At 41.3% G+C, this 72089-nt stretch overlaps 1 long non-coding RNA gene across 1 annotated transcript; it reads right to left on the reverse strand.

Moving 5' to 3' along the window:
• Positions 1–10484: 10484 nt before the first annotated feature.
• On the reverse strand, positions 10485–29282 carry LOC129700323 (uncharacterized). The gene is made up of 3 exons (XR_008724040.1): positions 24831–29282; positions 23583–23765; positions 10485–13096 (listed from the first exon to the last, which is right to left on the reverse strand). It is a non-coding gene; the product is annotated as an uncharacterized LOC129700323 (long non-coding RNA).
• Positions 29283–72089: the final 42807 nt, after the last annotated feature.

Below are 72089 nucleotides of genomic sequence, written 5' to 3' on the forward strand. Positions count from 1 at the left end.
GCTTCTGGCACTTGGTCCCAGCAACTGTGCAGATGTTAAGCTGAAAATTTTAGTACAGTTTTTGTTTTAGAGATACAGTATGGAAATAGGCCCTTCAGCCAACAAAGTCCTCTCCAATCATCGATCATCCATTCACACTAGTTCTATGTCATCATAGGACCCAAGTATTGGATCATGTACGGTTTGTCTTACATGGAATCATTGCCATAAAACATGCACTTGCACTGTTGCTGAAGGATCATGTTCTACACCAGTGATCCTGGATGAATTGTCATGAGTACATCAAGCAACATGCTTTAGTGCATCTAAAACAAAACTAATGCATTTCTAAGCAATTTTCAGATTCTAAAATGATATTACATGCACCAAACATACACTATATTTGCAAAGTCTGTTACATATTGTTTTCGTATTGTATATGAATCATACTTTGTACTTTGATTTACATTAATTCTCACCAGACCTAATGGTATTTTCTTGTTGTTTGTATTAACAACTTAAAATGGTTCAATATGGCTTCCCTGCTACAAATGTAAAGAAACTCAATCATTGTTTCTAACATCAGTCAGGCAATTCCAAAAGTAATTTTGACGAAGAAGCCCTTAGGTGAAAATTGAGAGTAATTTTCAAATTTGATGTGATAATGATGATGAGACATTACATATTTACACATAGTATAACACAGTCAAACCTGAACACTTTTAACAAACACAAAATTAGAGATACGTCAAATTAGAATGTTAATTTGCTTGTGGGATGTTTTTGTAGAAATCCTTGTTTGTAATACTATGATTAAAGCAGTATCATTTAAGTGGACCTGGGATCTGAGAATATTCCACCTCTGGGTTTTCCTTTATCTAATATCTGGGGGGTTTGTCCACTAATTGATGGAGATACATTGCTATGGTTAGCAGCAAATCCATTAATCTTGTAGCAAGCTTTCCACAAGATAGTATAAAGTTAACCAGTTGAACCTTGCTCTTTTTTTTCCAATCTACCAATTCATATATAAGTGAAAATGTCTTAGAGCATGATAATGTATTACAAATTACAACTTATAATTAATGAAATTTAATTCAGATTTAATGGAACTTTGTTTGAGCCACGATTCTTCCCCAGAGGAGGGAATAATTGAAATGTTACTTCAGGAAAGAGTAATTGAAAAAGCAGAGGGAGTAATTAAGGAAAAGCTCTTCTCTTGAGGGGAGAATAATTTAGGAAACGACTTCCCAAAGAAGAAAGTATTCGAGGTGAAACTTTTCCCCAGGCAGGCAAACAATATGACTAGACATTTTGCCGAAAGGGAAGGATAATGGCAAAGGTTCCATTCCTAGGTAAGGAGTAATCTAGATGAGGCTCTTCACCAGTGAGGAGACTATTCAGGGCATGGTTCTGTCCCACAAGAGGGAGTGATAAAACAAAATTATTCCCACAGTGGTGTGTAATTGGATTAAGCTCTCCCCCAGAAGAGGGAGGGGTCAAGACTGGGCTCTTTCCCTGAGGGGAAAGTAAATGACACAGGCTCTTCCAATGGAGTGAGTAATGGAAACAAGACTCTGCCTAACAGGTATTGTTATATAAGTCAAGACTCTCCCAAGACTGAAGGAAGTGATTACTTCAAGAGTCTTTTCCAAGATCGTAATCCAGCTCACGGAAAGATAGATTTTATTTATCAGGGGAGAAGGTGCAACAGACAAAATACTTCCACAAAGAGGAAGGTAATTGAGAAGGACTCTCTACCAAAGTCGGGAGTTATCAAGATACGGTAATTGTGGCTCTTCCCCAGAGGGGCAAGGAACGGGAGGCAGCTTCTTCCCCATTGGGAAAGGTAATACCCAAATACTCTTCCCCAGAGTAGGAAGTAACAGAGAAAAGCTTTTCCCCAGAAGCAAGAATAATTAAGATGAGGCTTTTCCTTAGAGGAAAGTTTAATGTGGACAAGGCTCTTCCCACGTGGTAGGACTAATTGAGATGAGGCTCTTCCTCAAAGGATGGAACAATCACAGTTTCCCTCTCCAGTGAGTGGGTAATCAAGATAATGCTTTGAGCTTTATGGGAGCATAATCAAATCAAGACTTCCTCCACCCGTGGAAGCTGAAATTCAGTTTTAGAATATGAAGGCACCAACCATACACTGAAACGTGCTTGCCATGCTTCCAGCTGTGGAGTTGGAACAGTGATTAGTCACTTTATGCTCCGTGGCTGTGAAAAGTCTATTGTTCGTGCATCATACACACTGAATAAAAGTGTAAAGAAATGTTATTCAGACAGAGAAGGAGGTGTTTCCAATTACCTTTAGATTTACAGGATTTCACTAATTCTTGCTGGGAAGATTATTCACACTGATTATTGACTATAAACTACCGTTAGCCATGTTTGCACATCCCACAATGGTAGCTTCAACAATGCAGAGGGAGCCCATCCTTTTGTTTGAATACATCTCTGTATATACAACATTTTAATGAAACTCTACGATAAATTGTTGTCATTACCATGGGAAGAAGCCACGAATAGTATACGCAAATAAATTTGTAATGTAGTCAGTGGAAGATGATAACATAGAAAGATTGTGTATACACATTAACGAGGTGGACAGACTGAAGATAGTTGGGGGTGGGACATTGCTCCAAGAAGTCCTGTAGTGGTATACCAAATTAGATGGTTGATCCCCAAACATGACCGACTTAGTTCTACCAAGCTATGTCTCTAATCATTGGTGTGCTTGCTTCTTCATGCTCATGACTGCCGTTTTATTCTGACCCCTTGATCAAATGCTGACACAAATTCAAGTATAATCACTCTCATCTCACACACTGGACTTCAGCTCTGTGGCACTTACTTGGACAAGAGTGAGAGCCGAGAGGTCCTGACAAAATGTAATCCCCTGGGCCATGGGGAGCAGATAATTAATGGGTAAATGATAGAAGATATAAATGGCCAGGTGATAGTCTTTCATTTCTAACATGACTATTTCCCATCAAGCAATAGGTGATGGAAGAATTTGTGGGTAATTGTGCATCTATAATGAGTTCATCTGTAATTCCCAATTCTCCCTTTTGCAACCTTAATAGCACATTGATTGAACGTGCTCATGATTTCTTCCCACATAGACTTGGCTGAAGCTATTTCAATACTTTTTTGAAGATACTCCTCTGTTCTCTCAATTTGTGATTTGTAGCTTCTGTTCACTTGGTGAATTGCCGTAAACTGGTAGTGGGGCTGTGCCCTTTATATGTTTCTTTTCCATAGAGATGGAATAGTGTTTTTTTTTGTGTTTATATTTTATGGCCTATGATTGTATTGCCAAACGTGCCTGTTATAAAAATGTCAAATTTCAGTGACAGCCTTAAATAAAACAAACAAACTGCAGATCTGAACCCTGCAGGCAACCATATCACATTATTTTTGGTAAGTCTGACTCAGTCTGGATGAAGGCTCACTCCTTCCTGCTATCAATAAATAATTTAATCATGCATCGACTTTTGCTTTAAAAACAAATGTATGTAGATTTACCCAGTGCGGACCAGGCTGGAAAACATTTTGATTAACTCTGTCAGATTAGTTCTAGATCAAACTTGAAACCAGTGCCTGGGGTGGTGAAGTGAAGTAGGGTGGCACAATAGTCTGTCAGATACTCCGCCACTCCTGTCATTGGCGCTAACCTATATTTAGAATTAAATATGTCGAACTCCAGATACCATTCTCATAGACCCCGGTCTGCACTTTTTAACATTTCTGAATTTGATTAAGAAAATGGCATTTTGGCTGGCATTGCATATGAATCCAATATCACTGAGATGAAGAGTTCTGGCTAAGTTTTGGAATAATTGCCAGTAATTAATTTTTTAAATCTTCAAACTTTGCTCTATGAATAAAAGCACATTTCAGCTTCAGTTTGAATTGTCTGCATATTTGAAATGCAAAGCAAAACTAAATTATGTGAAATGTGAATAATTTCATGGTATGAACCTTCCTTTGTTGAATGAAGTGTCGTCCTGTAACATTATCGAATGTTGTAAATACTGTCACCATTCCCGATGGGTTCATAGTTGCTTGTCCGGTTTTAGTTTCATTTGCAGCAGGAGTGCGAAGAGCCATTAGGGATTGTTTGGATTAAATGTATTTCAGAAAGAGCTTCATGTCATTCCAAATTGTATCTATCACATGATGCAGCCAGCTGGCATGTCTGCAGTGTTTGCAATGTGTTTGGACTTACAGTAACTGATTTAATTATAACCGAAGGTATACTGAGTGGAACCATTTAATGGGGAAATGTTTGTCCTGATCTGATTTCTCTAAATCAGGAGTTTCACTGCAGCTGGACCAGATTCATTGAGAAATGATAACAACTCAATGAACAGGAAAACCAAAGATTAATGCTTTGTTCCACATATTACAATAATCTTGGTGCAGCCCCATCCTGAACAGTCTGTTCAGTACATGGTGGGTATTATTGAGGGATGGAAAAAAGTTCAGAGCAGGACACAAGATTAAAAGCTACTTTAAAAATCACTGGTGAGAACAATAGGTCTGGAAATGAATTGTTTTCACATGCATTCAAATTGCAGATCCATTAATCTAGATTAGATGTGAAGAGGGTCAAAGGGTCAATTAATTCCACACTAGGTTGTTGCTTGGGTAGTGATTTTAGGGCCAACATTCAGAAGTTGGACAAGTTACTGGTGAAGAAATAATGTTAAAAATATGACTGCTAAATACCAGATGTTAAAGGCAGAAAGAAGAGATTCTGAAGATCAATAGATCATATCAAATCATGACAGACCATCTGAAACAATGCACTCTGCTAGAATTGTACTTGGTTTTCCACTGCGATGATGCATTCTCGCATGGACTGATATAATGTCAATGCAGTGTGTACCTATGGACAGCATACGTTGAAGCATCTCTGAAAGGTTTCTTAAACTGTGCCTCCCAAATCTGTGAGCTTAAGCACTTTGGATAAGGACTGGAGAAGTCTACCATCTCCAAGTTGCACACAATCCTGACCTGTAAATACATCATCATTGCCGGGTGAAAGATGAAAGACACATGAATCCCTAATGAATAGTATTGACTACCTTAAGCAGATTGTTAGCAATGGTTCAAGAAGGCAATTCACCACCATCTTTTTATGTTCAACTTGGAAATGCACAGTAAATAATGGCCTCACCTGAAACAGATACGTCCTTGAATGAATAAAAGTGTTGACTGATAGAGATTCTAATAATTGGTCTCAGCTGGAACATTTTTAATCACCTGAAGTGTGGAGGTGATGGTACAGTGGGATGGTGAGGAGTAATATTCCTGAATTTTTCAACCCCCAGAAGGTTGATCATTTGGTGGAAAATATGAGGAGTGTGCTTGTTTGTTTGCAGGACAGCACAGGATAGAACCAATCGGGAGTATTCTGTTTAGCTTTGAGCTTTGCAGCCTTGGTAAGGCCTGCGACCTGAGCAAGGATGCTACACAGATTCACCAGAATGATAATGCATCACAAAGTGTTGTATTATAAGGACAGATTACATAAATATGACTTTATCGAGTTTAAACATTTGATCGGTGAGGTAATAGCAATGATACATTACAAAAGATATAGCGGTGGTAAAGAAGCTTCAGAGTAGATTTTCTGGAATGGTTCCATGGTTGAGGGACTTCTCAGCAGCCATGTTAGACTGGTGAAGCTGCCACAATTTACTTGAAACAAGGAAAGTTGAAGACATTTGATAGAGATCATAGTCATATCATGCGGAGACAGGCCCTTTGTCCCAATGTGCCCACACTGACCAACATGTCCCTACACTAGTCCTGCCTATCTGCATTTGGCCCATATTCCTCTAATCCTGTTCTATCCATGTACCTGTCTAATTGTTTCACAATCAATCACAATCACAATCACAATAATACTTTATTAGCCAAGTATGTTTTGCAACATTCTAGGAATTTAATTTGCCAAGACAGTATAAAAAGCAACGGAACACATAAAATATATTTTAACATAAACATCCACCACAGTGACTCCTCCACATTCCTCACTGTAATGGAAGGTGAAAAAAAAGTTTAAATCTCTTCCCCTCTTTACTCTCCCGTGGTCGGGGCGATCAGCCCTCGATTGACGGGACGATCTTGACTCCCGTAGCCGGCGGCATTAGGGCCTTCCGCATCGGGGTAAAAAGTTCCTGCATTGGGGGTTGTCAGCTCCCCTGCGCCGAGTGATCGAACCCCGTGTCAGGGCTGGTCGAGCATCTGCATCGTTGGAGCTCTGGACTAGCCTCTTAAACGTTGTGATAGTCCCTGCCCCAGCTACCTCCTCTGACAGCTTGTTCTATACACCCACCAATCTTTGTGTGAAAAAGTTACCCCTCAGATTCCAATTAAATCTTTCCCCCTTCACCTTCAACTTATGTTCTCTGGTTCTCGATTCCCCCACTTTAGGCAAAGAGGTGCAAAGATCTCAATGCATAAAAAGGTATGAACACTTTATGATCTCCAGAGATGCCACTGAGTTAATCCAGCATTTTGTGTCTTTCTCTGAACATTTATGTTCATCAAATAAAAACATTTTCTATTCTTTTAAAATTAAATTGAAACATTCCATGAAACCTCTCTCCAGTAGAAATTAATCAAAAACAACATTCTGACTAAAATCAAATGAAGAAAATTGTTTCATCTTCAACTGTAAACAAATGGTGATTGAAACACATGTTTTGGCTGAAACATTAATTATAACATAATTTGCAGCAGAGATTTGATTTCTTAGTTGTGACTCCGCCAACAGTGAGGTGCACTGCACAGTCCACCTGTATAAAACAGCTGACTCACAGAGCTGCATTTGCATTGGAGTCTGTACTAGTCGGTGTTGTGCAGTTCAGGTGCATTTTATGTCAACCTTGACTTTGTGAGTAGACCTCCTACTTCTGAGTCAGAAGGTTCCAAATCTATGTTCCGCCCCAGGGAGATGAGTGCATAATCTTGCCAGATGTTCCAGTTTAGTATGGATGGAGAATTGTGCTGTTTTTTGGCACAGATGTTAAACAGAAGCCCCATCTACTCTATTAGCTGTGCAAAAATGACCATACAGGAAGGCTTGAGATTAATAAAAGATTCCATATAAATGTTGATCTTCTTTCAAGCCTTGTTCTGCAGAGCAGTATTGGGTGCAATCCCAATGTAATCATCATGATTGTATCATGAAGATTTTTTGAGATGTTTTATGTCTCTAAAATGCTATTAAGATTTTCAAGCGATTATTTTGATTCACCAAATTTAGAGTTGCAATTTTCACCCACAGTGCTCTTTGTTACCCCTGATATTTTTATTACTATTCCTGCTGTTGCAGCAAGGTGTTTTTAATGAAGTTTGGCTGTCGTGGGATTTTAATTATGCACACAAGGATCTGCAGATGCTGGTTTACAAAATAAGACACAAAGTGCTGGAGTAACTCAGCGATTAGGTGAGTGCTGGAGTAACTCAGCAGGTACATGAATAGGTGATATTTTCTTTTCCCCACCCCCCCTACAATCAGTCTGAAGAAGGGTCCTTCCCAAAACATCAGCTATGCATGTTCTCCAGAGATGCTGTCTGACCCGCTGAGTTATTCCAGCACTTTATGTGATTTTAATTATCTTATGTCAGGCCTTATAAAGCCCAGTCAGGCTTCTTTAACCAGCTGCATCACCTTTCCCGAAACATGCGCAGCCTGGACCTCAATCCTGGAAGTTAAGGGCCTGTCCCACTTACATGATTTTATCTCACTTACATGTTGCGGGGTGACGCCTGTAAGGTCGTGAGTAGTCGCCCAAAGAGTCGTACCGGTTTCTAGTCACTGCTGGAATTTCAACATTTGAAAATTTTCGGCGACCTGCTGCGACTATGATGGGTGCGGGCAGTTACCGAAAAAATCACGTAAGTGGGACAGGCCCTTTAGACATCAGGAATCTGACAGGAATAGTTACATCATGTTTCATGAGAAATCAAAATGATATTATGGAGGAGATCACTTTATGAAAGTCTCTGGATCTGAATGCCCAAAGACAGTAAGGAAAACAGTTGTTTTGTTTAGTTTATTATCACGGGTACTGCGGTACAGTGAAAAGCTATTTCTTGTGTGCTAACCAGTCAGCAAAAAGTCTATACATGATTAAACTCAAGCACAGCCACACGATAAAGGATATATTTAGTGCAAGATAAATTCCAGTAAAGTCCGATTAAAGATAGCACAAGAGTCTTCAATGAGGTAGATAGTAGCTCAGGACTGCTCTCTAGTTGTTAGGACGGTTCGGTTGCCTGATAGCAGCTGGGAAGAAACTGGGAAGAACTAGTGTCGATGACATCGGCTAGATTTTGTGAACCTTTCTCAATGCTTCATTCTCTTCAAGCAACTCCCTATCCCCCCACACCACAAACTCAACCCCAGCCTTCACCTACTCCCCCCAATGCTGCAAGGGATGGTTGGTGGTGAGATTATACATGTTGGAAATGCTCAGCACACCAGGTAGCATCTCTGTCAGCAAAGCAAAATATTTGTTCCAGGGCAATGACCACATAAAGCATGAAGTATTAAATGTTACACAAAAAAGCTGGAGAAACTCAGCGGGTGCAGCAGCATCTATGGAGCGAAGGAAATAGGCTACGTTTCAGGCCGAAACCCTTCTTCAGACCTTGAAGAAGTATTAAATGTTTCTCTCTTCATGGATACTGGATGACCCACTGCGCATTTTTCATCTTGCCTTTTTTCTTCACAGATTCCCAGCATTGCGAGTAGTTTGCTGTTTTTCTCAGAATAATCACGTTGGATGTGCCACTTGGAGCCCTTCTATTCATGGGTGTGGAGGTTTGAGGTCTTCAAATGTGTCAAATTTCCTTCTTCCTTGGCTGTTGATCTTTCCCCATGAAGCATCAGCAGGACTGGAACCTTCCTGCTGTCCCTTTCAACTCAGCTTCTGAACCCCAGCTGCACCCTCCCCCATTTATCCAAATTGCATGTTAGGTCTCTGCAGAAATATTCCCACCTGAAGGATCAGAATTGTTGCAGGCTGGATATAAGTGATTTGTCACCTTCTCCAGATATGAGTTGCTGGCAACTGAGGTGTTGGGTGACAGCATCTGTGAGAGCGGATGGTGGGGAAAGCATTGATGGGAAGGTGTGGGAAGAACAAAATAGGATTAGTGCAGATAGTTTCTTGATGGTCAGCATAAATGCAGTGGCCAAAGGGACTAATTTTATGCTGCATGGTTCAATGATATTGAGGTGGAATATATCCAGCCCTGGATTACTTTACTTCATCACCTCCACCTGTCTGTTGCTTAGGTTCTGTGTTAAATATGTTGAGGAACACATGGGCTGTGTATTGTTATCATGACTAAATATTTGGCAAAATCAAGGAAAGCATCAAAAGAATGCCATTAAAAAATTAATTTATACATTCACTGCAAATTAATGACCCTAAAATTATTCCTCACATGGAATAAAAGACCTCCAACTCATTGCTTGAAACACCATTAGGGATCTATAAGTGATCTATACATTACCATTCGTCATTGGTAAAGACTTGGGACTAATGTGTTACAATCCTTGGTTTAAGTTTCAATTAACCCAATTTGGAACATTCATACGTCATTCATGACACGCACATCCTGACATCTCCATCAAAAAGGAGTGATGATAATTAGTTTGGGTCTCTAAGTGGATAGAACTCACAACCAGTCATTCGTTGGACCAATGAACATCCCATTTTCCTGAATTTGTACAGTAGCACAGCCTATGAGTTTATGAGTGCAACCCAGCTGATGTTCCCAGTCAAATATTCAATGTCCGGAAAAATAGATTATATTTTAATCTTGGGTCCATGTATTTGCTGAGGCATTTACTTTCATAATCTAGTTAAGTGACTTTAAGGAGACAGGAGAACAAAATGTTGCCCATGAAATAATTACTAAAATATTACTGGCGACACAAGCATATCTTTCACTGGCTACTAAGAGCACAGCTGTAACAGTTTCAACCTTTATTTCAAAATTGCCTTGCGTTCGGTAGAAAGTTTGGTACTTGCCTGTAAACTCCGAATTGTCTCCTGTACTTCAGATTTGAAAGAGTTGCCAGAACCATTGCTGTTTCATTCATGGAATCAGCTTTCTCTGATTCCATGGTCTCAAATTTCTGGTCCTTTGGTGTAACACTTGTTAATAGTCAGCTCTGTCATTGCCCCATGGTGGTTATCTCTGTCAAAAACATTCATAACTTGGCCTTAATTAGAGTGACATAAACTGATACATCTTAATTATGCAGCATGTTGTGGTGAAGCAGGGAAAATGATGCTATTCAGGCATTTGGGAAAATTTGGTCAGGCTGCATAACTAAGTGGAAAAAGATCAGTGACAAAAATGTTTGTGCTGCTTTAACTGCTGCTCAGTCAAAGTACCAATGGGAAAATGTAACCCATGATGTTGAACAGATTAATTATTTTATAGTCATAAATTAGTAGTCAAAGACTAAAACCTTGGTGGTTTACAGGATTAACATTTATTCGTAGCTAAATTTAAGTGGGCTTTGGTCTTTTGAAAATCTTTACTGTGTTATTATTAAGATTATTTTCCCCTCCTGCCTTCTTCACAACCTTTGCATGACTTGTTCAAGGTTTACAGATCCACTTTTCTGCATTTTGTTTGAAACCACACTGGAAAAGCCTTCTTGCACTGACGGCTGTCTATGGATTTTGAAATGCACGGGTGAGGTTTGCAGCACCGACTTACTGCCTCTGACAGTGTCCTGCCTTCCTAGTTAGTGCAGGAAGCTGTGTGATGTCAACTCTCCCCAAGGAATACACTGATTTCAATAACCTTTTTTTTTAAAGACAGGCCTCTCAAATGTCTTCCAGGGCTTATTTTTAAGAATGAACTCTTCTTATTAAAAGTGCAATAAATTAATTTAATATAAAGCAATAGGTAAATGAACTGTAACTCCTGTTTCGATGTTATGGCAGATTTATCATTTAGACAATCATTTCAGATCACTGAGGACAAGTTAAGGTGGAGCGGCTGAGTAACTTTCTCTTTCTGTCATATTACCCAGTCTTCTTTTGAATGATTTTCTAATTCCTCAATCTCCCTTTGGTCACACCACTTGCTCCTCTATAGTCACCTCTGAGAAGATTAACCCTTTCATTAGGAAGCCTGACCAGGGTCAAACTGCTGCTTGGCTTCAGAACTCTTGCTCCCTTTGATCTATCAAGGACGGAGAAATTATTAGCAAATTCTAAGCCTTACCATGTGATCTGTTTTTTGTAAATTTGTAAAAATTATTCCTAATCCTATTATGTGGCCCAGGGCAAACCTGCACTAAATATATGAGACCTTTGTTATGCAGCAGCAAGATGATAAAGGAATTCTGAATCTGGTCGCATTCCGAGTTATGGGAAGCTGGACACTTCACTAATCCTTTGCCATAGCCAACACCTTTGATGAATGCTTTCATTTATGACCATTGATGCCACTCACTTAATTTTGCAAAGCTAAAAAAAAAAAACAACACTTGGCCTTTTTGGTTAGCATTGGATTTTAATGCACTTCTAGACAGAGTTAGGTAATTGTGAACGCTTCTGTGTGATATCTGCATGCTCATTATTCAGCCATATATCTTATTAATCAGAGGTAGGAAAATTAGAATTTTACATCTCTCATCTCCTCTTTTCAGTGCAGACACCTTGCAGACAAAAGTCACTATCTTAACCCAAATTCTAGCTGACAATGCGTATCAGCCCTTGCTATTTTCAGTCATTGTTGTGCCAATCTTGTATCTACCCACGGACATTTTTTGAAAGAAAGAGTGTATTTCCTAGAGACTCTACCCCACGCAACTTCCACAGCTTTTATTGTAGAAAAAGGAAAACCTGTATTTTTTTCTCTCCTGTTTTAGAACTGTCGCTCAGTGGGTCACTCTTGCTGATTAAACTGGTCTTACACAATTAAGACAGTGTGTTCACGTCTACTGCTCGTTTGCAAAAAAAATTGCAAAAGCTGAGGTGAGTTTATTTCTAAATTGTTCATACCTTTTTTTTATTAGTTTATCAACATTGTCATAGCATTGAAAAGTACAGGTTTAAATCAACTAAAATCCCAAAATATAAGTCATTGATTATATTGTTCTTTAAGCTGCTAGATGGCAGAATTCAATTGAATTGAATGGTAATGTTTGAGATATTTTCTTAATTATTGCAATCTTACAAAAATAGAAGTATATACTAAAATGTGCATAACTGAACTATGAATTCTTGCAAGAATTTTTGAAAACCTTGTTTTTACATTTATCTGTCCAGCAATTATTATTTAATAAAAGTCAAAAAGAGAAGTACTGCATATAAATGCCACCATCATTTTTATTTCTGATCTGCTGGGTTGTGAAAAGTGTTACTTATCATCGTTTTTGTCAAATAATTAGTGACTTTTATTTGCAAAAAAAGTGATTTCTTACAAAATTCGACCACAATTATACAAGAAGTGTGTCAATGTGTGATTCCCATCTCTGTGTTTGTCATCACCTGGCTGTGAAAAAAAATCATTTTAACGTTGGCAATAAACACGTTTAAAATTACTGCTCAGAAAATCCTCAGTTTGGTAAACCCTGTTGGAAACTACAATTTGCCTGCTATACAGATACTTTCATTTATTTATCAAGTACTTTCTGCTGATCTTTAGCATTATAATTTCATGAGAGATTAAATTTTTCAGGCAGCATTACATTAGCTTTTTCCACACGAGTGACTCTCTGCCTGCTTGAAGTAAGTAATGTAAAAAAAAAAAATCTGAGCCTGAGGTAAGTGTATAACATTTAAAAAATATTATTCCCTAAAGCAAGTACATTTTTAAACAACAACAGATCTGCAGAGGCATGGATCACAGAAAATGATTGAGGGGCTGAGGTTCCTGTGTCATAGGTAATGTTTCAAAACAAGGTGCAGTTGATTTCTCTTAAATGTATTCAGCAAAATAGTGAATAATAAACTTGTCTTGACAGTTCCTGTAGCAACTCGTGATCCTGGCTGAGGCATACTGCTGAAATCCTTGCAACGCCAGCATCCTTCCTTTTCCACCGATTCTGCTCCTTTTTAAACAATAAAAATTTAGCTGCCAAATATCAGACAATCCTACATTAAATTAAAAAAAAAACCTTCTGCCCTCTGAAAATTACAACTTTCAACTCTCTTATTTGATAGATGATCATTTAGTGAAGCATTTCATTTCCCATTGAACTATATGGAGAATGAGGCTTTGCAAGTATTTACATCATATGAGTGTGCAGGCATGTCTTTATGCCATGTAGTCATGTGATGTCAACGATGCCAAAACTTGGGAGTATTCTTGGGAATAATCAATTGAGTTCATTCTGTTGTCCTCACCATTTTCAATTTTGATTCAAAATGTTTGATCTTTTGATAAACCCAATTTAAATTTAAGGAGAAGTTAGTTTAGTGGGAGTGTCAGGGTTTACTAGTTACAACTTGTTAATGTTTTACTGACGGGGGAAAGCTTAGATAATAACTGAGATAATAACTCCAAGACATGTACTTATCCTGGGCTTTTGAACTCCTGGGGCTCTTTGCCCTGAGCTATGGGCAAGGGACAGCAGAGCTTTCGTGAACTAAATGCTAAGTGTAGACTTTACTTTTTGCCACCATGTTATGTGTGTTGGGTACAATTGTCCAGACGCCCAATTAAATGTTTGAATTTATCCACTGCTGTTGCCTGAGAATTTTTTTCTTGACTCCATTACAGCAGCTGTGGTGCAGAACAATGAAAGGTTGTGAGACTGCATTAAATGCAACAGCATTACAGTGCACCAACCTAATAAGAGCTCTTTATCCTTGCTCATAATCTAATTAATTACACACAACCAGGGATGAACACTTGGATTCATTTTGGATTTCAGATTAAACTTTCCCTCTTCATCATAGACCCACATTAGCTGCAGCCCAAGTCTAAATTCCTCATCTTAAAACATGGAAAATAATATAGAAGGTTTTTGAAGAAAAAAAAAGCACATTGTGAATACAGAGCATTGGAAGTCTCAGACACTGAACTTGAGAGTACCAAGGAAATAAATGTACTAAGTGAGTGACGCCCCCACCCCCAGGCCATTAGGCAAATGGATAGCCACAGGAGCTGTAGTGAAAGTGAAAGTGAACCAGAGTCATACATATGCAGCTTCAAAGTAAATGAAGCTGGTTTTATCAAGAAAATGTAAAACCCCCAAACTGTCACTCCTTATAGATACTGATTTTGTAAACCAACATAGAACAATACTGCTACTTATTCTACATCATAACAGGGAGGACGGGTTTAAAGACTAATTGCATCATATGGGTGAGCATTCACTGCTTTCAAAGGGACAGACCCTTCCAGACTTTGCAATGGAAATGAAATCGAATTTTATTAACAATTTGTTACTAAATTTGTCACTCCTGCTCTACATATAAACAAAAGAAAATAATTCTGAGAAACTAGTATTTCCTGTTGAGACTGTTCTCTTACAAGAAGATTGCAAAGCAAAGTTTGAAACACAACTAAAATTGTTGCGGAAAAGATAATTATAAAAATATTTCCATGAAAAGCTGGCTGATTTAAAGCATGTTTGAAATATACTAACAGAAAGAAAGAGGGTTATCAGCCCATTGATAAAATCAGTAGTGTCAGTCTATCACACAGCAGAATGCAGTAAGCTTATTAACCCTTACCCTGTTGCACAAATGGGAAATCCTTGAGGTTAGCACAACAAATGCTGTGAGGGGCACTTAATGGCATTGTGACATTTGCTATCGCTCACACTTTGAGTTGCATTAAATTAAAAGAAAAAATGTTCTTCCCTGCCTGGCATCTAAATGACAGTAACAAATGGTTAACAGTGTGCTACAGAAATACGGGTGTTCATCTGCTGCATTTCATTTGGTTGTAGAGCCTACCGTACAGCTAAACCACGGAAATTAATGTGGCATCATAGCCATCGATATGAAGAATTGCCATCAGGAGCATTTTGCAAATATTTCTGAGAAATGCAAGTTGATCCCATTCATTTTCAAGAGTAAAATATACCCAGGGTTCTGAGACATTCAAGAGAGGATTTTAACAGGCTAAAGATAGCAATGATTGCACAACGCAGGGAAATGTAACAAGACAGACGGGAATAATCTGCAGAAATAAATCTTACATGGACAGAAATAATCTAGGCTTGCTGGAGTGCATAACTTCCTCAATTATTCCTCAACAAAGCTTTCACTTATTCTGTTCCATTAAGTCAGCATATTTTTTTTACCCATCAAATAATGCGGCAATAATTGATAAATTTTACATTTCGAAACTGTAATGATTACCTAATAATAAAATCATAGGGATGCCATCACGATTTATAACACAGTGTATAAAGCTGTGAACATTTTAGTTGTGATGCACAAGTATAAGAGCTTCAGCAGTGGTTTGCTATGGGTCCTTTAAAGAACAACGTGCTCCATTTCTGCAACTACAAGCCCTCTTTTTCACTGAGATTGTGTGGAATCTCTTGGGATGAATCTATCTCACTAGCCAGGGAACATTGAAATTCTGCAGTGTATACAGAAATATTGAGGTTTGATCTTAATACCTCACAATAGCTCTTCACATTTATATTACACCTGCACATGGATGCCACGTAAATGTTTTACAACTATTTAGTCACATAAGTGAAAATAGTTTTTATAACTAGACACTTACATGTTCTTATTAAGTAACCTCTAATTACAACATTGTTTTCACTTGAATATTTTTAAAATATTGTGACATTTGCTATCGCTCATTGCTACTGCAATATTTCAACTTTTTTTTTTACCCATCAAATAATGCAGGTTGTCCTTGATCATAACCAATTCATTCCACCAGAACCATGAGATTGATTGTCATTGAATGCCCACTTCCATGAATCGAACATTTCAGCACCCCATCTTGCTGCATTCACGAATTGGATTTAAAATTTTTTGTAAGGGTAACCTCCATATGCATGATCCCAGCTCCTGTTATTTTTTTCAACTACCTGTGTAATAACTTAGTTGTAATATAAATGTGAAGAGCCATTGTGAGATATTAGGAGGCACTTTCCCTTGGTCCCTGGAGAATCTGAACCCTACTGTCATTTATGTGCTTTTGGCTTAAGGTGACATATATATGGGAGGCAAAACTCTTTATTACAGATAAAGTCTACACACTGCTCCCTGTAGTGAGACCAACACCTGCATAAACATTCAAAGAAGACATTTAAATCAGGGATTTAAACCACATTTCTCAAATAAACATATTCCAATATGGAAAATAGAATCTCTTGGAAAAAATTGGCTTAACTGTAGAAGTAGAAGATATTTGAAAAGCTGAAGACGTATTTGTTATGTGAATGTAAAGCAGCATCATTTTTGATCCATGTTTTCACTTAAATTGAGATGAATTGGGATGAAATTCAACATAGCTAGGGATACAGAATTGGCTGCGGTATATCTGTTGTACATCTGATGGCCAGCAAACGACTATCATTATACCCAATAGCCACTGACCACTAGTTATACACTCAAGGATCAATGACGATGGCTGAATGGCCTTGGGCTATTTTGAGTTGCTCTTGATTCTGAATTGTCTTGGTTTAACTGATATTGTAATTCTTTAATCCATATTCAGAAAATATAGATATCTGACACGATTATTGCAATATGTAAGAATTTTTAAAAATGATGAGGTACAACAAGCTCTTTCTAGTTATTATTATGCTGTCCTCTCATTCCAATTCTAGAAATGCAACATCTGCGAGGGGTCTTTCAGACACTGCATTTCCAATATCAAAGTTAATTAAAGAATAATATAAAAATAGCTTTTAACCTCAACTGTCTGCCTTTTTGTTGTATACCTCATGTTTTCTCTCCAGAAGTATATCTAATTACTACTTGAATGAATTTATGCTGACTGTTTCAGGAACATTTGCTATTGTCAGTATGCCAAGCTCGACACATTAGGGTGTAGTTTCCAATCGGTTATTCCCAATTAACAGGCACAATGTGAGCATAATTGATTGGATAAATGGGTAGAGATCAGTTATGCCAGATTTCAGCCCAATTAGCGCGGATCCACTTTTACATTTGGGTTTCGCACTGATACCAGAGGTGCTTGGCAAATCTGAAGTATAATTACAGTAAAATTAAGCTTTGATCATATGATTTAAATATCCACATACTGTTTTTACAGTTTTCAAATGCCCTCCTCCTGAAGTCATGCATGCAGCAATTCTATTATTTATCACGTACAAAAACAGACCAATAGTAGGACTTGAGACTTAATTGTCAACCTTTTAACATTGCTCCTTTTCTCTTTGAACTAAGTTTATCAGGAGGTATTGAGTGTTTTACCATGCACCAGCATTCCCAAAGGCCATTAGTGCTTTGTAGTTTTGGAGGAGTAAAGCCGTAGGTCAGGCTACACATGAGGCAAACCTACAGGGGGACTTCCACTTGTACCTCTAGGTAGAGGTACATCTGTCTGTTCATAATCAGACTCACTGTCTTTGACAGTAAACAACAAATGCACTACAATAAATGTCAAGTACACCTGCAGCTGAAATATACCGTAGAACTAATAGGCTCATTGGCAGTACTGCCCTCTCAACTGCCCTCTCTGAGATGCTCCTCCATTTCGCAAGCCGTCACATGAGCTGAGGTTTGTGACTTTCCACGTCACGCCTCATTCAACGACATCTAGTTGCTTTGCTAGCAATCAAACTCCACAGCAGAGAATTAATGGCCCACCATTCACTGGGATTTCACATTGTCTCCCACTATGATTTGGAGCAGTGCAACCTCTTGTAGAACCAAAAATCCAGACAGGCAGTTCGAGTCCCAATAATGCTGTGGAGAAACAAATGGATCTTACAAGTTTCATCAAGCAGATGCTGAAAGTCCTCAGCTTTGATCTTCTGTGTTGGTTACAGGCACTTCCATTCCCCATCCGCACAAGCCATGGCAGGTATGCATAGTCCATGTCTCAATAGAAAATAAACTCTCCTGTGCTTGTAGCCTTCAGGAGCAGGTGATAAAACTCATAACAACACATTTCCTGACCAACAAAGATGAATGAGATACCATCTGTCAGCCCAATGTGATCATCTGGCTGAAAGAGCCTAATGGAAAATGAAAGTCGTTCTATACAACTGCATCATGCACTTGAAAGACAAACAAGTGCCTTTAATGTTGCAGAAATGTCACAAAATCCTTACAGCAATGCAGCTGATGAAGAGGATGTTGGCCCAAAGAAAGATTTATTAAGGTACTCGATGAAAACCTTGGATAAAGAGGCATATTTAAGGAGGAATTAAAAGAAGTGAGGAGGACGAGTTTGGTCAGAGAATGTCTCAATGCTGTGATGCACCCAACTATATGTCTTTATTTATGCCAATGTTCTTGTTTTTTTGTCCCCATGTATTTATGATTACTCAAACTCAAAAATGTAACAACCTCAACAATTATTGTAAAGGTTGTCTTAAAATATGACCTCATATTCGATCACTTACATCAAGTTGTAGTTACCCACTACTCTTTCCATCGCCTTTTTCTCCCCCACCAGACTCCAAAGACTGTGCGCAATAAAGGCTGGAAGTCATCCTCACAATATACCTAAAGCTGACCCATGAAATCAGACAGATTACACCAGCTGCCCTTATCCAATTTGAAGCCCAGTCAACCTTATCATATTCCTTATACATTGATCTATTAATCATTCAGCGTATAAACTACAGTATCATCAGTCTTTTCATCACGAATTCAAGTGTTGGTGTAGAGTGACAGAGCTGTATGTAGTGTGCGGAGTAATGGAATAGTATGTTGTGCTGTGAAGTGATGGAGATGGAGTGCCATCATGTGTTGCCACAGCAGATTTGATCTCCTCCTCTGTAGATTTATAAATCTTAGGTAATCAGCAATGGGTGAGATGCGATATTCGCCCTGTAAGTGCAGAGAAATTTGCAAAGAGAATAAGCTTTGACCATTGTATGCCTCCATGAAGTTCATTCGCAACGGCAATGCACTCAACCGTAGCATGTAAGAATCCAGGGGGACAGGAGAGATACATTTCAATGTCGGTTTCAACAGATGAAATTTACTAAAATTATTACATCAATGTTTAAGTTTAAATATTCCTTGAGGCAAATTAACTGGTTACTATTGGTGCTAAATCTATCTGATGCATCACGCCACTGGAGGAAGCCACCAGATCATGTCAGGCCAAGTTTTGCCTCATGCTGTTTAAACCAGAAATACTTATTCTGGCAGAAGAAAAGAGAGCAGCAGACCCCATTGAGTGCAGCAGTGCAGCCCAGGCTATAAGTAGAATAGAACAGAGAATGCCGGAAGATGCAGCAGATTATTTAGTATCTGTGGAGTGGCCAGACAAGGCAGTGTTTTTGAATGGATCTTTATTCTTTTTACTTTCAATGAGGAAATGTTCTTTCTTGAAGTCTCCTCTTAAACTTCTACACACCAGCTAAATCTAGATTTGTGGCATTGTTATGGTTCTCCCTCTCTTCGAACAGCAGCACAGAAAAGGAAGCAGGGCTTTACTCAGTTACTTTTGACTCAAATTAGCTGAAGAGATCACAAGGCTATCGAGGATTTATTTCCAAGAGTCCATCCTTTCAGCTGTAGTCACACCATCACCGTTTCTCCATGCTGATGCCAAAATTTCTCCCGATTCATAGAAACATAGAAACATAGAAAATAGGTGCAGGAGGAGACCATTCGGCCCTTCGAGCCAGCACTGCCATTCATTGTGATCATGGCCGATCATCCACAATCAGTAACCCGTGCCTGCCTTCTCCCCATACCCCTTGATTCCGCTAGCCCCAAGACCTCTATCTAACTCTCTTATAAATTCATCCAGTGAATTGGCCTCCACTGCCTTATGTCACAGAGAATTCCACAAATTCACAACTCTTCGGGTGAATTTCTTTTCTCTCATCACAGTTTTAAATGGCCTCCTCTTTATTCTTAGACTGTGGCCCCTGGTCCTGGACTCCACCAACATTGGGAAAATTTTTCCTGCATCTAACTTGTCCAGTCCTTTTATAATTTTATGTTTCTATAAGATATCCTCTCATCCTAAATTCCAGTGAATACAAGCCCAATCTTTCCAATCTTTCCTCCATGACAGTCCAGCCATCCCGGGGATTAACCTTGTGAGCCTACTCTGCACTCCCTCAATAGCAAGGATGTCCTTCCTCAAATTAGGAGACCAAAACTGCACACAATACTCCAGATGTGGTCTAACCAGGGCCCTGAACAACTGCAGAAGGACCTCTTTACTCCTATACTCAAATCCTCTCGTTATGAAGGCCAACATGCCATTAGCTTTCTTCACTGCCTGCTGTACCTGCAAGTTTACTTTCAGTGACAGGTGTATAAGAACACCCAGGTCCCATTGCACTTCCCTTTTTCCTAACCTAACCCCATTGAGATAAGAATCTGCCTCCTTGTTCTTGCCGCCAAAGTGGATAACCTCACATTTATCTATATTTTACTGCATCTGCCATGTATCTGCTCACTCATTCAACCTGTCCAAGTCACCCTGCAACCTCCTAGCATCCTCTTCGCAGTTCACACTGCCACCCAGCTTTGTGTCATCTGTAAATTTGCTAGGGTTACTTTTAATTCCATCATCTAAATCAATAATATATTTTGTAAATAGTTGCAGTCCCAGCAATAAGCCTTGCAGCACTCCACTCGCCACTGTCTGCCATTCTGACAGGGACTCGTTTATTCCTACTCTTTGTTTCCTGTCTGCCAACTAATTATCTATCCATGTTAACACCCTATCCCCCTATACCATGTGCTCTAATTTTGCCCACTAATCTCCTGTGCGGGACCTTATTATAGGGTTTCTGAAAGTACAGATACATTACATCCACTGGCTATCCTTCATCCATTTTACTTGTCACATCCCAAAAAAATTCCAGAAAATTAGTCAAGCAAGATTTCCCCTTCATAAATCCTAACTGACTTCGACCAATCCTTTTACTGCTATCAAAATGCACCGTTATTACTTCTTTAATAATTGACTCCAGCATCTTCCCCTCCACCGATGTCAGGCTGACTGGTCTATAATTCCACATTTTCTCTCTCGCTCCTTTCTAGAAAAGTGGGATAACATTAGCTACCCTCCAATCCACAGGAACTTATCCTGAATCTAAAGAACATTGGAAAATGATCACCAATGCGACCACCATTTCTAGAGCCACCTCCTTGAGCACCCTCTCAAATACAGATGACTAAGTACTGGTAAGATTGCAGCCATTACCAACTCCATTCATTAGCCATGGGCTCCATCTTTCTCCAGCACACCAGTCTGAAATATGAACCTAAGTGTTTGCAACATTGGTGTTGTGCTTGATGCCAAGATGTCCATTTCCATCTCCATAATACCCCTTTACTCTACCACTGGCTCACGTTATAGTGCTTGAATGCTCATCCACATGTTTGTTCCTACCCCAACTCAGTCTTAACCAACTGCCATTGTTCTGCTTTTTCAGGTCTTTTAAAATTGATGCCCATCTCTAAACTCGCCCCATTTATCTTGTTCCCCTGCATTCCTTTATATATTGACCACCATTGCTCCCTAACTGATTAACACCTCCCTTTTAAAATTCTCATCCAAACATCCAAATTCCTCACAGATTGTCATATCCTCATCCTTCCCACTCAACATCCCTTTATGTCCAGCTCAACAATCTCCTGTCCATATCTCTCCATTCCCTGCATATGCACGTGCCTATCAAAAAGTATCTTAAATATCACTGTCTTATCAGCCTCCACCACCATCTCTTGAAGCATCTTCCACCCACCCACTCCTCTCTGGGTAAAAAAAACTTGCCTCACACATCTCCTATAATCTTTGCTCCTCTCACCTTAAAATATGCCCTCTAGATATTACCACCCTGGGGAAAAGTTTCTGACCGTCTTCTCTATCTACGCCTCCTAGAATTGTGTATACTTCTCTCAACCCACCCCGCCCCGCCCCCGCCTCAGCTTCTAACACTCCAGGCAGCATTCTGGTAAACCTCTTCCTCTCCAAAGCCTCCATATCCACAGGATTATCACAGGTTTTAAGAAACATCGCCTACTTGAATTGCCAATGCAGAGTAAACTATGTTCCAAGTGCTGGTAAATGGGGTTAGTATAGATAGGTACTTGATGATCATTGAACTGAAAGGCCTGGTTCAGTTCTGTATGATTGCATTACTCTACAAGAACAGGTGGTCCATCTCACAGCCGCCACAACCACCTACTCTGGAATTCCCTCCTTCAAACTGCTTGCTTCTCCACTTCTCTTTTCTCCTTTGAGAATAGACCTTGATACCAACTATCTCATTGTATGCCTTACTGTCTCCTCAATGGCTTGGCATAGTTTGTTTTTTTAGGTCCGACTAACGTGATGCACCTCTGAATATTATGATTATGCTGAATGCAACAAAAAATTTACACAGTGCCAGCAGCAAAATCAATGTGCCTGGCTGTTCAACAGACAAGCATCAGTCCCAAATAGACCAGAAATTTCCCCCACCCCACCCCCAGATCTGGAAATTAAATGCAGAATCCTTTAGGACTATATCTGATTGAATGTTCACAGGCAGTTAATGAAGTTCTATAATCTCTCTTGTAAAGATTTGTAGATTTTAGAATCCTCCATCATTTCTCTGCCACATCTCCATTCTCCCATGAGTCTGCATTGCCCTCGCATTGTGGAGTACAAGGACATCCTGATTGGAATAGGGCTGTATTCAATCTCTTTTACTGTCCACCTTGAACAAAATTTGTATTTACTCATACAGGAAGCAAGCAAGCAAATGTCCACAAAATGTCCACAAGATTGATACGGTTCAAAGGTTTAAAATATTTTTATATTTCTTAATAAAAAAACTCCTTTGCAGGTTTACCATAGCATGCCATGCCGTATTTGTTTCTCATGTTCTTTTAGATTCAACAGCTTTACAGGAAAGAATGCAGTGGCATATTGAGGTCAATGCTTTAGGGGAGTGAGATTGTGCCAGACACAACCTGATAGAACTGAAGTACTTGCTTCCTTGTATATGCTGAGTTCCCAGATAAATTTGGCCATGATACAGATTTCAGCACAATTTCACTGATAAAGCAACACCCACCCTGTGGAATCCCACATTGCACTTACACATGAGAAATGCCTTGGAGCATTTACAGCTGCACAATGCATGATGTAAGATCTCTTTCAGGGCTGATTGGTACCAATTCATTTCCTAATGCCTCTGCAAAATGCCTGGGGATGTTTTCATTCTGTCTAAAAGGCCAGATCTAAATGCAAGTTGTTGTTGTTGATGTTGGATCCATATTGATTTTGAAAGAACAACATTTAAAAAATATAATCATCCAATTTCCATGCCTATTGTTACTATAAGAGGGCCAAAGCTGGGCTGTGGAAAGTCAGCTGTCAAATACAGAACAAAAATGTAACCACTAAATTTATGAACTGTAGTAAATGGCAGTTATATTGTGTTGTGTACTGCTTACCTCAGTCAATGGCACACCAGGCTTTGAGCTGTACAGTGGCACCAATTAAATCTGGAATACAGTCTGACATCGAAGACCTTGTTTTACTTTCAGGCTGTCGGCTAGATGTTTGTTGGACCAGGTGGGCCATTCAAATGAATAGAGGGTCTTTAGCCAGAGCATATCCTGCACAGCACACCTGGCCTGTGTTTGGAAAAGAAAGTCTTGTTTTGTTAGGGTGGAAGCCATGAAAGGCTAAGGCAGCTTAATTTATCCCAAAAGAATGCTGAGTTCAATAGGAAGCATCATCACAGGTGACTCACAAGAAATCCAGTCTGAAGATTTTAAAGGTGATGTACCAAGGTAAAAAAATTAATCTTTACAACTCCTGGATTTAAAAAAAAACATTACTTCACAAATATCATCCTGTGGAAAAAAGCGATTTTAATGTAAGCAACAGGAGATGAAATCAGAAGGTTGGATCTTATTCCCAGCAGATATATATTGTACAAGCATTAAAATTCCTTGAATTGAGAAAATTGTTTTGTGGCTATGTTTAACAATATAATGTATGTGCAGTTTATAACATCTAAAAACAGTCCACTTGGGGGAAAAAAATACTCAATGAACAACATTTATCCCAATCTTTGTAGGAATTTAGAGAAACGAGATCTTGTCTGTCATTTGATGCTATCTTGCAACAAGGTATTCTCTGTGGAACAGTTTGATCACAGGATTCTCATTCACAAACAGACAGGTTAAACACTTAAATGCTAGCAAATCCTGCACAGCCCTGTGGGAAATTTCAGTTTAATCCCAAACTTATAGGAGGACAATCAAAGCCCAAAGCCGGGGTAACAAATCTGATCCTCTGTTACAATCTGTGCTCTCCTGGGATGCCAGAGTCACTCCCCATACAAGATCGAGATGGATAAATACCTAAATGATGAGATACGCTGGGACTGCTGGAGAAGCATCTAGCTTTGGCTATTCACTTTCAATTTCACATTACAGCGTGAGAGGCAATACTTTCCCAGAATATAGCAGACAGTCCTGATTATTATAAGTTGAAGTGTGGCTTAAGGAATGATTAATGATGGTGTCAGAAGAAAACAAAGCTGAATGAGAGTTATCTCCAATCCACCTGCTCGCAGATGGGAATGAAAATGGCCCCAGCATGCCCTGATATTAAAACACCAAAAGGGAAGGTGTTAATGCTGTAGATATGTATGAAAAAGATAACATGTCATGCATCTAAAGTCCTCTTACCTCAAATAAATCATTATCCCATAAATAGGGCTCAGTATGTGATTAGTATTATAAGCACAGAAGACTTCACATACTCGTTTTTTTTTTAAAATAATCAGACCAAAGCAAGTCCCTCTTGTATTGATGCTAACATAAATAGACAGGAATTTGGAAAGAAAGTCTCTGACAAAAGGGATCGTTGCAGAGGCTTGGTGGAAGAGACTGTTCAGCAGCAGGGCAATGATGCCACCGTGTGTAGCCTCGTGGTATTACATAGAAGTGTGTGTGTGCAGAAATCAACCAAGCTCCCTGTTTCACTGCCCCAAACCTTAATTTATTATCTAAAAAATCAAACGGTACTAAGCACCGAACCTTGTGGCATTATACGATTGGAATTGAACAGTGTAACCAGCAACGTCTTTGATTATTTGTATTCATTTCTATTTCCTAACATTCATCATGGCAATTACTACAGTAATATGGATTTGGGTAATAGATAAACAAAGACATTTTAAGTAGATATCAGTCATTTCACTGCAGCCTTTTGTGAAGCAGAAAGGAATGGATAAATAGTAGGAAAAAAGGGTCAAATCTAATGGGAACAAAGAGGGATGAGAAGACTAATTATTAACATCCGTCTGAACGATGCCTGAAGGATGGGATTATAAGGATTAATCTGTGTCTGTCTGTCAAAAAAAGTATCAGTCATGACTAATTGTATTGTCACAAAACTTCTTCTAATAATCAAATGCCATTAGTTAAACCCTGGAAAATGTGTTACCTCTGGCAATTTTAATGAAAACCATGCAGAAGAGCCACTTCCACTCAAAGATCTTAAAATGTGTCATACCACCATATCCATTGATTTGAGGCACCAAAAGGGAACGTAATCTTCAAATGTTTATTTTCAGATTGAAAAATAAGAATTAATTTCCTTTTTGTAAATGCATATGTCCATGGAGATGGTGATTATAGAGTGAAATTCATTGATTGCTCCAGAACGTTCACTTTATTCATGTATTTTGAGTATATCATTTGGAGGAAAAGAGACATAATGCCCTTAAGATCGACAGATATCATGCGCAAACTAGTGAAATGGAACACACCCTGCACCATGACCCTTCAGGGAAACACCTGACTCATCAAATGTTGGATTAAATCAGGTTTCAGTTCTTTTGAGCATTTATGTTGAGACAACATAAGACAACATACAACAATAGAATTCACATTTATCCCCCAGACATAGACTATCAAAACCTTCAGCAGCTATTACATTTTGAAGCTTAATGATTTAACATGTAGGCTTTAATATTATATCATACTTAAATGGCAACAAAACCATTTTGCGGGTCACACCAACTACTCCATGCAATCGTGGCGTTAGCAGCAAGATCTTCAGTTGTGTGGTTTGCAGAAAAGCACTGTTAGGTTTCCCTGTGCAATGCTGCAGTTTCAGGGCAGTGCCCCTCATGAACTATAACAAATTCTTAATCACGTGCAATTGCTGGAATTCATTTTGATACGAGCATACCACAAAATCAGCAGTGAATGATTGTATCCTCCAATGTTTGGAGGATGAGTACTCCCGGGGCTCAGTAGGACGTGGACATTTTGGAACAATACAGAAAGCATGTTTTTTTTTTCTGCTTAGGAGTCACAATAAATCGTCCAGGAAGGAAGTCATCAGGTCTTTGAAAATATGAGTGCAATGTCTGAATGAAAAGCCTGCCATGCTAAAAAATGCCCATTCACTCTCCTGCGGACTAAAGGAAAAATAGATGGTAATCGCTTCTAAAATAAGGAGTTGGATACCTTCCCTACTGCAACAAGGTGATGTTGCAGAGATCATTAGTGGGGGAAGTTGAAGATTACCCACGAGCAAAGCTATCCAGTCACATATGTCAAACTGTATTTGTAGGAGCGAACAGAGCTTAATAAGGACAATGTGTTGGCCCTTTAAATTGGATGGGATTAGCAAAACCTAGTTGTTCTGAGAGAAAGTAGGCATTGTCGTTGTTCAGAGCTAGTGATGTTGAAAATCTCACTGCAGTCGAATATTGTGTGTTGCCCTGCTGTTCATGTTATTCGGAAGAGTCGTACATTGGAAAAATGTCACTAGAACAAATTAAAATTCAGTCTAAAAGTCTGGAGTCAAATTGCTCAGTTGCTAAGACTCCATGAAAATGTATTCAAAGTAGATTGAATCAGGCGAAACACTCTTCATTGACCAAGCACCCTCTTTGGAGTTGTATGAAAGAATCCAAAATTTGGAAACAACGACTTCTTGGAAAAAGACGTCTGATGTCAATGTATCCTTTCACTAGAAGCATCTGATCCCAGTTGTTGGTCGTTCTTTTTTTTAACGTTTGATAGCATTTGACAAGGAAATACGCAAGAGAAAATGGAAGGAAAATGGATCTTGTTGGGACCACTTTCTGTTGGAAAACAATTTATAGTCAGAGGAGTTGAGAATTATCCGTCACCTGAATAATGTCAGAAGCTCATCCAACATCATACTGATTTCAGTGTCAAATAAATAAGGATACCTTTTGAGGTAAAGATGCATCAAGGATCATACAGATACAAACGGAAGGCATGCACTTTGATAGCACCATACACATTCCTCTTGGTGCCTCCCAAAATACTCACTAACTAAATAAGACTTTTTGGAACACACAGTAATATCCTGTGGCATAAAGATGAATGTCTATCTTTGGCAGACCATGTATTCCAGACCTTAATAAATTCAGAAGCTAAATTCATATGAAGACAACTTCCTGTGGATGACAAATGTTCCTTCTGTAATGTAGGTGGCCCAGGTAGAGCAGAAGGTTTTTTCACAATGCCTCGAGTTTCCATTTGCACCATCCTCACTACATGGACATCTGCATCACCTAGGATTGGAGATAAGACCTTCCAGTATCATACCTCCTGAGTTTGAACTACCTTACCTTGGAGCTCCTTTTCTACTCCAACATCTTCCACTTCCATTTTACCTTCATCTCGCCAGCTTGCCTCCATCCATTTTCCATCTAACGCATCCAATAACAACCATGGAAAGGTACTGTGCAAAATTTTCCTCTGAAAGTCTAGTTGGATAAAATAAATTGATGTATTTGACACAGTACTTCAAGGCTTTTGGTTTTGTGCAGTTTTTCAGATTTCATGGTAAGCAATTCTGCATTCAGTAAACTTCTGCAGACAGCAGTGTGACACCCACATTCTTGCAGGCCCCGGCAGATCCACTCCCTGATGCGCGCCTGCATAATTGACACAGCGGCTCCGACGAACAACTTCCCCCGAGGCAGCACAACACCCTGATAATTGCCTTAGTAAAGGTGAGTGAGGGGCAATTACAGCTCAGGACAGCAGTGATAACTTTCCTGCTCTTCTGTGAAATAATGCAGCTGCATCCACCTGAGAGAGTACAGGGGAGACCAGATCTCATTCAGAGGAAGCACTTCCAACCATATATTGCCCCCTCAGAACATCATTATACATTTGGTACTCAGGTTTCTGGAATGGGAATTGAAACTAGACATACAGAGGCAAAAATCATAACAGCTCAGCCAAAGTTTATGCAATGCTGCACGCTTGCACCTACAGAGACACAACCACTTAGAAAGGAATGGCCAAAAAGAATTATCTGCAGACTTGTGGTGATGTGAAATGGATCATGAACAAAAATGTGATCAGGTAGCAGATGAAAAATATTCTGTGAACGAATGAGATGTGTCCAACATATTGTTGCAGGAATGCACCAAGAATTGCAAAATTGGGAGGAATTTGCATTTTTGCCAACAGCATTGTTCCTCTTTATCAGGTTAGCACAGCATAATGAAATGTCATCATGCACTACAATGTACTTTCAATTGTACAATGCAATACAATACAATACAATACAATAATACTTTATTAGCCAAGTAGGTTTTGCAACATACGAGGAATTTCATTTGCCAAGTCAGTGATAAAAATAAAAAGCAACAGAACACAGAAAATACATTTTAACATAAACATCCACCACAGTGACTCCTCCACATTCCCCACTGTGATGGAAGGTAAAAAAAGTTCAATATCTTCCCTTCATTGTTCTCCCGTGGTCGAGGGCCTTGTGCCTTCCGTTGATGGGACAATCTTACTCCCATAGCCGGCATCGGGGCGATCAAGCTCCAAGTGGGGGGAGTCTCAGCTCCCCGCTGCCGAGCGATCTGACACCGGGTCAGGCTTGTCAAACCTTCTGCGTCGTTGGAGCTCCCAACATCCACGGTCTCTACCCGAGACTGCGAGCTCTCAATGGTATAGTCCATAGGCCGCGGTTGGAGCGATCCCAGGCAAGGGGTTGGCTCCGATTGTAAGTCCACGCCGCGCGGTGGAGCTCAAAGTCAGTCCCGAGCAAGGCCTCCAGCTCCACGATGTTAGGCCGCAGAGCAACCGGAGATACGACCTGGAAAACAATTGCATCTCTGGCAGGGTAAGAGAAAAAAAAGTTTCCTCTGATCCCACTCCCCTCTCCCCACATAAAACAAACCAAAGATTTACTTTTAAAAAATCACTAAAAATAACAAATAAAGATGAAAAAACAGACAGACCGTTGGCGAGGCTGCCAATCGTGCTGCACCCCTGGTTGTACAGGCTGGATTACTGAGTTAAGTTTTAATGTTATATGTATGGAGCTGCATGGATTTAATTTAGGAATTGCCATGCCATTCCCATATATTATTTTTTAAACAATTTTAGGTATCAATGTAAATAAAACATTAATGCCACATGGAAAGTACTTGTATGAAACCCAACATAATAAAATCTTTGCCACTATATGGAATGAAAAATCATACATATTTTTAATGGAGAACAAGCATTAGAGAATAGCTAAAGTGAGCTTAGCCTATTAGACATTGTCAAGGAACAATATTTCACCCATCGAATCGAAACTTTGCACCTTCCAACCTCAACAATAAAGCCAGGATCACTTTTAGTCAGATATCAGCTGATAAGAATTTTTTGTCCATTAGAGTAATCTTTTGTTAACATTTCTATCATTTGACACTCTTGCCTTGCATCTTCAACCTTCTTGTCATTTAATTAATCCATGTCCTCCATAGTTACCAATACTTTTGTCCTTCCCTCCTCCTCTCTCGCAGGCACTAAACTTGTGTGAAGACTTGATACATCTCTGAGTTCCTCCAACTCTGACGAAAGTCCACAAACCTGAAACATAAAGCTGGTAGTCAGAGATTGGGTCAGATATCAGGGTTTTAAAAACCTGAAACCTAACTATGACCCTACTCCAACATACCAAAGTCCAGGTTTAACACACCTGGATGACACAATGAGCAATTTTTAGCCCTGTGAGGCAAGTTGCCAATTTAAGCATTTGTATGTCTATCTTTGGCAGACCATGTATTCCAGTCCTTAATAAATCCAGCGGTTAAATAGATATGAAGACAATTTCCTGTGGATGATTAGTGTTTATTCTGCAATGTAGGTGGCCCAGGTGGAGCAGAAGGTTTTCTCACAGTGCCTCAGGTTTCTATTTGCACCACCACCATTAGACAGAGATCTGCATCACTTAGGATTGGAGATAAGATATTCCAGTATCATATCTCCTGAGTTTGGACTACCTGATCTTGGAGGCCCTTGTCTTCTCCAACACCTTCCACCTCACTTTATTTGACATCCTTTCCATTTTACCTTCATCCTACCAACTTGCTTCCATCCATTTTCACAAAACCCTTGTCATAACGTCCAGTTCTCTCTGGAACATGTGAAAGGAAGGTCTTATGCAGAACCTTCCTCTGAAAGTCTAGTTGCACCAACAAAATTGGTGGATTTGACGCAGTATTTCTAGATAGTCATTTGTCTTTGTGCAATGTTTCAGATATCATCGTAGTTGACAACAAGTTCCATCACTGAAATGCCTAACAGAAATAGATGGAAATACTCACCAGAGGCCCCAGCAGCCACTCCAGGTGAAACAAGCTCACATGCATCTCTTCTAACCTCATATACTACTACATTCAGTACTCCTGATGTGTCCTCCTTTACATTGCTGAGACCAAACTTAGAACTAGGCAATCATTTTAACTCTTTCAATCCCATACTAAGCTTTTTGTCCTGGGCCTCCAATGCCAGAGTGAGGCCACACACAAATTGGAGTAACAGCACCTCATAGAAACATAGAGAATAGGTGCAGGAGTAGGCCATTCAGCCCTTCGAGCCAACACCACCATTCAATATGATCATGGCTGATCATCCAAAATCTGTACCCCGTTCCTGCTTTTTCTCCATTTCCCATGATTCCGTTAACCCTAAGAGCTAAATCTCCCTTGAAAACGTCCAATGAATTGGCCTCCTGCACCTATTTTCTATGTTTCTGTGAAGTGCTGTTACTCCAATTTGTGTGTGGCCTCACTCTGGCATTGGAGGCCCAGGACAGGAGGCCCCCATCCATTCTCCTGCCCACACCCCCCCTCTATCTCCTTACATTAATATTTCCTCCTTCGGGCTACACATTGTACTCCTCTTCACTCCTTATCAACACATTTTGTCTTTTAGTTCCCTTTCATCGCCTGTTTGTGTTTCTAAATAGTAATAACCTATATACTTTTGTTTAAGGTGATTTAATCCAGGGGAGTTGAGTACAAAAAAGTGAGTGAGTTGTGCATTTTGAGGGTTTAACTGTCTTAGATTGCTATAGTGTTGTTTTATCAGCAGGGGGAGACAGCAGGAGGGAAATAATAGATTACTACATGTAGATGAATGAATACATGACCCCTGCCTTCCTCTCCATTATTATAATAAAGTGTAGCACAGGGAACAAGGGTCCAAAGTAACCTGTTTTCACAAGCATGCCATACCTACTGTGCACTGTACACTAACTAAAATTACTCAAATACTGTATTCAAACATGATCATTCTTTTGGATAGAAATCCATCAGGTTTACACCTTTTAATTTTTTTTCATGCCAATATGAAGTGCCTGTTGAAATGAAGACCATTATTTTGAACTGATGGGATGAAGACTTGAATGTTTGAGGATTTGGTTACAATTTGGCAAGGAAGGATTCTTGTTTACAAAAGCAATTCACATGACCTCAGGATGCCTATCACCATGGCCCTCCACACCCTCAAGTCCACTGGTGAAGTGATTGTGTCAAGATCCCACCCCCCAAAATACTCCTAATTAGTTTTTCCAGCAGCCAAAAAAAGGATGGGTCCTGTCAGCTGAGAAAAGCAACTCCATTGTCCTCTCACCAGCTCGAGTGTAGTCCTGACCTCCCATTTACCTCATTGGAGATCGATGAACTATCTTTAATCGAACTTTATCGGACTTTATCATGTTGTACCCTTTATCCTTTAATGGCTTGATTGTAATTATGTACAGTCTTTGACTGGATATCAGGCAACAAAAGTTATTTGTTGACCCTCGGTGTACCTGATAGTAATATAATAAACTAAACTAAGACAAGCAGCATTTCAACTGTTTAATGCTATCTTTGACAGTCAGATTTTTTTTTTAAATCATAGGAATTAAAGTAATTTAAAGAGATAAAAACTGGTATTTTGAGTAAACAAAGAAGCTAATTCAAACACATCAAAAATAATTGAAACATTAAACAATAGCATTTTTATAAAAAAGAACACCTTCTATTTCCCCAAATCTGCAGACCTATTGCGGTCTATTGGTTCTCAGTTTCCTCAGCAGGTTTGTCTCGGTACAGCATCTGAATTGCAATTTCCCCAGGGAATCTTGGAAAGACTTGATTCTGCGTGGAGTCCAGTGACACAGCATTGTGGTCAATGCCGCACAATCCATCATTCTACCGCAGTCTTCTGCACTTGAAGGTTGGTGCATGTAAACCCATGACTTACAGCCATTCAGCTGGCTGGTAGCCAGTAGTTTCAGTCAGCATCTGCCCCAATTTTGTTTTAACCTGTAACAATGCATTACCTAGTTTAGAGGTATAGCATGAAAACTGTCCCTTCGGCCAACCGAGTCTGCGCCGACCAGCGATCCCCCTGTACCACACACAAGGGACAATTTACAATTTTTACCGAGTCAATTAAGCAACAAACCTGTACATCTTTGGAATGTGGGAGGAAACTGGAGATCCCGGAGAAAACCCACACAGTCACGGGGAGAACGTACAAATTCCGTACATTAGTACCCATAGTCAGGATCAATCCCAGGTCTCTGGCACTGTAAGGCAGCAACTATACGACTGCGCCACCATACCGCCCTAAACTTCTGATGGTAATGAAAGTCGGGCCCGTGTATTACTAATTTTCTTCTGGCTAATGAAGTGATTTGACAACAAGTGATTTGACAGTTAACAGTTCACTTACAATTAAATTTACTTGCTTTGAAATGTTCTTGTGTGATGGTGGGTAGTTTGTAATTTATTGGTGAATAGTAAGTCATTTACCATTCCAATATGCTTGGTAATATATCAATGATTCTCAGTACTGCTGCAGTGGAAGGATACCGCACATTCAATGACATCTTGCAGGATCCCACATTTAACAATGCATTTGCTCAGAAATATTTATGTGATTTACTCCATAATAACTGTAAATGCAAATAACATCATGATTATTTTTATTGCCACAGGATTAAGGCCAGTGTAGGAAACCTGCTATTGTGCGATGTTTGGAACATTGTTCAAATATGCAGTAGTGAAAAGCAAAACAATAAATTCACTTTGACATTTTATAATCTGGATTACCTGGATTAGAGAACTATTTGATTTTAGTTTTTAAATCAATGCATGCTTCATCTTAGGTTGTTTGGAATGTAAATCTACTTTTTTTGAAAACAGGTGACATCTAGTGGCACAGTACCTGAGACCAGTTTGATACTGACTATGGGTGCTGTCTGTGCAGAATCTGTACGCTCTCTGTGTGACTGAGTGGGTTTACTCTGGGAGTTCCGGTTTCCTCACACATTCCAAAGACATGTGGTTATGTACAGTAGGTTAATTGGCTTCTGTAAATTGCCACTAGTATGTAGGATGCGAATTGGGATTACAAGGAACTAGTGTACAGGTGATTGAAGGTCGGTGTAGACCCCAAAGGGCCTGTTTCAGAGACTATCAATCCTACAGCTGCCTCCCTTCTTCCATTTGCAGGAGGTTCAGTGCACCCTATCGGTTAAGTCGAGTTATGATGCTGTCTTGACTCACGTGTCCACAACCTGAGTTTCTATGTTGTTCGTCGGAAATGTGCCATCCCATCTGACTACAACCTGTGACTTTACTAAACAAATCCTGACACAAAACAAAATTTTGTTTGACGACAAGCTGGACAGGCTGCCTGTCAAGTACACAATTACGATTAACCCTGAGGTACTTCCAGTTGTCTGTCCAGTACCCAGGATTCCCCATGCTATGCGGGCCCGTGTTCAAAGTGAACTCGACAGAATGGTGAACCCCTCGGATTGGGCCTCGACCATGGTCATGGCAACAAAGAAGAACAAGGATGAAATACGGATTTGCATCAATCTCAAGGACTTAAACTCAGCCATTAAACGACCACACTATCCCATGGGCACCGTGGACAAGATTGCAGCACAGCTGGCTGAAGCAACTGTATTCACAGTACCTGATGCCAAGAGTTAATTCTGGCACATTCCGCTGGATCGCAACTCCTCCAAGTTAGCTACCTTCAGCACACCATTTGGGCAATACAGATTCCTTCGCATGCCTTTTGGCATAAGCTCTGCTAGTAAAGTATTTCAACGGGTTATAGAACAATTGTTTGCAAGTTACTCATGCTCCATTGTGGTAGATGATATCCTCGTTGCTGGACCAACTATCCAAGAACACGGTGCTAAAAGGCCAGAAGGCTGTAGTCCCTGCTTTGCTACACAGCAAGTATTTTAACATTTAACACTACCAGGGCACCCAGGCGCTGAAGCAATTGTCCAATGAGCAAAAGGTACATCTGAGTGCCAAATAATTAATGGAATGATCCCACAGAGTTAATTCCGATGTGTACCTGGACCTGCTCAGCCTACGCAACATTTTCGGTTCACCAGCTCAACGTTTATTGTCAAGGCAGACCCGAGCCACAGTGCCTATAGCATATCAGGCATTGATCCCGCAGGTGGTCCCACCATCAGAAGTCCAGTCCAGGCTGCAACAAAAGCATGACATTCAAAAACAGTGATATGACAAAACAAGCAGACCGCTGCCACCATTAACCGTGGGGCAGGTGGTTCGTTTGCAAATTGACAAAGGTCATGACCGTATCGACGTGATTTCTGGAATTGCCTCTGAGCCACACTCATATTTGGTCAGTGCTGATGGCGACACCTACAGACGTAACAGGCAACATATCCTGCCTGTAATTGAGCCAGCTCCATCTCTGTATTATCCAGACCGTATAGGTGTACTTCTGTCCACATCCAGCGGCATCTGTCCACCTGTACCAGCACAACAACCTGCTTCTGAAATGGCTACTCTGTCAATGGCGACGCCTCCTCCACCTGTACCAAGGTACCCTGTTTCATCACCGGGAATGCCTTTTCAATCTCCGCCACCAGTTATACCAGTGACGCTGTTCCCGGTGGCGAAAAACGGAAATGGTTTATATCGCACACATGCTGGTCGTGTTTGCAAGCCCCCGTAAAGTACCCGGGCTACGTTTGACTTTCCTCCAGCTTATTATCAATTTCTATGCATGCCTCATTTAGTCAATGGTTTTGTATTGACATTTAATTCCTTAAGAGGGAGGATGTAGATCAGTGTCACTCATGCTGTGGCTATGAGTGGTTTAATAGAAAGCCCTTTCCCAGTCTTGAGTTGTGTGTTAAGAAGAAGTTACCTATGCTGTATTGCTAATAAAAGTCTTTGGATCTTAATAACTGTGTGTGTGCTAAGTCAATCCAACAGTTTCCACATTATATCTAAACTAAACAACAAACCTAAAAGTAAGGAGCATTTGAAAGAACAATACTCGAGAATCAAGGTAATTAATGACATAGATATGTAGCAGAGACGCACCCATATTAAAATACGATCACTTTCTTCAGAAGGACAGCAAATGAATGACTATGGAAGAAATGTAAAATATCTGTCATACTCTATCATCTTTCTGAACATTATTCAGTACAAAATCGTGCAAAAAGTGTATGGTTGTAATAAAGCTGATTTCAATGTATGGGTCCTACAAAACAGGCCAAAATGTTACACTTCTTTAGATTTAGAAGAACATTTACAACCAACATCAAAAACTGAACAACATGCAATGTTTTGGAATAATGTAACATATTTGGCTACCCAAATTCATTACATTAGATCCTGATAGAGACCATGAATGCTTCATGCTTCATCCTCCAATACTTGCACATATTGGTGGATGAAAATTAAAAAAAAGGTACATCTAGGCTTTAATCGAATTGGTTGTATCTCCCAAGAATCATTTTATTTCAAAGTTGAATTACTGCCTTGCACAAATGTAGTATTTATAATGCACAGTACACTTAAAAAGAGGTGGCAGAGGATTACATTTTCTGACCTTTATAAGCCCACTGAAAAATATTAAAATTGAAAAATCAATAATTTATCAGGGCTTAATCTTACTTTAACCCTCTTGCTACTCATACTAATGCACAACAAAAAGATCTTATTTGGTGAACTTCTCTTTCATTAACAATTTCCTAGCAAACATTTTTGTTCCAATATGAATGAACAGCGGACCTGTCGCTATTAAAAACAGGATACATTTACAAATTGGAATGCTTTTTTTCCCATTATAGTTGAGACTTCACAACTGCATGTTAAATCTTTGGAATGTGATAAGGGCCATGACAATCTAGCGTATCCAGTGTAAAGGATAATGAACAAGCCACATTATAAATCAGCTCATGGGTAGATATTAGATTCACATCCATAGTCTGATTTGCAACACCTCAAAGCTACGGTATCATACACTGCCAAGGGTGAAATAAACCATTATAGATAGATTATCATGATTTGATTTATCATAAGATTAAAACTATAATCATTTTATGAAGCAGCAGTATCACTGAACTTCAACCAGTTGTTTACAAGTTACAATGTTCATGAAATTTTCAAGTTTATTGGAATGATATGGCACATCAAATTGTCAGCCATATATATATATGATGATGGTGTGGAGGTTTGGTTAATCAGAACACAGTCCATTGTTGTTACTATTTATTCAGTATGCAAAGGGGGGGGGGGGTAACAGTAGCATAGGAGACAGCATAAGAGAGAAGGGTTGCAAGGATAGGTAACATTTTGGTGGATAGCTTGCTATGGAACTCTGTTTCCTAAACCACAAATCTAATGGATAACAATTAGGGCTCTGGTGAAAACTATCAAAATTCTTCTAGTTCTGAATTCTGGGAACATTTAGTATTACAGCCATCTTCATTGAATGGTCGACTCTGCTGAGTAATTATTTTAAGCTTCATCTTAATTATTGTTTAAAACTGACTGTTGTTTCTTGCCATAGCTGTATTGAAAGAAATGGTTCTAAAATAGATGAGATTCGCAATGCATAATACATTCAACTGAAGTTTCATTAATCTGAAGCATAATTGATCAGATGTTGGCAAATTTGTCGTATGGCACGAAGTTGCCAGAAGATTATTTATTTTCGTAAAATCTTCATCATTGCAAAAATCAACAGGGCATGGTCTAGTAGCCATCAGTAACACAGTGGTGAGTCTTTACTCAGAGGTTCCTGTGGGATAAATTCTAAAGTTTTAACTCATTGTGCCGTGTTTCTTCGTCGGAGCATCTTTGCTTTCCAGAATCTATTTAGTTTAGATTAGTTTAGAGATACAGTGCAGAAACAAGCCCTTCGGCCCATCGAGTCTGTGCTAACTGATCTTTTCCAAAGTGCCAAGGAGGAAACAAGGAGGAAAGCCTTATCTCAGGTCACGATTAATTGATGTGGATCTTATTACTCTGCAAGAATGTTTTGTCACAAAATTCACTGACAAATGAAAATCATGCTAGTGTTGAAAAGAGCCAGCTGTAAATACCCCTGAAACAAAATGTAATCAGTAATGCTTGGTCCTCCAAGACGAGGATGAGCAAGTTAAGCCACTAAAACGATATTGGAGGCTTTTGCATACTACTGAGCATGATACTGATGCTGCAATCACAGCAGCATCCTGGTGAGAGCATTAACAAAGGTTTAGTGGATGTCCACTGCAAGTTCCCAGAGCAGGCAAATCATAACATCATTCAAGGTGCAGCATCGGATATCAGTGCAGCCACTTTGGTCCTCTGATCACAATGCCTCAGCTAACACCATCTCTCTGACCTCAGTATTGAACTTGAATTAAATAATAAGAAAGACATCCCAACAAGACGTGGGTGCATTGGTAAGAATGACCGAGAGAATGAGCTGAGATCATGGAAATGAAGTGAATCCTCAGAAAAGGGAAGGAAGACATGGAGAAGACATGTGGTCAGGGAACAATTGTGCTATTAGAGCCTCAATAAGAACATTTTCAATAAGATGTTATGAGCCACTAGATTGGCATCTACAAATGGAACTATAAGTTCAGAGCAGAGCCAGGAACACAGGAACAATGGCTGGCAGGTTCACTGCAGCCAAGAAATTTTTAGTCCTGCAGCTTCTTCCCGGCTGGAGATGGAAATATTTCCAATATGTCAATATTTGCTGTCCATAGATAAATGAATTGAATCACTGAAAAAGTTCATAACCCAACGTGACTTAAGTAACTAGAGAAAACCAATTGGTTGGGTCTGGGCCCCAAGATCCATCCACTGGTAACGGCTAATGATTCTGATGTGCTGTACGTACACACGTATGAGCATTCATTCATTGCCAGGTAACATGGTAGAGTTAATCACTGGCCAGTTGAAGCAATACCTTTTACTGGTTAGGTTTAGGTTTATTATTGTCACGTGTACCAAGCTACAGTGAAAAGCTTTGCTTTGCATGCTGTCCAATCAGATCAGATAATACTGTACATAAATACAGGATGAGGTGTTCCATATCAGGGCATCGGAGATGTCCTCATTCTTTAGGAAACGGGGGTTCCCCTCTGTAATGAGTTGAGTCAAACACATATCAAGATATAATACATGTTTATTAAATCTACTTACAGCAAGGATCTGCAGGACACTACATTTCCTAGCAGCTACTCATACTAACTAGCGTAGGCAATCTCTTGATAATATAAAGCACATAATAGGCGGTCACTACTAACAAGCACTATAATTGGCTGGTATGAAATAGCCAATCTATATCGTTCCTTGTAGAAACAAAAGAAGCATCAGTGGCTAAGCAATATAGGTGGAATGTTAATAACACATTTGGGAAAGTTTGCAAAATTACACAAAATCACTGTATCTAGTGGATGGCCTGCAAACCCATCCGGCCCGTGTATGATACGAATCCACCTCACCTCCTTTCACCTGAGAAAATACCGGGGAGGGAATTGTGGAAATGACCGGCGACCCGACAGGCAGGGGGGTGATGAGATAGGCGATCTGGTCGCCAAACGCCGTGGGGAGGCCACAGTGCAAACATTAGTTGGCAGCGGGTTCATGGGACCGACTGTGGGAGGGTATACGAAATGTGAGACATCTAGATGCGGAGTCGCAGGACACGGTTCCTTCACCGGAAGGATATGTTGACGGTTGCGTCTGTAGGTGACTCCGTCCGCTTCAACCAGATAAGAGTGCGGTTCTGTGGCAGGGCCATAGATGTGACCCAGACGTGCATGGCCCTTGTTGGTCTGGAGATGGACCACTTGTCCACGTGCGAGAGGTTTAAGTGGCTTGCTGGATTTGTCAAAGAAGCGTTTCTGTGTGGCATGTTTGAATTTTAGTTGTTTCTGGACTGCAGGCGGGGAACAAACTTGTGGCTGCAAAGGCTGCTGGGACATAGGCAGGAGAGCACGGATTTGGCAAGACAACATTCGTTGGGCTGGGGAACTCAGTATGGGATCCCATGCAATGTTCCTCAGGTTGAGCAAGTCCAGGTATACGTTCGATTTTGCAAGGTAGGACCGCTCCATTAGTTGTTTTGTGCTTCGGACAGTGCGTTCGGCGAGTCCGTTGGACTGCGGGAACTCAGGGCTGCTGGTAATATGTCGAAATTCCCATTGTTTCGCAAAGTTTTTGAAAGCTTGGCTGGTGAATTGTCTGCCGTTGTCTGACAGAATATGTGCAGGGGAGCCCTGCGAGAGGTGATGCTGCAACTTCTCAATGACCACTTCAGAAGTAATGGTTTGAAGTAAGTCAATTTCACACCAGCCCAAGTAAGAGTCAACAAAAACCAGATGGTGTTTCCCATGCCATTCGAATATGTCGGTGGCTAACGTGGGCCACGGGAGAGGAGGGACTGGGTGCAGCAGTAAGGGCTGCTTCTGCTGATGTGGTGTCAGGCTTTTGCAGACGGCACAAACTTTGTTTTTTTCGCGTATGTATTTGGTCATACCAGGCCAGTAAAACATGCGTTGTGCCTTTTGGAGGGTTGCCTCCACGCCAGGGTGGCCCCTGTGGACGGCGTTGAATTATTTATCCCAGAGGACGGCTGGGACCACTGTCTTGTGGCCCTTAACTATAATCCCGTCCTGTAATACCAATTCGTCTGAACCAGGAAGTATGGGCGGATCGCGAGTGGAGTGTTGTGTTGTTTATCTGGCCAGCCACGCCGGATGACTGCAGACAGCAATTGTAAAGTCTCATCAGCAGCCGTGTGTTCTGCTGGGCTGCTCAAGCAATCAGTCGGAACATACGATATCTTCATTACTGAGAATTGGTTCTGTTCAGAGAGTTGTTGTTCGTTGGTTTTGCGTGGGTCTCTTGATAACGTATCTGCTAAGTGCATGCCTTTGCCTTCCTTATAGACAATGTTGAAATCAAATTACTGCAGTTGCATCATCATTCGTTGTAGTCGTGCTGGGGCAGCGTGGATGGGTTTGTTCAAAATAATGACAAGCGGCCGATGGTCAGTTTCTATAGTCACAGACTTCCCAAAGATAAAGCCTTTGAATTTCGTGCAGGCGAGAACCACTGTGAGCAATTCTTTTTTAGTCTTGGCGTAACATTGTTCAGTGACAGTTAGTGTACGAGAGGCATATGAAACAAGCTTGAAATCGCCGTCGCTAGTGGTCTGCAGGCATACAGTGCCTAGTCCGTAATGGAACGCATTGCAGGTGAGTGTTACTGGTAACTCCAAATCAAAATAGGCGAGAGTAGGTGCGCTAGCCAGCTGCAATTTGAGAGTGTCATAAGCTCTTTGGTGCTGCGGATACCAGGACCATGCAGCGTCCTTGTGTGTCAGTTCTCGCAGTGGGGCAGATATGTCGCTGAGGTTGGGAATAAATTTCCCCAGGTAGTTGACCATTCCAAGGAACCTTTGTAGGCTCACAACATCAGCAGGAACCGGTAGTTCGTTGATAGCTGCAGCTTTTGATGGGTCTGGTCTGAGACCGTCACTTGTGAAAACATGTCTGATGTAAGTAACTTCTGGAACTCAAAACTTGCACTTCAGGGGATTGAGTTTGAGCTGAATGTTTTTGGCACGGTCAAGTACTTTCTTCAGATTAGCGTCATGTTCAACCAAATCGCTTCCGTAAATGAGAATGTCATCAACAATGATGGCGCATGGGTACTGAGCAAACAATTGTTCCATCGTGCGCTGGAGAACTTTGCTGACAGAGTTGATGCCAAAGGGCATTCTCAGAAATTTGTATCGGCCAAACGGGGTGCCGAACGTAGTGAGATTGAACGAGTCTGGGTCCAGAGGAATCTGCCAAAACGTGCTTTTGGCATCAAGAATGGAGAATACTGATGCATTGCGTATCTGAGCAGCAACTTCCTCTATTGTTCGCATTGGGTAATGTGGGCGCTTGATGGCAGTGTTGAGATCTCTGGGGTTTAAGCAGATACGGATCTCCTCATTTTTCTTTGTTGCAGCCACCATTGTGGAAACCCAGTCAGCTGGACCAGTAACTTCAGCAATAACACCCATGGAGATCATCCGCTTGAGTTCATTGTGTACTCTGTCACACCTGGCATGCGGAACACGATGTGGTGCTCGGACCACAGGAGAGACTTTGGGGTCGACAACAATGTGGTATTTGATAGGCAACTTGCCAAGCTCATCGTTAAACAGTTCTTTGTATTGAGAGAGTACCTGTTGAGTGGGTCTGTCAGCGAGAAAGAGTTGATGGACAGCGCAGCCAAAGTTATACCAGGCCTAGATCATGGCATGCATTGATATTGAGCAAAGTCTCAGAATCCCCCTTAACAATATAAAATTTTAAGGTACGGGTCTGCGTGTCTATGGTGCACTTTAAATCAGCTAGTTCAAGTGGGTGTAGAACATCTCCCCCATAAGCCGGACGCGTGGCAGATGCCTTTTCGATATATTCAGCATTATGAATTTTTTAAAACTCTGTTAATGAGATGACGTTGCATTTTGCGCCAGTATCAACCTTCGCAATCAAAGGCCTGTTATTCACCAACATGGTTACCTCAGGGTCAAGTTGCTCATTAGATGAATGGAGTAGAGAGTGGATGGCGGAACTGGTATCTGCACTTTCTGGGAGCAGAGTGGGAGATGGCAAGTCAGGCTCTTGGAAGTCATTATCAGCAAGCACGTGTTGTAGCAGGTGCAGGCTCGTCCTTGAAGCTGCTTGATTCACATGTCAGCATCGTGCAAAGTGGTTTAACTTCTTGCAGAAATTACAGGCTTTCCCATAAGCAACACAGAACGGACGACCCGTAGCATGGAAATAGTTGCAATTTTGACACCGAACAGTTAACCCCGTACGGGTGTTACGAGGGGAGTAGTCTGTAAGATTAACACTATGCTACGAACGATGACCGAAGGGCACAGACTCAGTGTGGTAAGAGGTTTTCTCAGCAATCTGCTTGATTAGTTAGGTCAGTATTATGAAGAAGTTCACCACATAACTTGCTATCAAGCATCACTCCGTCAAGTTTGTCGCGGTGAGCTCATCGCGTGAATCACGAAATTGGCAGCGTGCAGCCATGTGTTTTAAGTCACTAATAAAATGTTCAATCGGTTCATCGACCTGCTGTAAACGAGCATAAAACGTTGTCCTTTCAATAATGTAGTTTGAGAGCAGGTCACACAGCTCTCTGAACTTTCTAAGCAAAACGGCAGGGTCGTCAATCATTTCAGCAGGCACTAGGACCTGACCATCATCATCCAGAACAACAAGCGCAAATGTGAAGTTGTCCGCATGATTCATTGCCTCAGGTCCCGCAATACAGAGACACACATATCAGGGGGTCATTGCGATGGACGATGCGAGCATAATGAGTGTAGTCACGCTCAAAAAGACACCGGCATTCAGTAATGACAGTCAAAGATCAGAGGACTAGGACGGCGACACGAATTTCCCATGATAGAGATAGTAGGCACACAAACTAATCAAAAAAAACAAAACCCAATAAACATGATCGAAGTGGGCAAGACTCACTCTCTGACACCATGTAATGAGTTGAGTCGAACAAGTAAATCTACTTACAGCAAGGATCTGCAGGACACTACATTTCCTAGCAGTTTCTCATACTAACTAGCGTAGGCAAGCTCGTGATAATATAAAGCATTTGCTAGGCGGTGTCACTACTAACAAGCACTATAATTGGCTGGTATGAAATAGCCAATCTACACCCTCTTCCATTATAGATGAGGCTCTCACTAGGGTCTCCTCGATTTCCTGCAGCTCCGCTCTTGCTCCCCCTCCCCCCATTCATAACAAGTACAGAGTTCCCCTTGTCCTCACCTTCCACCCCATCAGCCGTCGCAGACAGCAAATAATCCTCCAACATTTTCACCACCTCCAACGGGATACCACTACTGACCACATCTTCCCATCTCCACCCCTTTCTGCTTTCCGTAGAGACCATTCCCTCCGAAATTCTCTGGCCAACTCATCCCTTTCCACTCAAACCACCCCCTCCCCAGGTACTTTCCCCTGCAACTGCAGGAGATGCAACACCTGTCTCTTTACCTCCCCCCTCAACTCCATTCAAGGACCCAAACAGTCTTTCCAGGTGAGGCAGAGATTCACTTGCACCTCCAACCTCATCTACAGTATCTGCTGTTCCAGGTGTCAACGTTTCTAAATCGGCGAGACCAAGAGCAAGCTCGGCCATCATTTCGCTGAACACCTCCGTTCATTCCGTCTTAACCTACCTGATCTCCCGGTGGCCCAGCATTTCAATTCCCCCTCCCAGTCCCAATCTGACCTTTCTGTCCAGGGCCTTCTCCATTGTCAGAGTGAGGCCCAGCGCAAATTGGAGGAACAGCACATCATATTTCGCTTGGGTAGTTTACACCCCAGCGGTATGAACATTGACTTCTCTAACTTCAGATAACCTTTGCTTTCTCTCTCCATCTCCTCCCCCTTCCCAGTTCTCCCACTAGTCTTACTGTCTCCAACTACATTCTATCTTTGTCCCGCCACCTCCCCTGACATCAGTCTGAAGAAGGGTCTCGACCCGAAACGTCACCCATTTCTTCTCTCCAGAGATGCTGCCTCACCTGCTGAGTTACTCTATCATTTTGTGTCTTAACAGTTCAGGTATTTTTTTTTGCTATATTATTAGAGGAGCAAATAGAATTCAAAAATGTTGTGGACTGGAGAAAGGTCTAAAAAATAAATGAACTTGCAAATTTAAAAAAAACACCCCCCTATAAGAAGCAAAACAGATCAAGGGTGTAGGTTCCGAGGATCTTTTGATAAAGGGGTAATTGAAGGAAGCAATTCATCTTCGATGATTTTGATCTCATCACTGTTGTGAAATCAATTGTCCAACTCCCACACCATTGACATTGAACAGCTGCTCGAACAGTAACTTCAGGACAATAAGGCCTGATTTTTATCAAATACAGCTCAGCGTTCAATATTTACTGATTATTAATTGATTGTGATATTGATTAATATTGACATATATTAACAGTTAGTGGGCTGACAAAGCTGCAACAATAAGAATGTAATTGTTCCATTCCCTGTGCATATGACAATTGAACACTCTTGATAGACTTTAGAGATAAAGTACGGAAACCAGCCTATCGGCCCATCGAGTCCGTACACTCACACTATCCTACTCACCAGGGACAATATTTTATAAACTTACCAAAGCCAATTAACCTACAAACCTGTACGTCTTTAGAGTGTGGGAAGTAATTGGAACATCCAGGGAAAATACATGCGGGAGAGCATACAAACTCAGTATAGACAGCACCTGTAGTCAGGATCGAACCCGGGTCTCTGGTGCAGTGAGGCAGCAATTCTACTGCTTTGCCACTGTGCTGCTCTTGATCTGACTTGTCTATTGATTCCTAGGAAGTTGGAACAGGTGGGTAATAGCCAAAGTCACAAATCCACTTACAGAGGGCTGGAAGAGAAGCCTAGTGGGTAGCTAAGGGTAGGCTAGATCCATGTCAGGTGATGATGAGAGATCACTGCATTCCAAATTCCAAAATCATTTTACCATAGGCAGTGAAACAGAATTAGTTTTCAGGCAAGAGCAGATGAGATTTGCAGAAGATGCAATAATACAGTGGAAGACATTAGATCTGTGATCATGACTGTCAGTGGGAATTGGAAAGGCTGGGCTCACACTAACGCTGGCAAATGTATCACTAGGAAGAGCATCTTTCCATAGTTCTTTCAAGTTTCCCATTGTTCTGACGCTGAGAGTGAAATCATTCTTTTGTTGGATTTAGCCTTGGAAGATCAGCTGTTTTCCCCAAGGAGTTGGAGCATTGGGACAAGCCTGTCAAACTGCAACAGGGAAAATCTGTTGCCTTACAGGCAGATGTCTTAAAAGCCCCAATGAGCAGCCCCAGCACAAGATGGTAAATTAATAGCATTTGATTCTTAAGCACCTACATCAGCAGAAATAAGACCCATTGGCATAGAAATTAAGGCACTGTCCGTCGATGTGATAAACTCCACATGCATCTCTATGGAAGAAAATTCATAGGGGAACATGATTTCTGACCCATGAAGTAAAAAAAAAACTGTAAACCCTTAGTGGAATGTCAGCAAGACTGTAACAATTGCTCTTGGGCCTCAGAGTTATGATCTTAACCTGTGATACAGATTGGGAAAAAAGATGTTGCACAGGCTGTCTTGTGGGCAAAGGAGAATCATTAGGGGGAGATCTGGGTGAGAAGACAGTTTACCTGATTATTATGGCACCACCAAAGATCTGAAACAAGATTAACAGAAAGACGTCTCAGAGAGTGAATTGCAACTGGTCCAAACAGAGAAGATAACCCTGAACAAATACAGTGAGACAAAGGACGACCAAACCTCATTCATCTGGTTTGCAACTCATAAGATTGTCAAGATATGGTCGACAAGGTACTGTATGGCAGGAAGTATAAGACAACTTTATCAACAAAATATACCCTCCTCAAGATACAGAAGTAAGACAACAATGGACTGCTGTATAAGTAAAAGGAAGCCAACACTAATAATAATAATAATAATAATAATAATAATAATAATAATAATAATAATAATAATAATAATAATAATAATAAGAAGAAGAAGAAGAATAAGAATAATAAGAATAATAATATATTTTATTGTCATTGCACATAAGTGCAATGAGATTTGGGTATGTTGTTTCCATCCGACATCATAACTTAAGTAACTACTAAAATTGAGATTTAGATACACCCCAAGAACATGGTTTGTAAAAAGAACATTATAACAGTAAAATAGTCAAAACAGACTAAAGTGCAGATGTTGCTGTGCAACGTGACCATCCGAAGGAGACAGTTCGTGTGGGTGGGGGGCACTCAGCAGGGCCGGTTCAGAGCAGCTCTAGCTCTGGGAAAGAAGCTGTTCCTGAGTATGGAGGTGCGGGCGTAGAAGGCCTTGTAACGTCTGCAGGAAGGATAGCAGTGCAGGCAATTCTGCATTTTGAATGCCTTGTTGTACTTAACAAATGGGCTTAGAAATTTAGTCATGCCCATTTTTGACAACAGCTTTCAATTGATGAAGAAGAGGGTAGTAACAGTCCATTGAAGACAACTAATGGGATTGGATGGAGTGGTCAATTATATTACGGAAATGCAAAATTGTAGTTCACTCTCTACAGATGCACATGTTATTATTGAGGATTGATTCCTGAACTGATGAGGGTTGAAGCTGAGTTTTGTTTATTGTCACGTGTACCGAGGAACAGCAAAAAGTTTTTGTTGCATGCTAACCAGTCAGCGGAAAGACAATACATGATTACAGTCAAGCCATCCCCAGTGTACACATACATGTTAAAGGGAATGATGTGAATAATGTTTAGTGCAAGATAAAGTCCAGTAAAGTCCGATCAAAAATAGTTGAGGGTCTCCAAAGAGGTAGAGAGTAGTTCAGGACTACTCTCTCGTTGTTGGTAGGATGGTTGAGTTGCCTGATAATAGCTGGGAAGAAACTGTCCCTGAATCTGGAGGAGTGCGTTTTCTAACCTCTGTACCTTTTACCCGATGGAAGAGGGAAGTAGAGGGAGCGGCTGAGGTGCGACTTGTCCTTGATTATGCTGGTGGCCTTGCCAAGGCAGTGTGAGGTGTAAATGGAGTCAATGGAAGGGATGTTGGTTTGCGTGACGGTGTGGGCTACGTCCACAATTCTCTGCAATATCTCACGGTCTTGGATAGAGCTGTTCCCATGCTATGCTGGGATGCATCCCGATAAAATGTTTTCTAAATTGCTCCTAAGCCTTTTAAGGCAGTAGAGGCGTTGGTGTTCAATATGGGTGGTTCAGGACAAGCTCTTACTCATAGGAATTACTCCTAGGTCATCTGTGTGTCCTCCATAGTCTGTAACAAGAAAATAATATGTAACCTCATTGAAATGTGTGAGATTTGCAGACACAAAAACTGCAGATGCTGGAATCTTGATTAAAAAAAAAGTGATGGAACTCAGCGGGTCAGTAGCATCTGTGGAGGGAATGGACCACTGGCATTTCTGGTCAGAACACTTCTTCAGACTTTCAGAGGGCCTGTTGGGAAAGATGTCAAGAGAAAGTTTCCCTTAGCTAAAGGTTCCGTAGTTGTCACAATTTAATTCTAAAAGTCACCCATTTAGGGCTGAATAGGGAAGAATATCCCTCTCACAAAGGATTGTGATTTTTTTCAAATCTGTGCCCCAGATGACTGAGCAATTAATGAGCAGAATCAAAACATAAATCAATGGGTTTTTTGAACACTTGGACACCAGCTTCTCGTTTTCACCAACAAACAACTAACAATGGCCTGTTTCATTTATCATTGTTACTTTTTTGCATATCATCCATTCATTGTTCTTTATCCCTCTGCATCATCTTCTATACCTCTCCTTTCCCTTTCCCCTGACTAGTCAGAAGAAGGGTCTCCACCCGAAACATCACCCATTCCTTCTCTCCAGAGATCCTGCCTGTCCCGCTGAGTTACTCCAGTTTTTTGTGTCTGTACTAGTTCAGATAATGCATTGTAGAAAGCATACAATGATGATTAGGAGTTCAATAACAGCGCAACTTCTGCCTCCAGAGCCAAGTCAAGAATAAAAGCAGACTCAGAAAATAACCAATGTTATGATTTCCGAATTCCTCCACATTTAGCTTATTTTATTTATTTCATCAGCGATCTTTTAACATTGTCTGCATTTTCTATGTGATATCATAATGTACCGATTGAGGAAATATTCAGCATGGTTGATCATATTTATTTGTGAATTGAAGGAACCTCTGGATTAGTAATTAAAATAGGTAGCCGGACTTGTGTGGGTGGAGGGAGGTGGAAGCAGGGGAGTTGTGAAAGATAAGTAACTTGACCAAAGCTGGTTGGAGTAAAAACAATAAATTCAAACCCAAATCACTTTATGATAGGAAGGCTATACCAGAGAAACACTGTTTATGAAATAAATGGAATTGAACAATACAGTTTAAGGAGGTGGGAAAATTGTTGCAGAATCATTAATTGGAATCTTTAAACTTGAGTGAACCAGAATAAGATCCATGCCAAAAATTGTAAATTGGCTTTCAAATTGGTTAGATAATGGGAAATGGAGATTAGCTATGAATAGTAATTGTTGTAATTCGACAACTGTGACCATAAAGTCTCCCAGGGATCAGGCCTGAGATCCCTGCTGTTTGCAATATTCATTAATGATTTGATTAAGAGAAAGCAAAAATTTTTAACTGGTAGATAATATGAAACTCAAAAGTGGATATAAATGGCCATTATTCATTGGCATTGAGTGTTGGAGTGATTTAGCAATGAACTAATTAAGATTAAGATACAAGATTAAACATGAAGAGTATATTTAACAATTTGTCACCGAAACAATTTTTATATATGACATTTGTCAAAAAAATACTAAAGCAGACTATATTTATAAATGTGTCAGATATAGTATCAATCTTATTTTACCTTCAGGATAGATTTTAATTATTGGTGTAGAAATAAATCCACAATAGCCTCCTCCCACTGCGCCAACAATTCCTGCAATCCTATGAAATTGGGAAGCAATGATGAAATCATACCAGGTGCAATTCATTTTACACAGCATTGAGTTTAAAGAATGATGTGAGGTTGTAATATGCTGCAAAATGACACTGAACATTTTGTGGATACCAGCAAGATTTGCATGTCAAACTGAGTGAAATCACCCACATGCTGCATCTGGCCAAATCCTATTAGACATCCTGCAGAATAACGTGGATATGGTCTTAACACATATCCTCAAGATTATTAACAATCAATTCACCGAGACAAACAAGATTCTGCACATATTGTCTAATCTCTCAGACTGCTGCTAAATATTGTTTTTAGTTTCCATGTAGCCCAATGTGTGGTTGTCATTGTACACCACAATAGATATGCAAGTCCAATGCTCCAAGACGTTCTGGTGTTAATACGTCTGAGACCAATGATGGAAACAATCATTATCTAAAATCAACTATTAATTTAAAGGTCCCTAATTCTGTCATAAATAATAAATATCTCCTCAACTGAATAGTAACAGGAAGATATGAAGAAAGGAAATCTGAGCAGGAGAATAGGTCACCTGGACCCTTGCATCTGCTCCTCCGTTCAATACCATGACCCACCTAAAGTTAATCTCAGTTCCATTTCCTTGCTCATTCTCCAGAACCCTCCAGACCAAATCTAAGATATATTCAATGATTTGATATCTCCAACATGGGGAATTAATAAGATTTACGACCCTTTGTGATAAGTAATACCTCCTCCACTCCATTTTAAATGGGCAACATCTTGTAGAGAGGCAAACAGCACAGAAACATACCCTTCAGTCTAACCTGTCCATGCCAACCAATTTTCCCCATCTGCGTTAATCCCATTTCCCCCCATTTGGCACATATCCTTCTAAACCTTTCCTATCCCGATGTCTTCTAAATGTCATTGTTTTACCAGCTTCAACAACTTCCTCTGACAGCTTGTTCCATGAACAGTACCCAATCTGTGAAAAAGATGCCCCTCAGGTTCCAATTAAATCTTCCTCCACCACCTTACACCTATGCCCTCTAGTTCATGATCCCTCTATCCTGGGTAAAGACTTTGTGCACTTACACCTATCTATTCCACTCATGATTTTATACACGTTTGTAAGATCATTTTCAAATCAGCCAAACACAAGCAGTTACAAAGACATTCTTCCACCTCCCCCGATCAGCTCTGTATGATCTTCTTTGTGGGAGCTGCGCTCTTCAACCGCTGCCTAGAGACAGGAAGAAGGATAGAAATGGTTTGGAGAGAGATAGGCAGGTGCAAGTGGGACTAACTCAGTTGGGCAATTTGGCCGGCATAGATAAATTAGGCCAAAGTTCCTTGTTTCCCTGCTGTATTACTCTACGAATGTAAGAGCTTCTTGGTGTTATACTCAATTTTTTCGCATTTCCATTGCCTTCCTTATTTCATTGTACATGTGTGCTACATCTTTGTGTTGCAGACATCTGGGTCCCTCAGCACAGCAGTAATTTACATTCTCCATTTAAATAACATTCCACGGTTCCATTTTCCTATTAATGTGCAAACTCCTGTTTCCTCACATCATCTGACAAGTATTTACACACTTGCTTAACCTTTCAATATCCCATTGCAAACTCTTTGCATCTCCCCCCCTCCCCCCCTCCCCCCCCCCCCCCCCCCCCCCCCCCCCCCCCCCCCCCACCCAACCATCGACAACTTTCTCATCTACCTTTGCATCATGAGCAAATTTGGTAACAATGTACATTGTACCTTCATCTGATTCATAAATATAGATTATAAATAATTGAGGTCCCATCATTACCCCTGTGGCACGCACTAGTTATATATTACCAATCTGAAATGGACCCATTTATCCTGACTCTCTACCTTCTGTTGGTTAGCCAATTCTCTGCCCAGGATAATTTATCACCCCAATACTATGAGCTTTTACTTTCTGCTGTGACCTTTAATGTGGCACTTTAATGAAGGCTTTCTGGAAATCCAAATACATTACATCAACTACTTTCCATTTATTCGCTCTGCTCATTAAAACCTCAAAGAACTCAAATAAATTTGCCAAGTACAATTTTTCTTTCATTAAACCATGTTGACTCTGGTTTATTATCATTTTTTAAATGTTCTGTTACTGCTTTAACAATAGTTTGCAAGAAACAGAAGTGGGAGTAGGTCATTCATGTGATCTTTTACTTCAGCACTACTTTCTTCCGCCAATCCCATATTCCTTGACTCCCTTAATATCGGAAAGTATCAATCTCAGTCATAAATGTACTGAATAACTGAGTCTCCACAGCCTTCCAGGGTAGAGATTTACAAAGGATCACTGCCCTCTGGTGGGAAAACAAAATGATGAATAAAAACAAAATGTTTTATTAAACCCGTTACCCTGACTCAAAACTAAGCAGTGTGAAGTTAATGTCAGTAGACAAATATAGGAAAGTTACTGGTAAATCCATGATGAAATTATCATCAAGGTGATACAGCATGAACCCAGGCCCTTCAGCTCACCATCTCAGCCACCCATCACATACCCATCTATAATACAGTGCATTCAGAAAGTATTCGGACCCCTTCACTTTTTCCACATATTTATTCCGTTACAGCCTTGTTTTAAAATGGATTAAATTCGGTTTTTTAATCATCAACCTACACATAATACCCCAGAATGAAGAAGGCGAAAACAGGTGTTTAGAAATTTTTGCAAAGTAATTAAAAAGAAATAACTGAAGTATCACATTTACATAAGTATTCAGACCCTTTGCTATGACACTCAAAATTGAGCTTAGGTTCATAGTGTTTCCATTGATTATCCTTGAGATGTTTCTACAATTTCATTGGAGTCCACCTGTGGTAAGTTAAATTGATTGGACATGATTTGGAAAGGCACACACTTGTCTATATAAGGTCCCACAGTTGACAGTGCATGTCAGAATAAAAACCATGAAGAGGAAGGAATTGTCCATAGACCTCCGAGAAAGGATTGTGTCGAGACACAGATATGGGTAAGGGTATAAAACAATTTCTGCAGCATTGCAGGTCCCAAAGAGCACAGTGGCTTCCGTCATTTTTAAATGGAAGAACTTTGGAACCATCAGGACTCTTCATAGAGCTGGCCACCCAGCCAAACTGAGCAATTGGGAGAGAAGAGCCTTGGTCAGGGAGGTGACCAAGAACCCGATGGTCACTCTGACAGAGCTCCAGAGTTCCTCTGTGGAGATGGGAGAACCTTCCAGAAGGAGAACTATATCTGCAGCACTCCACCAATCAGGCCTCTATGGTAGAGTGGCCAGACAGAAGCCACTACTCAGTAAAAGGCACATGACAGCCGACTTGGAGTTTGCCAAAAGGCACTTTGGCCTGAATGCCTAGCGTCAAGTCTGGAGGAAATCAGGCACCACTCATCACCTGGCCAATACCATACCTATGGTGAAGCATGATGGTGGCAGCATCATGCTGTGGGGATGTTTTTCAGCGGCAGGAACTGGAAGACTAGTCAGGATCGAGGGAAAGATGAACGGGGCAACGTACAGAGAGATCCTTGATGAAAACCTGCTGCAGAGCATTCTGGACCTCAGACTTGGGCAGAGGTTCACCTTCCAACAGGACAACGACCCTAAGCACACAGCCAAGACAATGCAGGAGTGGCTTCATGACAAGTCTGTGAATGTCCTTGAGTGGCCCAGCCAGAGCCCGGACTTGAAACCGATCGAACATCTCTGGAGGGATCTGAAAATCGCTCCCCATCCAACCTGACAGAGCTTGAGAGGATTTGCAGAGAAGAATGAGAGAAATTACCCAAATACAGGTGCGCCAAGCTTGTTGCGTCATACCCAAGAAGACTTGAGGCTGTAATCGCTGCCAAAGGTCCCTCAAAAAAGTATTGAGTAAAGGGTCTGAATACTTTTGTAAATGTTAAAAAAAAGAATGTAATCCATTTTAGAATAAGGCTATAGTGTAACAAAATGTGGTAAAATTGAAGGTGTCTGAATTCTTTCTGAATGCATAGTAATCCCATTTTCACGGACTTGACCGGCAGCTTACTATGCCAATGTATTATATAACTGTTATGGTTGTATAAGACTTTGGTAAGGCAACACTTAGAGTACAGTGTTCAGTTTTAGTCAACATATTATAGAAAAGATGTTGTCAAGCTGGAAAGGGTGCAGAGAAGATTTACAGCGGTGTTGCCAGGACTCAAGAGCCTGAGCTACATGGTGAGGTTGAGCAGGCTAGGGCTTTATTCCTTGGAGCGCAGGGAGATAAGGGGTGATCTAATAGAGATGTACAAAATTATGAGAGGAAAAGATCGGGTAAATGCAAAGTATCTTGCCCAGAGTAGAGAAATCAAGAACTAGTGGACATAGGTTTAAGGTGATGGGGGGAAAGATTTAATAGGAACATGAGGGGTAACTTTTTTACACAAAGGATGATGGGTATATAGAAATCATTGCCATAGGAGGTAGTTGAGGCAGATACTACCATAACCTTTAAGAGCCAATTAGATAGGTGCACAGATAGGACAGGTTTAGAGGGTTTTGCACGGAGGCGGAGAGGAGAGCTCTTCAGCGCGTCGTCCACAGAGCGCAGAGGATCATTGGGACAGAGCTACCAGCCTTGGAGGGCATCGACCACACACGGTGCCTCAGGAAGGCCGTCAGCATCCATAAAGACTCATCACACCTCTGTAACGGACTGTTCGAACTACTTCCCTCCGGCAGACGTTACAAGGCCTTCTATGCCCGAACCTCCAGACTCAGAAACAGCTTTATTCCAAGAGCTATAGCGGCTCTGAACAGGCCCTGCTGAGTGCCCCCCACCCCCCCTGGACTGTCTCCCTCGGATGGTCACGACACACAGCTTATTTATTTATTTTACTTTTCTTTTTCATCGGTTGGAGCTGCATACTAAATCTCGTTGCACTGACGTGCAATGGCAATAAAATATATTATTATTATTATTTTGGACCAATTGCGGGCTGATGAGACTAGTGTAGATGGGGCATGTTGGTCTGCATGGGCAAGTTGGGCTGAAGGGCCTGGTTCCACACCATGATTCTATCATAGTGATTTCAAGTGTTAATTGAATTTTTAGTGTAAATTCTTCAGGCATCCCCTTCGATCAACCACCCTTAACCACCTGCTTTAGGTGGGATCATGCTTTAACCACCCTCTGGGTGAAAAGATTCTTCCTCGTGGCATCTCTAAACCTCCTATAGCATACCCTATCCCCGTGCCCTATAGTTAAGGATGCCTCGGCTAAGGAGAATGGATTCTCGCTGTTTACCTTGTTGGACTCTCCAATTAGCTTTTTCCTCTGCTAGCAAAGCAAGCCCACTCTATCCAGTCTTTTCTTATAGCTGAAAGACTTCAATCTTTGAAGCATCCTGGTGAAATTCCTCTGTACCTTCTCTCATGCCCTCCTATATTGTGTCAACTGGAATTACATGTAGTACTCCAGCTAACCAGGATTTATATAATTATACCATTCTATTAATTATTCTATTAATGCATTCTACACCCTGACTAATTAACTCTTCTTCTTTCCTGTTCATCTTCCATGTATCAAATGTTGACATCGCTGTCATGGTCCATCCTGAAAAGGACGCAAGCTTCCGGTGACAATCAGTGGGAGCCATCACTCATTGCAATAGATGATGGTGGTGGCAGAATTAGCTCAGGATACTTCCAGTTTCCAGCCCCGTGACATGGACGCTTCTGCTATGGGGCCGACTAATTAACGAATAACTCTGGAGTGAGATAGACTCGAGGGCTTTCCTGATTACTTACTTGTCTCCCCTCCTCTGCTTGGTGGTCTCCCCCTCCCCCGCTGAAAGCCTTCCCTTAAGCAATGGGATGACCGCATAAAAATGTGCTATCCACTGGATATAGTGCAGATGCACCGTAGTGAGCAGGTGAAGTCCTGGGAAATGGGATTATTATTGATGGGTATGTGATGGCTGGTAGAGTGATGGTGAGCTGAAGGGCCTGGGTTCATGCTGTAAGACTCCACGGCCCTTGCAGATGCACCGTAATGCCTCCAACTGTTGGTCAAGGTCTGAAACCTGGCACTCGGGTTGGTCAGACCCATAGCACTTTCTGCAGGAGTGTCATCCAGACTGTATAGGGACTTTGCAATTCCCACATGCAGCAGGCCATTCATCATGTGGCACTGTTCCCTTGCCATGCCTTTACCTCATTTGCCCTTAAATTAGAAAGTAATCCAAGGAGGAAAGAATCACCTATCAATTAAGCTCCTGATTATGCTATTAACTAGACGATACTTATCATGCTGTCTTTATATTACTCAAACTGTAATGAACTGTAAAAGTAGTGGGGCAACATACGGGAGATGTATTTAAACTTGAGATGTTTCAGTAAAAATGGGCTGTTATCCCAATGGGATGGTTGATATCTTTGCTGTCCTCTACTTGATCCAATAAGTATTTGCAGAAATTTTTGATTATTTAGATTTTCTAAAAATCTGATAAAATGTTGAAATCTTATTGGTTGACATTGGTATGTTAAGAAATTGTAACATTCTCCTTTTGTGGAATAAAGTCAACAAGTAATGATGAATAGTTCTATTTGCCTGTATGTCATACAAGATATATTTTGCAAGAGCAAAATATGTATATGAAATAATAAGGTAGAACAGTGCATTGGGTCATGACTTATCAGTAGAGGTTGCCAAGCATGAAGCTGTCAAACTATGTTTATACCTTCAGTTCCTAGAACAAAGAAGAAACCTGGAAGTGAAACAAAAATTATATTCCGCCTCAGATGTAACTTCTAATTGCTTTGTGTAGTTTGGAATCCTGCTTTTTAAGTACTTTCGTGTACATTTTCTCAGCAACATTTGTCATGCTATTGTTACTTTCAGTCACAATTTCATTTGAACATTTCTCTTTAAAACGTGGACTTCGATTACAAAAGCCCTATGTGAATTTCTTTCTGTCACTGCATACAAAAGCAATGGCCAATAGGTGGTGGCCATTATGTTCTTCAACAAGACACTCAAAAGGTTACGTGAAATGTATCTATTTTTATAAATGTAATTACTGATCTTAAAAATACAGTTTGGATAATATTTTTTTTAAATTACACATTTCACTATGACTTACTATTCTTGAAAACATTTTAGTATGCAAAATAACAAAATATTACAGGTTTTAGAAATCTGATATACAACTGCAAATCCTCAGTGAGTTGTCAATTCAGAAGTCATCTGCCCAAAATGATAACTCTGCTTCTCCAATGAAAAGTCTTCAATCTGAAACATGAACTCTTTTTCTTTTCACAGATATTGGCTTATCTGCTGACTATATCCTTCCGTTTCTATATTTATATTAAACATTTTTGCATGTTCATTAATTTTGTAGATTAAAAGCTTTTGCTCCTTCCTTAAGGTTAGTCTTGAGTGTTTCCAAGAGCTAAGATCATTGAAGATGAATTTTATTCTGGTGTTAGAGCAGTTATGGTACATATAATTCATGTTGTATGGGTGTCGCAGTGGCGCAACAGTGGAGTTGTTGCCTTGCTGCGCCAGAGACTCGGGTTTGATCCTGACTACAAGTGCTGCCTGTGCGGAGTTTGTACGTTCTCCTTGTGACCATCTAGGTTTTTCTCCAGGTGCACCGGTTTCCTCCCACACTCCAAAGACATCCAGGTTTGTAGGTTAATTGGCTTTGGTGGAATTGTATCTGTCCCTAGTGTGTAGGACAGTGTTGATTGCTAGTCGACGGGGACTCAGTGGGCTGAAGGTCCAGATTCAGAGCTGTATCTCTAAAGTCTAAAGTAAAGTCTCAAGACTGTACAACACAGGACAAAGACAACAGGGCATAACTCAGCGACAAATAATCCCACTAAATCTGACCTCAATTGGCTATACCTATATTAAAACCTTTTACAATTGGTGTTTGGCGGTAATCTAGCGCGCTGATCTCTACAAGGCTGAGGCCACGAGCCAACTCTCAGACAACTCCTCATACTTATCCTTGGACCATGACCCCACAGACAAGCACTAGGCCACTATCTCTAACACTATCACTGACTTCATCACTTCTGGCTCCCTGCCCTCCCAAGCCTCCAACCTCATCATTCTCCAGCCCCCCACGGCTCGAATTTTACCTTCTCCCCAAAATCCACAAACCTGACTGTCCTGGCAGACCCATTGTTTCTGCCTGTTCATGTCCCACCAAACTTATTTCCACATATCTTGACTCCATCCTATCCCCCTTGGTTAAATCCCTCCCTACCTATGTTCAAGACACCTCACACGCTCTTCGTCTATTCAATGACTTCCGTTTTCCATGCCCCCATTCCCTCATCTTCACCATGGATGTCCAGTCACACTACACCTCCATCCCCCACCAGGAGGGTCTTAAAGCCCTCCGTTTCTTCCTCGACCGCAAAACCAACAAATCCCCGTCTACTGATACTTTCCTCCGCCTAGCGGAGGTGGTCCTTAGCCTTAACAACTTTTCGTTTGACTCCTCCCATTTCCTCCAAATACAAGGCGTAGCTATGGGCACGCGCATGGGCCCAAGCTATGCCTGCCTCTTTGTAGGGTATGTCGAACAATCTTTGTTCGAGGCGTACCATGGCCCCATCCCCAACTCTACCTCCTCTACATAGACAACTGCATTGGTGTTACCTCCTGCACCCATGCAGATCTCACTGACTTCATCCATTTCACCACTAACTTCCATCCAGCCCTCAAATACACCTGGACCATTTCCGACATCTCCCTACCATTCATAGACCTCACTATCTCCACCGCAGGGGATAGACTTCTGACCGACATCCACTATAAACCCACTGACCTGCAGAGTCCCCCTTATCCTCACCTTCCAGCCTACCAGCCGTCACATACAACAAATAATCATCCAATATTTTCGCCACCTCCAACGGGATCCCACCACTGCCCACATCTTACCATCTCCTCCCCTGTCTGCTTTCCGCAGAGAATGCTCCCTCCGTAACTCCCTGGTCAATTCGTCCCTTCCCACCCAAACCACCCCCTCCCCTGGCACTTTGCCTTGCAACTGCAGGAAATGCTACACTTGTCGCTTTACCTCCTCCCTTGACCCCATTCAAGGACCCAAGCAGTCTTTCCAGGTGCGGCAGAGGTTCACCTGCACCTCCTCCAACCTCATCTATTGCATCCACTGTTCTAGGTGTCAGCTGCTCTACATCGGTGAGACCAAGCGTAGGCTTGGCGATCGCTTCGCCCCAACACCTCTGCTCAGTCCGCAATAACCAACCTGATCTCCTGGTGGCTCAGCACTTCAACTCCCTCTCCCATTCCAAATCCGACCTTTCTGTCCTGGGCCTCCTCCATGGCCAGAGTGAGGCACACCGCAAATTATAGGAGCAGCACCTCATATTTTGCTTGGGCAGTTTACACTCCAGCGGTATGAACATTGACCTCTAATTTCAGGTAGTCCCTGATTTCTCCTCCCCTTCCCAGCTCTCCCTCAGCCCACTGTCTCCGCCTCTTCCTTTATTCTTCCCGCACCCCCCTCCACCCTCACATTAATTTGAAGAAGGGTCTCGACCCGAAATGTTGCCTATTTCCTTCGCTCCATAGATGCTGCCTCACCCACTGAGTTTCTCCAGCATTTTTTTGTCTACCTTCGATTTTCCAGCATCAGCATTGTCCTTCTTAAACAATTGTTGTTCAGTTACTTTTCAAAATTATTAGATGAAGAATTCAATTTCAATTTCCAAAAAGTTATTTCAGGTTAGTATATACTTAGTGTTTCCAACTAAAACCATTACAAATTGTCTATCACACACCTGCCTGGTATCTGCTTTGTAATCCAAAGATTACAAAATAGCTACTAAAATGAGAACGGATATCCTCATGCATATTCAGGTTGATTAAAAAGAAAAATTGTATTTTGAAATCAGCAATTTTGTTCTGATTACCTAAAGTGCATTTAATTAATCTTTGAAAATATTTATGTCCTAACTACTAACACGTGGATGTTACAGATTGTAGTTGCTAAAACTTATGTGAAAAAATGACATCTATTACCTCATTCCCATTTGACCATTTTTAAAGATCAGTTAGTAAAATTTTGGTTCTCTTTGCAAGTAAAAGAATTCAAGGATTTTAGGAGGGGAAATGGGGCCCTGGCTTCTTAAGGGGGGAAGATACAAGGAAATGTACTTGGAAGATGAGATACATGGCAGCATAATGTCAGAACAATGCTCAAATGTGGTTTTAAAACAGACAAAGTGATGATGGGACCTAAAGCATTTGTCTTGGGTTTTCTGGCCCTTTAAGGACACGGTACAAAGCATCCCCTCTGATGTAAGGGCCACAAACACTGGAAACTTTTCACCTCTATGCTATGTTAATCTTTAGTGTGTGTCGGGTCAGATTTGCTTCCAGCAAGACTGCCAGCACTACTCCAGCAGCATGACATGTCCCTTTTACATGCCACTGGCTGCTTTAAGCATTGCACTCTCATTGTAACTGGAGCTGACAATTCAAGTCACTGGTATTTCATTAATGCAGGTTAACACTGACTGGATGATGAACTCAATGAAATAAGTAGGCGGCAAAAAGTTTGTAGGTAACCTTTCGAGGTTTTACTTCTAGCTTAGCATTTACAGCTTTATGAGACATCTACTATTCAACATGCACATCCTTATTTTCGGTTCATTTCAGCTTGAGATTGCATTTTTTTCCCATTTTATTTACATGATATTTAAATAGTCTGTGGGTTGAGTATGCAGTGAAACGTGAAAATGTTTGTACTGCTGATGTAGAATGGTGGTCATGGCAATGCAGTTGCCATGGTTACACCTAGCGGCTACTGATGGTGAGTTAATACTTCTTGTGTTCTAAATATTTTTAATTGGTGAACTGCTGTGTGGAAAATAATTCTGGCCGGGTTATCATTTTGGCTGTGTTAAGATATTTAATTTAATTTAAAAAATAGAGTACTGTATTAGATACAGGGTTTTTAAAAATCTTAATAAAACAAACATAAAATAAAAGTTATCCTGTTGACAATTAGATTTAGTTTGCATGGACCATGTTTATTCTCCAGTGCATTGATGATCATCCATTTTTGATGTTTAATACTTGCTGGGATTCCAATTGTGATGTTTTGTTCTCTTGCAAACCAACCAATGAACACATTATTATCTACATTCTAAAATCAAGAGAACCTACTAAACGTAGGGGGCGGCACAGTGGCGCAGTGGTGGAATTGATGCCTTACAGCACCAGAGACCCGGGTTTGATCCTGACGACGGGCACTATCTGTTCAGTTTGTACGTTCTCCTTGTGTCCATGTGGGTATTCTCCAGCTGCTCCGCAATCCTCCCGCACTCAAAAGATGTATAGGTTTGTAGGTTAATTGGTTTCTGTAAATTGTCTTAAGTAAGTAAGTAAGTAAGTAAGTAAGTAAGTAAGTAAGTAAGTAAGTAAGTAAGTAAGTAAATAAGTTTATTGGCCAAGTATTCGCATACAATGAATTTGCCTTGGTGCTCCGCCCACAAGTAACAACATGACATATAGTGACAGTTACGAATGACTCAGAAAACACTAAACATTAATAATAATAAAACATTAATGATAAAACACCATTGATCCAGCATGTGAACCAACAAAATACTGATCAAAGGGAGGCTACAGATATTTGGCTGTTGAGTAGAGCAACCACTCGTGGATAAAAATTGTTTTTATGTCTGGCTGTGGCAGCTTTGACAGTCCGGGGTTGCCTTCCAGAGGGAAGTGATTCAAAGAGTCTGTGGCCAGGGTGAGAGGGGTCAGAGATGATCTTGCCCGCCCGCTTCCTGGCCCTTGCAGTGTACAGTTCATCAATGGAGGGAATGTTGCAGCCAATACCCTTCCCTGCTGATCGGACGATTCGCTGCAGCCTCCAGGTGTCGTGCTTGGTGGCTGAGCCAAACCAGACCATGATGGAGAAGGTGAGAACAGACTCTACGATGGCCGTGTAGAATTGGATCATCATTGCCTGTGGCAGATTGTGTTTCTTCAGCTGCCAGAGGAAGTACATCATCTGTTGTGCCTTTTCGACTGTGGAGTCGATGGTAGCCCCCCCACTTAAGATCCTTGGAGATGATGGTTCCCAGGAACTTAAAAGACTCCACAGATGTGACTGTGGTGTTGTTGATGGTGAGTGGGGTGAGGGGAGGGGGAGCTCTCCTAAAGTCTACAATTAATTCCACCGTCTTAAGATAATTGAGCTCCAGTTGTTGCGATGGCACCAGGTTGCAGCTGTGACACTTCCTGTCTGTAGGCAGATTCCTCCCCATCCTGGATCAGTCCAATCAGGGTTGTGTAATCCCCAAACTTGAGAAGCTTGACAGAGGTGTCTGTGGATGCGCAGTTGTTGGTGTAGAAAGAGTAGAGGAGAGGAGAGAGTACGCAGCCTTGTGGTGCTCCTATGCTGAGCATTTGTGGGTCCGAGATGTGCTTTCCCAGCCTCACATGCTGCTTCCTGTCTGTCAGGAAGCTGGTGATCCAGCAACTGAGGGGTTCAGGCACAGTCAACTTGGAAAGTTTGGAGTGTAGTAGCTCTGGCACAATGGTGTTGAATGCAGAGCTAAAATCAACAAACAGGATCCTCGCATAGGTCCCCTGGTGGTCTAGGTGCAGTATAATAAAGTGTAGGCCCAGGTTGACTGCATCATCCACAGCAAACTGCAGAGGGTCCAGCAGGGGGATCGTGATATTTTTCAGCTTGGCCAGCACAGGCCTTTCATGTGTCTTCATGACTACAGACATCAGTGTGATAGGCCTGTAGTCATTAAGACAAGTAATTCTTGACTTTTTGGGTACAGGGACAATAGTGGAGACTTTGAAGCAGGTAGGGAGAGTACATGTTTGCAGGGACTGTTTAAAAATGTCTGTATAGACCGGTGCCAGTTGTTTGGCACAGAGCTTGAGCGTAAAGGAGGAAACATTGTCAGGTCCTGGAGATTTCTGGCTTTTCTGTCTTCTGAAAAGCCTCTCCACCTCCTCAATTTTTATTGTTGATGAAGTGATGTTGTTCAGGAAGGAGGGTGTGGGTAATTGGGTGTGAAGTGGTGATTGAAGGGGAGTGGGTGTAGAAGGGCCCAATCTTTGCAAATTGAGGTCAGGCTGTGAATCCCGGTAGGCGGCGCGGCTCTGGCCAGCAGCGGCCTCTGCAGCCTGTCCGCGTTTTATTATTTTTTGTCTGTGTGTTTATGTAGTTTTTGTTATTCTATGTTGGGGTGTGTGTGTGGGGGGGTGGGGGTGGAGTGGGAGGGAGGGGGAAACTTTTGAATCACTCCCTGCACTGGAGACGCGACCTTTTCTCGCCGGATCTCAGGTGTCGTTGAGGCCGCAACGAGGAGCGGCCTCCAACGGGAAGAAGCCGGGGACCCTGGTGCCGACTCACCGTTGCCGTCACGGAGCTGGCCGAGACCGGAGCGGGTGGAGCGGTGGAGGAGCGCTGCTGCTGCTGCTGCTGCCGATGCCGCTGCTGCTGCTGAGTCGGAGGCTCCAACGGCAGGTCTGCGGACGGCGGCACCGGGAGCCCGCGGATCCCTGGAGGGAGTCCGCTTTTCGGGGCTCCTGCAACGGCGACTTCTCCCGCCCGAGTTGCAGGGTTGAAGAGCTCCTGGAGCGGGGCCTGACACCACTGCCCCGCGCGGCTGGAATGGCCGCGGGACTTTGCGAGCGCACACCGGGGGCTCCAACATTCAAGACTTTTTGGGTGTGCGACACCTCGCACTTTGAACCCGGCGTGGCTTCAATGGCCGCGGGACAATCGCCATCGCCAGCCGGGGGCTTTGACTTTGACTCTGACATCGGGGGGGGGGGGGAGTGCAGTGGAGAGATAAGTTTTTTTGGCCTTCCATCACAGCTATGTGATGGATGTTTATGTAAAATGAAATTATGTTGTGTCTGGGGTCTATTGTGTGTAATGTATGGGCTGCAGAAACGGCATTCGTTTGGACCTGAAGGGGTCCAAATGACAATAGAATTGACTCTTGACTCTCTGAGGACAGGCTTGAGTGGGTGTGTGTTGATTGGGGTGGGAAATGGTCCAGTCTTTTCATAATTCCCTTAAGTAGGTGTGAAGTGGCGAATGGGAAGGAGAGGGTGCAGGGTCCATTCTTTGCAGACAGGGGTCTGGCTGTGTTGGGGAGGGGGGAGAGGGGGTATCAGGGTTACGTTTCTGATTTCAAACCTACAGTAAAACTCATTCAGGTCATTGGTCAGCTGACGATTGTCTAACGAGCGGGGGGGCTTTCCTCTTGTAGCTGGTAATTTCTTGAAAGCCCTTCCAAACTGAAGAAGAGTCACTAGCTGAGAACTTGCTCCTCAACTTCTCAGAGTACCTTTCCTTGGCAGCTCTGATTCCTCTTCTCAGCTTGTACTTGGCCTGCCTGTAGAGGTCTGCATCCCCGCTCCTGTAGGCCTCCTCTTTAGACTGTCGGACCTGTCTGAGTTCTGCAGTGAATCAGGGCTGGTTGTTGTTGAACCAGGTCCGGGTCTTAGTTGGAATGCAACTGTCCTCGCAAAAGCTTACATATGATGATACAGTGTCCGTATACTCATCGAGGCTTGTGTTTGCTTCCCTGAACACATTCCAATCCGTGCAGTCAAAGCAGGATTGTAGGTTCTCAATGCCCTCGCTTGTCCACCTTTTCGTTGTTCTGACCACAGGCTTAGCAGCTTTTAGTTTCTGCCTGTAGATCGGAATAAGGTGAACTATGCATTGATCAGAGAGACCCAGACCCGCCCGGGGAACAGAGCGATATGCGTTCTTGATTTCCGTATATCAGTGAGCAAGTTTTCTCTCCCCTCTGGTGGGGCAGGTAACATGAAGTCTGTATTTTGGAAGGTCACGGCTGAGGTTAGCTTTGTTAAAGTTCTCCAAAACAATGACCATGGAGTCCGGGAAGTCACTCTCTACCCTCATTACCTGGTCAGCGAGTTGCATTTGTGCGTCACGTACGCAGGCTTGAGGGGGGGGGAATGTAAACTCCAGCGAGAATAAAGGAGTTAAATTCCCATGGAGAGTAGAAGGGTGTGCAGTTTATAAAAGAGGGATTCTTGGTTGGGAGAGGAGAAATTTGACATTACCGTGATGTCGCTGCTCCAGTCCTGGTTGGTATAGAAGCATATTCCACCGCCTCCTGATTTCCCCGCTGCCTCCACTTCGCGACCCGCTCTGTGAAGTTGGAAGCCAGCCAGTTGCAGCGCACTGTCCGGGGTCGACTCACAAAGCCAGGTCTCAATGAAACACAGGGCAGCAGCTCGAGAGAAGTCCTTGTTTGTCCGATGCAGGAGTTGCAATTCGTCCACTTTGTTCTTGAGAGAACGTACGTTTGCCAGGAATATGCTCGGGAGTGGTGCGCGTGATCCTCATCGCCAGAGTCGGGCGATTGTTCCAGAGCGCTTCCCATGGGTCCTCCTCCATCTCAAGGCCTTGAACGCAGCCACAGCCCCGCCGACGAGTGTGTCCAAGTAATCCAGCGAGTGAGAGAAATCCGGAACGATGTTTGGAGGTACTGTATGTCCGATGTTAATAAGTACCACTCTCGTGAAAATAATCTTTGTAGGGTTTTCACAGATGACACGAACAAACACATACAAAACAGCAAGGAGCAGTACACTGTGGCCACCATGGTCGACGCCAGCAGCAGCAGCAGCAGCAGCTACACTGCAGCAAGCAGCTACACTAAGTGTGTAGGATCATGCTAGTATACGGTGTGATCGCTGGTCGGCGTGGTCTTGAGTGGCTAAAGGTCCTGTTTCCATGCTGCATTTCAAAAATCATCATGGAGTACAACCTGGAAGGGAAGAAACATTGGGATCTTACCCCATTAGAAGTCTTCCATGAATGGATCCATCCAAAATATTACTTTAAAACCATAGTGATTACCCTCTTTAGTACCTTCTAATGTGCACAATAAAGTGAAACAATCTCTGTTCATGACAACCGCCTTCATGTCAATAAAGAATATGTAGAATGAATAAGGTAAGAGCTCTTTTGCATTAAGTGAGTGTTGCATTATGGTTATGGTACGATGAGGATCCAGTGAGAATCCAAATTAAATCCCAAACAGCAAATTATGAAGATAAATTCAAATAATCTGATAAGTGTTCGGCACGAACTAGAAGGGCCGAGATGACCTGTTTCCATGCTGTAATTGTTATATGGTTATATGGTTATTATATGGTTATAATATTTGGAATAATCTCAGAAGTTATTTGATTGGTGTAAAAATCTGACCAGCTCACAAATAACAGGGAAAGGAACATTGTCAGGCCATTATACAGTTCTAGTGCCACATCATGCTGAAGGATATTATCTGACTGACAAGTGACTTACTAAATCAGTAGGTTATTAAATAATAATAATAATATATTTTATTGTCTTTGCACATAGGTGCAACGAGATTTGGTATGCAGCTTCCATCCGATGTCATAACTTAAACAACTAAAATTTAGATACCCAGAGAAACATGATTTATACAAAAACGTATAAATTGCAAATGGATCTGTGCCAGGTCGATGTGCGACGTGACCATTCGAGGGAAACAGTTCATGGGGTGGGGGGCACTCAGCAGGGCCGGTTCAGAGCAGCTATAGCTCTGGGGATGAATCTGTTCCTGAGTCTGGAGGTGCGGGCGTAGAAGGCCTTGTAACGTCTGCCGGATGGTAGAAGTTCGAACAGACTATTACAAGGGTGTGAGGAGTCTTTGTGAATGCTGACGGCCTTCCTGAGGCATCATGTGTAGTAGATGCCCTCCAAGGCTGGTAGTTGTGTCCCAATTATCTTCTGCGCTCTGTGGACGCACTGAAGAGCTCTCCTCTCCGCCTCCGTGCAGCTGAATACCACACAGAGATGCCATATGTTAGTATGCTCTCTGTGTTGCAGCGGTAGGTGGAAATCCCGTCATTGTTGTTCACAAAACAAAAAACAAAAGTAAAAATATACTTGATGAGCAAGGTGCTTTAAGTGTTTGCTATGATATTCGAGGATAGGATCAGCTATCTTTCACTGAACACATCAGAACACACTGAAGATGCAACAGAAAATGAACATCTTGGCACCACTGTCAACTCAAGGCATAGACATACATATTTCCACTAGTCAGCTGCCAACTGGAAATCTGATTCCTCTTTCAATTCAAATGTAGTCCATTTTCTCCTCCTAAAATAATTCCAACATTAATAATTGAAAACATTTTTCAATAGTTCAATGGTGTTTTATTTTTCCCATGTGTAACTGCACAGTGAAATTCTTTTTCCATATTTCCAAAATCAGCATTTGGCGCCGTTTCCAAAGTTTCCCGTCGCTCGATGTACTGGAGTGGCTCCCAGTAATCTGATGTTGCAACACAAAGTCCAAACTGATGCCAATACTTTTGAGGATGGCAATAAGCATTGGAAGAACAATGACAAGAGGTATCAACGTACGATCTACTGCTCAATTGAGATGCCAGTGATTAAATGTTCATAGGCTGGTCCGCCAAAGACTGCAGAAGCAATATTTAATGTAATGAAGACAAGTAATGCTATTTCCAAATTACCAGTTATTCAAATCCCAGTAATGTTGAATTACTTACTGAGACTTTCCTGTTGTTGGCTTCCCCTCTTTCTTTCTGTTACTGAATATTATTTAATGTGTTAAGCTGCAGTTATCTGATATCAAATAGAGGGAGAGGCACATTTGATCATATTTTAGTAATAATCATAGGAATATAACAATAGAGGCCCCACGCCTGCTCTACCATTCATTAAAGCCACAGCTGTCCACCCTCCTGCACCAATGCTATATCCTTTTATATTCAAAAACACGTTGATTACTGTCTTGAATGTTCTTGGTGACTGAGCCTCACAGCCCTCTTGTGTAAAACTTCCAAAGACTCACAACCCTTTGAGTGCAAAAATGGCTTCTTATTTCAGTCCTGAATGGCCAAACCTTAATTTTCAAATCCAATCCCTAGTTCTAGTCAAGGGAAGCAATTATCCCTGCATCCACCCTGTGAAGCCCTGTAATATACGTATATGTTGCAGTGTGATCACCTCTAATTTTTTTAAACTCTAGAGACTATAGGTCCACCTATTTATTCTCTTCTCAAAAGACTGTTCCCTCAATCCAGGGACAAATCAAGTGAACCTTGATAGCATGCATGTTCTTCCTTCAGTGATAAGACCAAACCTGCACTCGGTGCTGCAAGAGTAATTTCAACAAAATCCTATTTAGGTTTACACTCAAGTCTTCTTGTGATAAAGGCTGATTTATCATTTGTCTTCCTAATTGCTAACTGCTAACTTTCAGCCATGTGTGCATAAGGACACCCAAGTGACCTTGAACATCAACATCATCTGCTCGCACTATAACAAAATACGAGCTTTTCAGGTTATTGTCTAAACAGGTCAAGTACATTCATAACTTTCCATATGGTGGTGCTGGGGTTGGTTTATTCAACGAGTATTCCAGGGGCTTGAACTAACAACTCTGAAGTTCAAGTTGAAATCCCCGCATGGCAACTGCAGAATTTCAATTTGTTAATAATCTAGGATTTAAAAAAAATCAAAACTGGTCATTAATAATAATGACCACAAAGCTACTGGACTTGTATGAACCTATCAGGTTCATTCATGTCCTTGAGGAGAGGAAATCAGCCATTCTGGTCAAGTCCAGAAGAATGAGAGGTCGTCTCGATGTAAATTGCGTAATTCATATTGGGATTTACGGTGTGTATGCAAAGTGAATGTCTGCACTGCCCGATAAGCTGGGTACCATGTTCTCAGTCTCAGAATAAGGAGCAGATTGTTGAGGACAAAAAATGAGGTGAAATATTTCAACTCAGAAGATGATGAGGATGCAGAGGCTCATATACTCCTTGGACAGGGTTGCCTGCCTCTTATTGGAAGGAGATTTGTTTTGCATTCTTCCAGCATTTGCACAAATTTCAACTTCCTTTTTGCCTCATTTCCACTTTGTCCCAGGATAGAATGTGTTTAGTACATGGACACCTCAGTTGCATCATAAAGCACTTTTTATCATCAGTTGATGAGACCCCAATCTGAATTAGATTCGAGCTTGGGATATCTTGAGAAAATCAGGCCAGCCTGATTAATGTTCAGTGTTCAGTATTATCTAAATGGTGGCCGATTGGGAAAGGGGGAGATGGGTGTCATGGCCAGTCATTAAGGTAGGCATGCAGGTGCAGCAGGCAGTAAAGAAAGCAATGGTATTTAGCTTTCATTAAAAGGATTTGAGTATACGGACTGAGTTGTACAGGGTCTTGGTGAGAAACCTGTATTGCGTACAGTTTGTGGTCTCCAAATCTGAGGAATCATTATTGCCATAGAGGGAGTGCAGAGACGGTTCACCAGACTGATTCCTGGGATGTCAGGACTGTCTTATGAAGAAAGACTGGATAGACTTGGTTTATACTCTCTAGAATTTAGGAGATTGAGAGGGGATCTTATAGAAACCTACAAATTCTTAAGGGGTTGGACAGGCTAGATGCAGGAAGATTGCTCCCGATGTTGGGGAAGTCCAGGATAAGGGGTCACAGCTTAAGGATAAGGGGGAAATCCTTTAAAACCGAGATGAGAAGTACTTTTTTTTTCACTTGAAGGCCTGGTGCTCTAGCAGCCAGTTCATTGGCTATATTGAAGAGGGAGTTAGATGTGGCCCTTGTGGCCAAGGGGATCAGGGGGTATGGAGAGAAGGCAGGTACGGGATACTGAGTTGGATGATCGGCCATGATCATATTGAATGGCGGTGCAGGCTCGAAGGGCCGAATGGCCTACTCCTGCACCTAATTTCTCTTCTATGTTTCTATGTTTCTTTATTATCACATGTAAAATGCAGTGAAATGCTTGTTCTTTGTTTATCCAGTCAAATCATAATTAATGGTACAATAAATCCTCTGCTGAACAGCAATTAACCCAGTTGCCTATTTCCGGTTTATCTTTACCTCCTAGCCTCTTTCCGATCACGGCCTAAGAAAATTTAAACAATTACAATTTCACTTGAAGGCCTGATTTTTAAGCAGCGCTGCTGATGAATTAATTCCAGACAACGTGATGCAGTCGGCTCCTTCCATTGATGCCGCAGGCTGCGATTATTCCGCTCACTCACCTAACTCTTTTGACATTACAGTAAAATCAGCCTTAATTGTTTCCTTGCTAATTAAGGTTCTTTTGAACAATTAACCCAGGCCTATTTGGTTTATTTATATCTATTTTAATATCTATTTAAATATTACAATTTAGACATTTTTGTTAATTAAATGGAATACCAGAAACTGTATTTAACGGACAAATCCGCTCCCAGCCTAATAGCAAATGACTGGAGGATAGAAATATATTCCAGAAACTGTGAATTCCCCCAATGACATGTCTGTGCAAGGATCGTGTTCATTGATAGCATTGCCAATAACTGGCTTAAATTCATTAATCTAATTGTAACTATCTCCAGTTAAATGGTTTAAATGACAGGCCATTTATGCCCCTGTTCCACTTAGGAAACCTGACGGAAACCTCTGGAGACTTTGCACCCCACCCAAGGTTTCTGTGCGGTTCCCGGAGGTTTTTGTCAGTCTCCCTACCTGCTTCCACTGCCTGCAACCTCCGGCAACCACCTGCAACCTCCGGGAACCAGGAGATACCATCATGTCATACTGTATATAGAAACTAGACTTGATGCAAAGCCTGTTTAAACAGCCAAGGTGTCCCTTTGGTCATGACAGATTAAGGCATCCTTTAACTTTGAATGTTAGGGAGCATTTGGAAATATTAGGGAAATTTACGGATGCAGATACTATAGTATGGATAGAGGTAGGAGATAACGGACTAAGGGGGAGTTATGTTTTGCATTTGGGAGACAATTGCAGCAATTCTTAGAGAGGAATTTGTCCAGTGAAGCTATGTGAGTGGAACAGGTAAATCGGATTAATCTAGTGTGAACGGGTGATCGATGGTTATTGTCGACTCAGTGGGCTGAACTGGATGTTTCCACAATGTATCTTTAAAACTAAAACCCTAAACTAAAACAATTACAGGCTGGATCTTCTTTCCGTGGAGCATAGGAGGCTGAGGAGTGACCTTATAAAGGTTAATAAAATCATGAGGGGCATAGATAAGGTGAATAGCCATAGTCTCCTCCATGGGGTAGGGAAGTCAAAAACTAAAGGCCATAGGTTTAAGCTGAGGTGGGAAAGATTTAAAGGGACTTGATGGGAAACATTTTCACCTAGAGGATGATGCTTATATGGAATGAATTGCCAGAAAAAGTGCTAGAAGTGGGTACAATATGATTTTTAAAACACACTAGGACAGTAACAGAAAGGTTTAGAGGGATATGGAGCATGTGCAGGCCAGGTGAGATGAGTTAGGTTATGAAACTTGGTCAGCATGGACAAATTGGGCTGTAGGGCCTGCATCTGTGCTGTAATCTGTGCTGCATCTATTGCAGATCTAAGACTCTGCAAAATATCACATAGCAAAAGTGGAACAAATAGTGGCAAATTTCAAATTCATGAGAGTTAATGTAAAAATTCTTTAAGCTCAAAATTTTATTTGAATTCTCTGGTGAGCCCTTGAATAATTGCCATTAATGCCACTTGCTACTTTTTGTTGGTCTGACATCGATTTGGGAAGTGGAGCCATGGTTTTCAGAGTGATGTTAGCAAATACTTTTACGTACATAAATTATCCACAAATGCTAAATTGACTGCCTTTCCAAGCCTTTCAATCCAAGATTGCTAGATTTTTATTAATCAAAGCTCTTCAGGGGACCAAGTTGTAGATTAGTTACTACCTCATGAATTTGTAGAATTCACTCAAGGCAATGAATGACCTAATTGTTTCTACGTACCAATATGTCCTACTGACTTTGTATTTAATTATTTCTGATAACCCTCGTCATTGGATGCTTAATTCCAAAAAATGCCCACAAATCCTCTGAACCATATTATTTTGAGGAATAACTTAAACTAATTAGTAAGAACACCCAGTGGCTAATCATTGGGCAGTCCTTGGCGGCAGGGAAGAAAGTATACACTGTAATGATATGGCTACTCTTTTTCTTCAGGCTAATCTTAAGAATATAGTAATGTACCTTCTTTGTTTCAGTTTTCTCTTTTGCGACATAATCCAATGTAGTGTCTACCACGTTAGAAATTTCATCTGTAGCCCCTCTAGGTCATGGGCAGGGTTGGATGAGATTGTGTCAGAGATGAGACATGTCAGTCAGTCACATAAATCAAAGGTAGGATCTGGTGGGAGTATTTAATATAGACTAGTTTTAACATGAAAAGTCAGAGGGAAATTCTTTCTGTTGCTCTGCTGTTGACAACAGAGGAATAGGTTTAAGCTTTTCCTCAAAAGAACAAAAGCGGCAGTTAAGATTTCATGTAATGAACTGTTGAGACATGGAAATAGGGTGAATTATAATTTTTGAAAGTTACATTTAGCAAAATAACAGACGTAAATTGTTCCTGGTTGCAAAAGGTTGTAAGTTTCTATGTTTTTATGAACACCATATCTGGTTTAGTTTAATTTAGATATACAGCATGGAAACAGGCCCTGCGGCTCACTGAGTCCATGCCGACCAGCGATCAGCCATACAGTAATTCTATTCGACACATTAGGAACAATTTACAGAGCCAATTCTTCTATAAACCTGTACGCTTTTGGAATGTGGGCAGAAATTTCCTCCTAAATCCAGGTCACAGGGAGAATGTACCAACCCCGTACAGACAGCACCTGTAGTCAGGATCGAACCCGGGTCTCTGGTGC

The sequence above is a fragment of the Leucoraja erinacea genome, chromosome 9 (assembly GCF_028641065.1).
Source record: "Leucoraja erinacea ecotype New England chromosome 9, Leri_hhj_1, whole genome shotgun sequence".
Lineage (NCBI taxonomy): Eukaryota > Metazoa > Chordata > Chondrichthyes > Rajiformes > Rajidae > Leucoraja > Leucoraja erinaceus.